The following is a 72,089-nucleotide window of genomic DNA, read 5'->3' as shown; positions in this document are numbered from 1 at the left end:
TTCAAAATAGAACACTAGCCTACTGCATACACGGCATACATACACCTTATAATAGATATAATTATTATTTCATCATTGTTATTTTTATTCATTGTTTTAATTTTAATATATTATTATACATTTACAGTATGTTTTTTAATTCTAATTTCATATGATAACATTTTTTTTTTCTTATTAGAAGGTACAATTTATGTAGAGTAAGCTATACTAAACAGTTTGCTAAATATAGTACATGCATACTGTCAACATGAAATAGAGGCCAGCTGATATGATCTGCACCTCACTCCCCTGATCTCAAGAGGTGTAATAGCCACTGACGCTAGAGGGTGTGGTTTTTAGCGTGCTTGTTAGTACACCCGCTTCCCAATGCTGTCATGCTGGGTTCAGGTCCCGCTCGGAGCAGGGCAGTTAGGACTGCAGGGGTTACAACGGTGCTGTGATCATGGGAGTGTGGTGGATGTAATGGATTCCAGCTGGTAAGAGCTGCACAGGTAAAACTCAATCCCTGATCTCAAGAGACACAATAGTGACTGGCACTAAAGGCTACAGTCTTTAGTGTCCTTTGTCAGTGTGCCCTCCTTCCATTGCCAGCAACCAGGGGTCTTGCACGGAGCAGTGTGGTTAAGACCAGAGAGGTTATGCACATTATACAAACATCGATAAAATTGTGTCTTAGTAAGGTGTAAATCAACATCTGGACCATTTTAAATTTGTATTTATTTATTTGTTTAAATCTGGCATGCAATGAAACTTGTGATAATCTGGAATGCAAAGGACCTATTAGTTATGTCCTTTGCAACCTAAGAAATTAAAGACTTGTTTTAGAAGCCATGAAGGAGTCTTCAAAATGGTCACAGTGATACAATCAATACTGGAATCCAACCTTCAAAGGATGCAGCCTCTGAATTGGGAGACTGCTCTGATTTTCTGAGCCACAGACTGTGAAAACGGCACAGACTAGCATGCACACAAATGGTCTCTTTTAATTAGATCACCATCACTTATGCTGATCCACTTAAACCACAAAAAGTACCAGTGTAATGATCTCTCAAAGTGTGGTTATGGTAATATTAAGATTCTAATATAAGCAGTTGCTTCCAGGAAGAGTTTTTGTTTTTTATTTATAATTAGCTGGTGCACCTGTTTGCAATTACTGTGCTCAGCAATCAAACGGCTGCCACTTACAAATATGATGGCCAATGCACATTTTTATTTGCAGTTGCTAATGACTGGCAAAACTTACTGGCAAACAATTGATTTTGAGGTCTGTAATCAACCTGACTTCTTCTAGACCAAAATCCACAGATCCTCCGGCAATCCCACTTAAAACCAACTTGTTGGAAGCCTCCAAAGGTGGCCAACGATATCCAAAATTTGTGTGTTTGCATATCTTTGCAAAGACAGGATTAGCATGCTGCTTTAGCCATTGTCACCTCTGCTGGAGAGCTGGACTGGGACAAGAAATGCTTTCCTCTCATTTGTCCTGCTGCTGGCAAACCTCAGACAGGCTTCGTCTATGCTGCCAATGACCTTGTTGGATAAACTGCAGGTGCTCAGAGGACACGGGGTTGCCAAACCAGCATTTTGGAACGGATGAGGGTTTGTGTGTGTGTGTGTGTGTGTGTGTGTGTGTGTGTGTGTGTGTGTGTGTGTGTGTGTGTGTGTGTGTGTGTGTGTGTGTGTGTGTGTGTGTGTGTGTGTTCTTGTTCATACATGTTAGTACTTAGCTAAACCAAAGACACAAGGCTACTTCTGAATTTTCACTGTTATAATTCTTATTCATGAATGTTTTGCCAATCATTTTAACACATTCTGATCTTTAATACCTCGAAATGAATGATGATGACATCCCGGGTCACTAAAGAGCCAACGTATTTGTTCAAGTGTTAACCAGTTAGAAATCTGGTAAAAAAATCACTATTGCACATTTTCTAAATCAGTTTAAAGTTTTTTATAATTATGTATAAATGACTTAATTAATTATTCAATATTATATGATTTAATTAATAATGATATTCAAATATTTTATAGTACACACACACACACATTTTTTAATTTAAACCAGTGTCATTTTAGCATTATTTATTATTGTAGTATTTATTAACATTTAGAATTTTTTGTTTATATTTACTTCATAATTAAATGTTTGTTTAGGTTTTAGTAATTTGTTATATTCTTTTGTCATTTTCTATTTAGCTTTCAGGGTTTCTTTTATATCAGTTTTTTCATCACATCACCCTTTTTACAATGGTTTATATAAATATTTACCACTAAATCATTCCTTTTAATCACTTCCACATAACAGGATTCCACTATCATTTGGTAATGATATCAAGAGCAACATACCACCCTGAATACTAAAATGCTCTGTCTAAAATAGTCTCACACAGATAAGCCAAACTAAAAGAGCCGCTTTCAACCGTAATCAATTAAGATTCTCTTTCTCGCAGGATGGAAACTAATTGCATGAGTAAGCGATGCAAGAATGAATGTTTACTCATGTCTGTGGGAGATTAAAAGCTCTTAAAATAATCCTCTTATTCTAGCATAGCAAAACCGCAATGCTGATTTTTGAGCTCCGGTCCTCCCTGCTGTGTGATGTGACTGTGTACCAGTCTTATTTTGAGGAATGCATTTGAAATTGACATCAAACCTCAAATGGTGTTTGGACACATGAAGGGAGACACACAGGGTATAAAACAGGGGTTCTGAAGGGCTCTCACATGTGTAAGTGGAACCACTTGAATTTTCTATAATGCCCAAACAAACAATGGAAAACACACCCATATTTAAGCCCATTTGCATTTCAGGACATGTGAAGAGGCCATTGAATGGGTGGATTTAAATAGGATTTGGCACTCAAGCAAACCAATCTATGTATATTTTACTGTAGAACAGTTTCATTTTTTAATGTTCCAAATTTGTATTAAAGTATAACTTAATGTTTCAGTGGAATGTCAGACTGTTTGTCACAATACAGCAGAAAATATCTGATGCTACTAATGTTACATTGTGACTTTAATAAATAAAACAGCACTGATGATGTATCCAAACAACAGATAGGAATAGGGATTAATTTCATGACACAAAGCCATTAAAAATAAAGCCTGCTCCAGTGTGGCCAATTTCCCAGACATCTGTGATGTAAATGTCATAGAGGGCTGTTGTAAGTGGAACTTTTGACAGTTTCTCATAATAGTAACCATTAGCACCAACAAGGAGTTCATTATGTGAGGTTAGACACCACTGAACACAATAATGAAAGAGCTGCATGTAGTCTGCAGCCATGGCATAGAAAGACACCCCTGTATGGACACTATAGACACAGACATGAGACAAAATTAATAAATGTCTGCACTCAGACTTTCCATGTCAAACTGGAAGGTATTGTAACCAACACTAGCAGTTTAAAAGCATGACATGTATTCAGTGCTTGCTAGTAGGGATGTGCCTGAATAGCGACTCCATATTCGAAAAGCACGGAAAGCGAATAATGTGATGTACAGAGCCACTAAAGGGACATGGTTAGCCACTTGCTAGCAGTTGCCTTTTACGTGAAAGTATATAAAATTTCACTTACCACATAAACAGAGAGAGGTGAGGAGAGATGACTGATAGGACAATGGTGAAACATCAAATCTTGTGAAAAGTAGTGCCGCTCCGTAGTAGTGTAGGCTATGTGTGAACACAAATCTCGAAAGTAAAAGTAAAAAGCCAATGGGCATTTATAAGTGATTTCAGTGCCATGCATATTAATAACGGCTCCCTGATGCCAGCGATAATTACCCAACAACATAATTCTGATAGAAAGCATTGAAATATATTTTTTTGTATAACATGTATTTATTCTATTATCTGGAAATGGCTTAGCCATTAGCATTCACAATTTCACTCCCCTTTTCTGGCTATGGTGTCGCAAGGCAAAATGGTGTCGCAAGGCAAAATTTCTGTGGTTATTGGTCTACAGCCTGAATCTTAATAATTTTTTTCAAAACCTTTTGATCCTTTGGATTCATTTGCAAATCTCTAGTTCTGATTCTAAACAGCCGATGGTGAACACATGATATGATTGCTGAAATATTATGGAGGTAAATCAGTAGCTAAACTTGAGAGGTTGAAGATCTGAATGTGAGAACTTGTCATATTAATATTTGTATTTGTAAGTTAAAATTTACACTCACAGCTCTGATGTGAAGAGTTGAATCTTTCAATTTGCACACACAGACAATGATCAAAACACCCGTGTTTTGAATTGGAAGTTGTAGATTAATAGTCACAAATGTGTAGAATGACATTCACACAAAGAAAATGACATATACACATGTTTACGACATATTTACTTTTGCACTTTACTTCAGTTTCGCTGCACAACGTCAAGTCGGCACTTACAACCTCTCAGATCTGGAAGTACAAGTTCAAATCCTAGCGCTCTGACTTTTGCTACTCTTTTTGCGGTATTCTGTTGCAAAACTCACTTGTGCACTTGTATATGCAGATGTGAGAGAGCAGAGCTGGGGGCGGGGCTTTGGTGCGAATGAGAACATTTTATTGGTCGATGTCCGACCAATGAACAACGCTAATTGTTTTCACTGAATATCCTTAGCTTTGACAGGATTTTAAGACATTGCATTCATTTTGCCATTCAGGTATTATCTAGTAGACAAATAATGCAACATATTTTATATTATTATCAAGTCAGTATATGATAATCTCCACCATCTGACAAGGGTTTATCAGTAGGACACAGCAGTACTTCATTGGATCTTGTGCCCCAGTAAAAAGGGTCTAGCGACCCCACTGTTTTAAATCTGGTTTTGGTAGAAAACACACAATAATCGAGGACACCTGTTACAGCGCATGTCTTTGGCTTTTATCAACAGATACATTTGTTCTTATAATATCCCATCATCCCTTGATTTAGATTCTTGTCACTTGAAACAACACAGCCAGACAGACGGATAAATTATAGGACCCTCTCGTTCTCTCTTTTTTCTTTTCTGCTCTCACTCATATAACAGGCAGTGCTGCAGGCTGTGTCTCATACTAGTTTTTTGACTGTTCCAGTGGTTTGCATTACATTACAGGTGTTCTTTCATAAAGCAGCGGGAGTCTTGGCTTTGCTCTGACAGTCATTTGAAGCTTCTATTCTCAGTTATAGAATCCAGGAAAGCCATTTGCTAATCTAACATAAAAAAAATAATATAAATAAATAAAAAAGATGGGGTGGAAAGTCTGTGATAATGTACAGTGCACAATAATCCCCTGCTTAAATGTCTGCTAATCCACAATTGAAAAATGAAAAATAAATAAATAAATAAACACACACACACACACACACACACACATATATATATATATTTATATTTATATGAATATTTATAATAACAAAAATATATAAATTAGCTATTAGGACATTAATATATATAACTTTCTGACCTTTTCAACATTTCAACAGTAATATAAATTTACATTAACTTGAATTAATTAATGCTTTAAAAATATTTATTAATACATATATGCAGTTTGTTGTTAAATCATGTTGAACCAAATGCCAAACTGAATCTTATTGTAAAGTATTACTGGACTAACACACATTTGTATCAAATATTATTGTTTTATTATAAAGATATAAGGCATTTATATTTTATTTTGCTCTCAAATCAATGAAAAATCAATAGAGGTCATAGCGCTGACCTGTCCTGGTAAAACTGTAAGTTGTTTGTCATATTAAATGCAGATGGCTGGTGTTTAGTCACCAGTGCCATTATCCACAGTTTGCAGATAAATCAGCCTTCTAATTAAATGCACTGCCTATTTTGAAACCTGAGCCAGTGTGTGTGAGTGTTTGTCCTACAAACTGAAGATGACCCAATAATGCCTGTCTGTTAAAGGGTTACTCCCAAGGGTTAGCACTGTAACTATGGTAACAGAAGCCACAGGAAAAAGAGCGATCAATATGATGCAGGTCAAAGGGCAGATGTTGTTTAAAGGTAAATCTATTATGCATACCTAAACATAATAAGAGACACAAAATGCTGAATATTCTGATATACAATTAGGCTAACCTGGTGTTAATGGGCACAGAGTTAGTCTTGACTGACAAATAATGGTGCGGGTGTATGGTAATTACAGTGTTTCTTTGTGATTTTGACACAGTTTAAATACAGTAAATTACCGTCAAGTGGATGTGATTAAATGTTCGACATAGCAGCCATACAGCTCCTTGATACCACCTTATGTGTTTGTCAAAAGCCTCCACTCATAGCAGTAGCATGAAATAAACACCAATTTAGGTATCTTCAGGGCAATTTCTCTTTTTCTCAAGCAATGCGATTACACATGTCCTTGTTCCCATTATCAGTGTTGCATGCAGAGGTTAACATTATTAACACATTATTAACACAACACAACATATATATATATCTTTAGCACCCATTAGCAAATTACGTAGATGACAAGTAATGGCTGCAAAAAAATCAGCTTTGCCATCACAGGAATACATTTTCATTTGAAAAAATATTTAAATAAATAAAAAAATATTTTAAATTGCAATAACTGTTCACGATATTGATATTTTTACTGTATTTTCAGTCAAATAAATGCAGTCTTGGTGAGTATAAGAGCATAAAAACATTTAAAAATCACACTGACTTACTATTGAAATTACAATGCACTCTTTTAATAAAAGCAATAATTTGCTCATCTTTCATCAGAAACAGCTTTATGTTTGATCATTTGATTGTGGCCCTGAACTCAATGAAAGGGTCAGAGCCTTGTCAAGCTGAAGCCATAATTATGCTGTTTTTTCATTTTCTGTATGTATGAAATGTTTTATTAAAACTCCAAGCTTAATACAGTCAGTGAACCCAAAGATTATTGTTAACGAGCACGACTAGAGCCGCTGACAGGGATCGTGGTGAGTGGAGCTGTTTTTTAGCATTCAGACTGAGCCTCATGAATCCAGACTGCAGTGGAGAAGGCGACCCCTGGTCAAGTGCCTCTGTCTGATGACTTAATTAGGGTCAGAGTCTGGGACACTGGCTGACTGAAGGGACGCGGTTAAACAATAGCAGTCTGTGATGGGCGCTATCAGCGTTTCATATTACATTTTTGTTTATTTGACAACACCAGATATGCTTTTGTCAAGTAACCAGAATTAATGTTTTTCCCCGACTCTACCAGTTTTGTTTATGATAGTTCTTTATAATAGTTATAGAGTCTTTAAAATGGCTTCATTTTATTTCCTGTGGCTCAGTGGTAGAGCATTGTGTTAGCAGCGCAAAAGGTTGTTGGTTCGATTCCCAGGGGAACACACGTTAGGTAAAAAAATAAATAAATGTTAGCCTGAATAAAAAGTAAATGTTAGCATTGGATAAAAGCATCTGCTCAATGCATAAATGTATTTCATTCTTCTTTATTATTTTCTTATAATTCTGTTTGAGACATTTTAAAATAGTCCAACAGTAATGTACAGTAACTGTTTAATTTACATACTGTGTTTCTCATTCTCTCTTTTTCTTTTCTCTCTTTCAAATTCTCCTTCACTTACCACTGCTTCCCAAAACCACTAGTCCGAGCTCAAATATGCTACACCAAGGGAAAGGTGATAGCTGACAGTGGGAAATAATCTGTTCTATTGATCAGTCTGTCAGCCAATGACGTACTGTATGTCAGCAAAAGGCCAGACACTCATCATTTAACCCATTATATTGACAGAAAGTGAATTTTCCATAGCAAACCTTTACTTTTATCCACTTATGTAACCTCTATAACTAAATTTCCTAAACTAATGTTAAAGGTGCACTCAGTATTGTTTGATTATTAAAAACAGTGTTAAAGATTGCCATTGTTCTGAAAACCATTCAGATGTATAGCACAACTGTGTGTGAGATATTGCTTCTGAATGTGTGAGTCTTCTGATTCATTAACCACTTTAAGTAAATAACCAGAAAAATATCAAAGTTCAGTAAATGGTAAACTATTTGATGTACAAACCAGTGTGTTTATGCTTATGATAAAAATAAATAAATAAAGGAATATGGTGATAAATACCAGTTTGCAATATCAAGCAGCATAACAGACAGATTTTGTACAGCTAAAACAACTGGAAGTGGATGACACTGGAAGCCTTGTCCATTCAAGATATGAATGGCTGAGTATGCTCTTACATTGAAAACATGGTGGATACAACAGTTCAATAAAAAATATGTTCTCTGTCTCTAAAATGTAAGCTACTCAATATTACTAGTTACTGGCAGGTCAAATGTTTTCTTGTTGTTTTTTTTATCCATAAAAGTAGTAGTTCAAAACAAAGTCAAAGCAGAAAAAAACTCATTTTCTGGGCAGTGGTGTTCTGTTTATGAATTAATTAGCATTTTTAAACAAATCGGTTGTGTGAGCAATTCAGTGACTCAAACATAAAGACATTGACTAGCTTTATTACTAAATAAATCAGTGAACACTTCACTGCCTCGTTCATAAAAACATTTCCTAAATGAATCGGTTGAGTAAATGATTCAGTTGACTCACTAATAAAGACTTGTGTATTGATGTAACCAAGCAACGTGGAAAAAAATCCCCACCAGCATGGCTGCATGCAGGGTTTTAGAAATAGAGGTCCAGCAACTGAGATTGCTAGGGAGGTCAGCAGACACTTTTATGACATTTAATCATAACTGTGATAAAGGTCACATATGTAATCAGTTCAGACTTTTGGCACAATTTTTTTAATTCTCTTTGTAACTATAGTTGTAATAGAGTAGAAAAATTACATTACATGAATCATTATAATTTTTTTTTCATTCAAAATGGTGAAATTTCATGAAAATCAAGTAATTTACAGGAGATTATTTTCAAATATTAAATGTTTAGCTTATTACATTTGTACAGTAGCACTAACCACCAACACTGCATAAATAAAATAATTTGGGATTAAATCCAAAAATTCTGTGGATATGTAGTGTACAAAGAAAAATATTGAAGAAAAGGAACAAAGCAAAAGAAAAAGAAACAAATATAGTGTAAAGTGGCAGCAGTTAATCAACAGATTTCGAGCATTAATACCAATAGGTGCTATTATAAATCCAGAACCAGTGGAATGAAGAAAAAAATAAAAGAAAGAAAGAAACCGAGTGCATCTTTTTCTCGGGTCAGTCTACCAATAATACAAGTGTTTTTAGTATCTACTTGTGAAGAGTATAGGGCACAGTGAGCTCTGGAGTTTGGTTACTGACATCAGGGAACTGGCCGTTACTAAAAGTCTTGACTTCAGCTTTCACACAGGATCAACACATTTTGTCACTCCGCCAGCAACCTCCTTTCTCCTCCTTCAAACACGGAGAGAAGCATATCAAATCTGTAACCCACAAGTCTCTGCGTCAATGAATATTTATCACCTCCCTGATATTGGAAAAAGGTTCTTGAGCGGCAGCAAGCCTCAGGGGCAGAGAATTCAACACCCTATTATAGAAGAAGAGCAATATGGCTGTCATCAGCTTCCCCCTGGTTGTGTTTAATTAATTATCTGTAGCCCTCCTGATCGAGCCCCTCTTTAAAAGCTTCCCTTACTCCCAAAGACATGTCTGAACACATCATCTTTTAGCTTTAAAGACTGTGCGGTAGTGCAACAGGCTTATTTTTAGTCTAATTTATGTTGTATGTAAGAGTTTATAAGAAGATCTGTAGCTTTATCAAGAACGATAGACAAAGTAAATAGATTGTATTACAGTATCCTCTATTAAAATGACAGCTCATCTGTCTGTCTCTGTATGAATCCCTCAAGCACATATCATAATATCCTTACTGGATGTTTCACAGTCTCTTAATAAACAGGAGCTGAGCATTTGTTTTTACAGGAGAGAAATGGCTTTGTTGCTGTGGTGAACCCCAACCCCCAAAATATTCAGTCTTTATCTTATTACTTTTTTATTTTATTTTGAGACTCCCATCGATGGTGCTGTAATCCTCCAGCAGTGTGCGTTTAAGTTCAAATTGCTGTGGTGTTAGAAGGATCGATTTTCTACAACAGGAACATTAGCGATTCTCAAGTTGAGGGTATTAAACTCTGATCATTGTGTTCTATTGTTTGGCATGTCATATTGATTATCTCCCAGGTTTCACTGGCACGAGTGAAATATTGGAGCCTTCAGCTGCCATGCACAAGAAGAATACTCTTGCCTCTGTAAATTAATAGGTATATGCACTTGCTTAGGGACATCAGATGGGATTAAATATCAGTTTTGGAATGACTGCAGGGAGGAACAGAAAACAAATACATAAAGGTGTTAGTGCATTTTTAACCTATACTTCCTTTAAAATGTCTCTTTTAGGGAATGTTTTTCACTTTATGTCTCGCATTTGCAAATTTATACCTCACAATTATGACTTTATATCTCTCAATGTGATTTTATATTTCGCAATATGATGCTTGCAATTGCAGCTTTAAATCTTGTAATTGTGACTTTATTTCTCACAATGTGACTGTGTAATCAACTTTATCTTACCATTGCATCTTTATTGAATATCTTTTCATTATGACTTGATATCCCACAATATGACTTTAAATTTTTTATCTCACAAAGTGACGTTATATATCCCACAATTATGAGCTTTTGATATCTCACAGTGATACTGTCAAAAAATGATTCATACCTTGCAATCTTAAATGAAATTCTTGTACTTATATTTCTTTATATCTCGCAATTATGACTTTATATCTCACTTTATATTTCAAATCTCACTTGCTTATTAAGTTCGCATAATTTTGACTTTACTTCTGTCCCATTGTGACAACATGATTTATTTTCTCATATCTCTATATTATCTCAGAATTTTTTGTTATTTATTTTTTACTCTGAGGCAGAAACAGACTTGTATAGCTACAGTATGTTTGTGTTTGAGGGAGAGATACAAGTCTCTCTGGATGCATGGATAGACACCTCAGAATCCAATAAATATGAAACGAGTCTGGTTCATGTATGTTTTTATGTCTGCAGCAAGGAAGAGCCCGAGGCAGTTTCTTGTCATTGCTGAGAGTGAATTGTCAGCTAGTGTGGAGGTCAAAAAGTGAGAAATGCAGCAGCCTCACACATGAGTAGCCCTCAGCTAGTCTGTGACACGGACAGCACACAACATGTTTATAAAAACTCCTGTAAAGTTCAATTAAACCAGTGAGGGCTCTGACAGGAACACTCTTTCAATCATTAATATTGCCCCTCTACCCCTCATTATTTTATACCTTTTACAGGAGAGGGATGCTTCAAGGGAAGCCTGGTGGTGAACTCCTATGGCCAGCTTCGATCTCGTCAATCGCCTGAGACATTCTGTGCATGATACAGATAAACTTTCTCCCTCGAGAACCAATCGATATTGTAATCCACAGTCACATTCACTGTGCTATCTCTGTCTTTCATCTCAGTAAAAAAAAAGCCCCTAGACATAGATTCCAAATAAGTTATTCCAGAAATCTAGAGTGAAATGTATTATTCTACACAGGGATTATAAGGTGATTTGTTATTATTATTATTTTTTATAATAATTATGTTTCAATAGTATTTTTATAGCATTGCATTTTTATATTATTACATTTTTGTTTAAAAAACAAAAATACTAATTTGTATTGGTCAGTAATGAATAAATTATTTATTAACAAAACACAAAATTTATATTCTATCTATCTATCTATCTATCTATCTATCTATCTATCTATCTATCTATCTATATACATATATTTAGATGATGTATAGAGAGAGAGGTCATGTTTCAATAGCATTCAATAGTACAATAGTACATTCAATAGTACTCTATCTATAGTAGTACTATTGTAGTTTCTATACTACAATAGTACTACGATAGATAGATAGATAGATAGATAGATAGATAGATAGATAGATAGATAGATAGATAGATAGATAGATAGATAGATAGATAGATAGATAGATAGATAGATAGATAGATAGATAGATAGATAGATAGATAGAATATGACATTTTTGCTTTGTTAATAAATCACCATTTATTCATTACTGACCCAAAATAAAAATAATAATTGTCCATAATTAATATTCTCATGCCTGGGTATCATAATTTGATTTTCATGCCCTATAATTATGCAAATACTATTTACATAACTTAGAGTGTTCATGCATTCCCTTCATCTCGGGATCCTACATTAGGATTCTTCATGTGAATGATTGCATTTTAATTTGTGGATCAGACTCCCGGAGGTATGAAATAAATTATCAGGGTCCCATTACATTTCAACAAAGATATAGATATCTTTAGCACAAAATAACCAATTTGATTTGATTAAATTGTATTTTTGTCTTTTATAATTGTTATTGATATTATTGTATTGCAGTTTCAAATTTAAGCAGGTGTTTTCATCCCTGTTTAATTATTTGCACCTCTTCTATACATGAGTTGCATCCTGGTAGGTGTTAGTGTCACTGAGTGTTGAATATTGATGAAACAGAACGACCCGAAATGACATTCTCTCTATGGCGGCCACCCCCTCTTTCTCCACCTCTCGGCAGGATTCAGAGAGAAGCTATTTGCCATGCAATGCCTGTCATAGTTTCAAAAGCATTAGGTTTTGTTCCAGCACTGCTTGGTTCTAACCCCCCATGCCCCCCCCCCCCACACACACACATAGTCCCACCCCTTACTAAAAATGTCTGTGAATATTGATTTGGTAGGAAGCAACAAAGACTTCACTAAATGATAGCTCCCTTTGTGCTGCGGTGATGAAAAGACCTTTCTCCAGCACTCCGGAGTGATTCCATGATGTTTAGTCCATCAATATTTCATATCCATCTTACAAAGTGAGAACAAATTGACAGGAAGGGGGTTTAATACACATCAAAAACTGTTTATTGTGGGCTGACCTTATATATTAAACCATTTCAGGTTAAATAGACTCTCATAACAGGTGTGCTTAGTGGATAATTCTCCCAAAACGTTCTGCAAAAGAAAGAAATTCACACATGTTTGAAATTACGTGAGGATGAGTAAATGATACAGAATTAAATTGATTCAACAAAAATGAATGAACATTTTCTTAAGGATGAAAAGTCTACAAATGTGAAAATGTTATATTTTGAGTTATATAAACATAATAATATGTAACCCGTAGGTTTAAAGCCTTCAAGTGAGGTTGAAGGAAGCTGTTATCTGATGCAGCTGTTAAACAAAATGAATTGGGTGCTTAGATATGAAGTGGAATAATGCCCCAGTGAGGATGTGGCTATTGTTTGATATATCCATTCATCCTTTCTATTTTAGAACCTGATATATGTGGAAAAGTCACAATATCCCACAAATGCACTCTGGATACTTTCTTCAAACCACAATTTAAGTGCTTCATTGCTTCGGTTTGCATGTAGAGCTCTTTACGTGATGCAGTTTATTGGCTCACTACAATGCATCTTGTTAAACCAATACAGATTGCTACTGTTGGACTTGTCTCTGTTCATTACCTGAATCCTGACTTCCAAAGGCCTTTTCCCCTTTGCAGCTTTCTAAGGCCACTGCCGCTGACTACTTTGCTCTTTTAGAAGATGTTTCATTCTTGGATGCCGATAAATGATTTGTCTTTCAAAATATGTATCAATTATATAATTGAGCGAAAGATATAAACATAATACAATTGAGATGCTTGGACTTAAAGAGTCATTTGTGATGTGTGCGTATATTAATATATCCTCACGGCTGACCTTCAGAGAAAAAACTTCCGAAACCAGTATAATTAAAAAATGTAACATTTTATTTTTGATTTAAAACTTGTAAGACAAGTGCTAGATTCTCTGTTCCATTAATATGATAGTATCAGTTTCCACTCAGCTGATCTCTAATGAGTTTTCTCCATTTTCAAACAGAGCTGTAATTGAAAGCTGGTCATGCATGACATTGCAAAGGAAGTTTTCTGTCACATTACAAGCTTCAAGACAATCACTGAAATATTTCCTTCTTTTATAATACCTTGTTATTAAAGTTTAGTTGCAAAATGTCTTTTATGTGTGGGATATATATTTATACTCACTAGTCATAAATCTATTTTCATACATGATCCTATTTTGAGATAATAGAGGTTTGTATTGTTCTTTTAATTCTGTTATTTGTTTCTTTGATCATAAATACAGTAAAGACACTAATTGTAAAATATTTAAAAAGAAGAAAAAAATATGTTTCTACAATTTTTTTTTTTGTAACTAAATCAGAAGGCTCTGGACAAACAATCCGTTTATGCATAGTTTCACATTACACTCTACCTGATCTAATTAAATGCAAATAGTTTGCTTTCTCCCATTGCAACATGTCTATAGTTTTAAAGAGCAAAGTGCTTTACAATAGCAGCTCATTCAGCAAGATGTGATTCAGCCAGAAAAATAAAACAAAACAAAGAAAACACTTAATTAGAAAGTTTCGATTAAATGCAGACTGCAGTCACATATTAAATCCCCTAACACAGAGTTGTGTCTACATACATATAGACAGAGCAACATATATATATATATATATATATATATATATAGAACCAGAGGGGGGAATTGAAGATATTTCATTTGCATTATTACAGATGTAGCCCTCCAACCCAACCCCCATAACCCTGATTTGTGCCTTTGAAGTCTGCACTGGAAGAACATAAAGAGGCTGTGGAAAAATCTGGATACATATCATCTTACATCCCTTTAACATCAGGTATCATTTATACTTTTTATTGTGTGGGTGTGAATGTACTCAGTAGTTTCCAGGAAACAGAAGTATTGAATAACAGCAAAACAATCAAAATAGTAGAAGATCTTTCTGTGTTGATATTTTAATATTTATCATGTGTTCCTTTTGTTAAAGCATGAAGCAACATTCAAAGAGGACAAACACCTGAATGACAGCACTATATTCCCTTTAACTAATGAAAAGTTAGTGAGTAGAAACTTATAAAGATCAAACAAAGCAGCCTCAAAGAAAATCAAATCATATTTTAGTATTCAAATAAATAAAAAAATAAAAAATCCCAATACAGTATGCAAACAGTCTGATGATGTCACCACTGTTGGTTAGACTTGAAGAGCAAACGTTTTATCAATGTAAGTCAATTGGAGATTTTTAAAGTGTATTTTAAAATTACTTAAAATATACGTTTTAAATAACCAAAAATAGATAGAACAACTAATAATATTGGAGACTGTTTGATTAGCAGTTTAGTCTGAATGTATTGCAGAAATTAAATGCTGAATTCACTAATCTTAATTTACGATTACATAAATATACATTGTTTTACTGTACATATAGTTTTCTTCTTTCCTATTAATGTTAGGGAAACAAATCTTTAAAGTTAAAGTAATAAGAAATTCTGAATGTAAGATCTTAGCCTTGTGTTTCAAAAGCAAGAGACGTCATTATATCTCTGTCTAATACATACATTATTTAGTTTGTTCATGAAGTGGAATCATCTGTACCAGTTTCCTCTTCTCTGTGTGTTTTTTTTTTTTTACTTTAATCTTGAAATAAGGAAAGCTTATTGTTATTCACAATATCAGGTTTCAGCCAAACATATCCAATCAAACTCAATTTGACGGTAGTTGTTTTTCCCTCATAAATTGATTGCTAATCTAATTTTCTTGCATTATGCAGCAAAGTGTCTCCAGGGTGTTCACACACAGCCGGTCTTTGTATTATTTTCTTCCTGAACATCGATATTCAGTATGAAGTATTTGTGGATTAACTAAACAATCTCATTATCACATTGTAAACCATGTATTACTGAAATTGTGTTCCAAAAAGCTATTTTAGAAATTGAGTAACTCAATTTCGCATTTCTTTTCTCTCTCTCTTTTTTTCTTCTATTATTAGAAAATCACAATATACATTTTTAGCTACTTAATGTATTTTTTTCTCTCCATGAGCATACATACAGATAGATGTCTGCTGTGATGTGCAGGTTGGGTGGTTCTCGTGGACAGGTCTGTGAGATTCCTGTGTCAGATTCAGATTTGGGTTTTACACCACGATGTCATTCCACTAGAGAGATATGCCAGAATTGATTGAATCTCATTACAGGGCTCACAGTAGGAGTCTTTCTGTCATTTATTCATTTAGGCTTTATTTAATGTATAATAATTATATGTTATGCTCTTTCATTGAAAAAAAAAACATGGAAGTTTATTTGATGACCTTGTTAGGGAATTTTTATTTATATTAAACGTTTCAAAATGTTATAAAAAAAAATAATAATAAAAAATAAAACATATTTGGCATAGTTTTCCCTCAAAAAATAAAAATTTGCTGAAAATGTACTCACCCTCAGGCTATCCAAAATTAGATGAGTTTGTCTATTATTGGAAAAGAATGTCCAATTATGTGAAAAACATTTGTAATTATGTATAAGAAGATCTTATAAGAAACTAATCCATAATAAGGCATTTTTAACTTCACACTTTAAGCCAAAATACAAGACGGTAATCCATAATACCTCTTTCTCCAGTGAAAAAGTCCATCCCCTGTTGTCTTGTAACATCAAAATCCACAGTGCATATTTGTTTTGGACTGTTGTTGCTTGTAAATAGTGCTTGATCTGTGCATATTTCTCTCTTGATTCAGGTGAGACTTTTTTCACTTGGAGAAACAATATGGATATTTTAGCTTGAAGCAATGGTTTGTAGATAAAGATGTCCGAATGATGAAATCGTGTGGATTATTGTGATGCTTTTATCAGCTGTTTGAACTCTCATTCTGACGGCACCCATTCACTGCAGAAGATTCACTGCTGAGCAGGCGATGTAATGCTAATTTTCTCCAAATTTGTTCAGATGAAGAAACAAACTCATCTACATCTTGGATGGCCTGAGGGTGAGCACATTTTCTTTAAACTATTAATTTAATCTATGGCAACATTTAAACAGTGCAACAGCATAAGAAGATTATTAAATTAACTTGATAACTAACCCAAAATATTGTTCAGTAGAAGCACAGAAAGACACCTGGCCATTTGTCTGTTTTGACACACATTTTCTATTCGTCTAGCACCATTAAGACTGAAAGACCTGCAGTTAGAGGAAACAGTTTGAGAGAAGCACACAGCTGAAAGCCTATTCACAGTGCAGCTCGCCAGTGTTAGGTTTCAGTTGTCGATGTGCCAGGGACTGTTCTAGGAGCCAGGTGCTACTGAGGGCCTCTGTAGAGGTAGATATCAGTCGAACACGAGCCTAATGAATCCTTCACTGAGCTGCTAAAATCAATGGTGCACTAAATAAAGGTGTTGTAGCACATTATGTTGGCATTAGATTTAATTTAATGAGATGGAACAGTTCTGTACCAGTGGAATGATCTTTTTAATTGCCCTTGAGAAATATGTTGAAAACAGAGTCTATGTTGCAGAGATGGGACCAAGTCACACATGTGCAAGTCTCAAGTAAGTCTCAAGTCTTAACCTTCAAATCTCAAGTAAGTCCCAAGTATTTTTTTCTTGGGCAAGTCAAGTCAAGTCAAGTCACAAGCTATGTCAAGTAAAGTCAAGTCCTGTAGTAAGTCAAGTCAAGTCCAAGTCAAGTCACCTTAATATTGTTATTTTACCTGCAGAATCTGATCTTAATAAAGTTAAAAGACAAAATATAAGTAACTGTCAGTTAATTAAAATAATTTGGATTTGCATTGTAAATACTCATGTTCAGTAAAATACATCATGGAATCAAACAAAATTGTAACTTCATAAAATTATTTATTTTTCACTTCTGCCAACAGTGTTTGAAAGGTTTTACATTTTCAACATTGAGTCCATAAAACAAATAACAGCTAAACATCCAACAGACTCCTCTCTGAACACCTCTCTCTCTCTCTCAAACGCAGTTTAAATACAACATTAAACTTTGTTACATTTCTCCTCTCTCTCTCTCTCACACACACACACACACACACACACTCTCTCAAAGTATAGAATATGAATATGACGTTTTTTTCAGTTGTTTCACACTTTTTTGTTATGTACAGTACAGACAGAAAGTTTGGACACACCTTCTCATTCAAAGAGTTTTCTTTATTTTCATGACTATGAAAATTGTAGATTCACACTGAAGGCATCACAACTATGAATTAACACATGTGGAATTATATATGGAATTATATACATAACAAAAAAGTGTGAAACAACTAAAAAAAATATGTCATATTCTAGGTTCTTCAAAGTAGCCACCTTTTGCTTTGATTACTGCTTTGCACACTCTTGGCATTCTCTTGATGAGCTTCAAGAGGTAGTCACCTGAAACGGTCTTCCAACAGTCTTGAAGGAGTTCCCCGAGAGATGCTTAGCACTTGTTGGCCCTTTTGCCTTCTGTCTGCGGTCCAGCTCACCCCTAAACCATCTCGATTGGGTTCAGGTCCGGTGACTGTGGAGGCCAGGTCATCTGGCGCAGCACCCCATCACTCTCCTTCTTTGTCAAATAGCCCTTGATGCCTTCAGTGTGACTCTACAATTTTCATAGTCATTAAAATAAAGAAAACTCTTTGAATGAGAAGGTGTGTCCAAACTTTTGGTCTGTACTGTATATATATATATATATATATATATATATATATATATATATATATATATATATATATATATATAACTGTAATATGCATTTCTCATGATTAGGTAATCGCGGCAGCTGTAGTCTTATTCACATTTGTTTTTCCGATTAATTGTTTTGCTCTATGAGAAAGACAAGGTAACAAAATATTCGGGCTTAAGCCCCCTTAGCCCAGCCCTAGCGCCGCCCCTGGAATGCGTTTTATTGACGGCCTGCTAGCGGATCATTAGGGGCCATTCACATATCTCGTCTTTTGCGCGCGCAAGTTCGTTATTTCCAATGTAGGCGCGCGGTATGCACGCTCATAATGGAAGCAACGCTGTCGCGAGGGTCACGTGACAATAACTAAACATTCAGCTTCATCCTTTCCCATAACAATGTTGAAAGCTCAGCCAAGATGAAGGAACAGCTGATCATAGCTGTATATGGATTGCCATTTTGAAATAAATTTAGTAGCAGAGCTACTGCAAGCGATTTTTTGTGCTGCAAATCCATTTATCCTTTGCTGAAATTTCCGCGTCTCCATTGAGAGAGAGCGCGTCATGGTTGCTTAGCAACGGCAGACGCCCCAGGGGCGCAACTGCCCGAGTGCTTTGGAAAGAAGGAGAAAGCGGCGCGCCTAGCGTTTTCCCCGCATTTTTAGGCGCGAACTATTGAAGACAAAAGCGATGACCCTCGGTACCCCTCAGGCTGATGTTGATGTGATGTGATATCTGATCTAAGTGGGCGTGGTGTGCATAAGGTAGAGAGGGCATGACTGATGATAGTGTCCTGATCCAGTCATGACAACGCTATTCCTATGCGCTATTTTCAGCCTGCGCTCCAGCTGAGTAATCAACTTTATTTTTACAAATAATTTATATATTTTATATTCAAACTGAAAACATGATGTGATTAACACTCAAGTCATTCAAGTCATCGTGTCTCAAGTCAAGTCAAGTCCCGAGTCTTTAACTTCAAAGTCCGAGTCAAGTCTCAAGTATTTTATTTTTTGTCAAGTCAAGTCACAAGTCATAAAAATAGCGACTCGAGTCGACTCGAGTCCAAGTCACCAAGTCACAAGTCCCCATGTCTGCTATGTTGATACCACAAACTTTCTAGATAGATCTATGAGAACTATAATTTGATTAAGGAAGAGTTTTATGACACAACTGGCTGGAATTCAATTAGGTGACACTGATAGCTATTCAATCTCATTACCAACCTGTCACATAACTTTATGATCTTCAATGATCTTGCACAGTTTTGCATATTAAAGGCGTTTTATTTGCCAGTCTCTAGAATCAGATGCAGCTCTGATGATGCTTTGTTTTTCTATTTATATGAAATTAAACATGACTTTAATTTTTCTTTGAAGAGTTCCTTAAAAGTAATGTTTTAATGTGTTCATATATTTATTATAATATATTTAATTTATTCTTATTAACAAACACACACACACACACACACACACAGACACGCACACGCACACACATACACACACACACACACACACACACACACACACACACACACACACACATATATATATATATACTCATATATAGACTCACCTAAAGGATTAGAAGGCCTGTTCAATTTCTCATTAATGCAATTATCTAATCAACCAATCACATGTCAGTTGCTTCAATGCATTTAGGGGTGTGGTCCTGGTCAAGACAATCTCCTGAACTCCAAACTGAATGTCAGAATGGGAAAGAAAGGTGATTTAAGCAATTTTGAGTGTGACATAGTTGTTGGTGCCAGACGGGCCGGTCTGAGTATTTCACAATCTGCTCAGTTGCTGGGATTTTCATGAACAACCATTTCTAGGGTTTACAAAGAATGGTGTGAAAAGGGAAAAGCATCCAGTATGCAGCAGTCCTGTGGGTGAAAATGCCTTGTTGATGCTAGAGGTCAGATGAGAAAGGGTCGACTGATTCAAGCTGATAGAAGAGCAACTTTGACTGAAAAGTGATGACATGACGTGACATTCAGCCAAGTATGGTGACCCATACTCAGAATTTGTGCTCTGCATTTAACCCATCCAAAGTGCACACACACAGCAGTGAACACACACACACACCCAGAGCAGTGGGCAGCCATTTATGCTGTAGCGCCGGGTAGCAGTTTGGGGTTCGGTGCCTTGCTCAAGGGCACTTAAGTCATGTTATTGCCAGCCCGAGACTCGAACCCACAACCCTAGGGTTAGGAGTCAAACTCTCTAACCACTAGGCCACGACTTTACACCACTCATTGCAACCGAGGTATGCAGCAAAGCATTTGTGAAGCCACAACACGCACAACCTTGAGGCGGATGGGCTACAACAGCAGAAGACCCCACCGGGTACCACTCATCTCCACTAGAAAAAAGAGGCTACACGAGCTCACCAAAATTGGACAGTTGAAGAATGGAAAAATGTTGCCTGGTCTGATGAGTCGTGGTGGTGTAATGGTGTGGGGGATGTTTTTTTTGGCACACTTTATCCCCCTTAGTGCCAATTGGGCATCGTTTAAATTCCACAGCCTAGCTGAGCATTGTTTCTGACCATGTCTATCCCTTTATAACCACCATGTTCCCATCCTCTGATGGCTACTTCCAGCAGGATAATGCACCATGTCACAAAGCTCGAATCATTTCAAATTGGTTTCTTGAACATGACAATGAGTTCACTGTACTATGTAAACTGTCACTATAAAATGGCTCCCACAGTCACCAGATCTCAACCCAATAGAGCATCTTTGGGATGTGGAGGAACAGGAGCTTCGTGCCCTGGATGTGCATCCCACAAATCTCCATCAACTGCAAGATACTATCCTATCAATATGGGCCAACATTTTTTAAAGAATGCTTTCAGCACCTTGTTGAATCAATGCCACGTAGAATTAAGGCAGTTCTGAAGGCAAAAGGGGGTCAAACACAGTATTAGTATGATGTTCCTAATAATCCTTTAGATGAGTGTATACTGTATATACAGGTGTTTCTCAATAAATAAGAATGTCGAGGAAAAGTTCTTTTTTTTTCAGTAATTCAACTCAAATTGTGAAACTCATGTATTAAATTCAATGTACACAGGCTGAAGTAGTTTAAGTCTTTGGTACTTTTAATTGCACAAAAACCCACCAATTCACTATCTCAACAAATTAGAATACTTCATAAAACCAATAAAAAAAAAAAAAATAATAAAAAAAAACATTTAGTGAATTGTTGGCCTTCTGGAAAGTATGTTAATTTACTGTACATGTACTCAATACTTGGTAGTGTTTCCTTTTGTTTTAATTTCTGCCTTAATTCAGCATGGCATGGAGGTGATCAGTTTGTGGCACTGCTGAGGTGATATGGAAGCCCTTGTTTCTTTGACAGTGGCCTTCAGCTCATCTGCATTCTTTGGTCTCTTGTTTCTCATTTTCCTCTTGACAATAGCATATATTCACATATTCTCAATGGGGTTCAAGTCTGGTGAGTTTACTGGCCAGTCAAGCACACCAACACCATGGTCATTTAACCAACTTTTGGTGCTTTTGGCAGTGTGGGTAGGTGTCAAATCCTGCTGGAAAATGAAATCAGTATCTTCAAAAAGCACTCTGTGAACAGCCAGCTTATTGGCAATGAATTATTGTGACTTACACTCCTTGTGAAGGGTGTCAATGATTGTTAGAGACCATTCTGATGGCTCAGGAAACCTTTGCAGGTGTTTTGAGTTGTTTAGTTGATTGGCATGTCATCATATTCTAATTTGTTGAGATCGTGAATTTGTGGGTTTTTTGTTAAATGTGAGCCAAAATCATCACAATTAAAAGAACCAGAGACTTAGACTACTTCAGTCTGTGTGCATTGAATTTATTTAATACATGGGTTTCACAATTTGATTTGAATTACTGAAATAAATGAACTTTTCCTCAACAATCTAATTTATTGAGAAGCACCTGTATATATATATTTGCCTTAATATAGTTAATATATTAGCTGATTCTAAGAGTACAGTGTATTTTATACTTAAATGATACATTTATGTATGTATTTCAATTATAGATTACACATTATTTTACATTGTCCCTGTTACAGTCATTTTAAATTTAAGTGCTAGGTGATATTAATTAACAACATACTTACTACAGGGTTATTATTAGAACTTTGTTAAGGGTTAGTTGGAGTTATGTACTGTAATTGTGCATAAATATAAAAAATAAAAAGTTAAAAATCCCCAGCAGATGCTGTCTGTACATTAAAGAATAATCAACTCATTGTATGTTGATATAGAATAAAGATAATAGACCTGTGGTGGTTATGCATTCATTGTGCAGACATCATCTGCTGGGGATTTTGAATCTCATTTTGGTACATGTAAAGGACACAGATTGCACCCATTTTTTAGAATGAACATATTCCATTTGATAGTTTCTCACCTGCTGATTCATTATATCAGCGAAAAGCAACAATTTGCTTAGAGAATATCTCTTGAAACACTCTTACACTTACAAACTGAGCACCCTGTGATGGGGATATGATGTGGTGAAATTTCATGGCTTTTTGTCCAGCCAATCATAATTATCCATGGTAATTATATGCAAGTGCATAAGCCATGACATAAGCCACAAAGACATGTGAAACATCATATTGGTAGATTACTGTATGAAAACCTTTCCCCTGTGCTGTGACAGTAATGTTGCCTGACAGCCGATTAGACTGCATTTACTGTAGCCATTCCTATGCCTAGCCTATCCTAATAACAGGGCTTTCTCTCAGAGGAATAAAAAAAGTGTGGTGACATTGAGGGCAGTGTGTATTTGTGTGGATATGTGAAAATAGTTGATGTGATTTTCTCTTCTGCATGCACAACATGTCAACAAATCACCCTGGTAGCTTCCTAGGTTCTCTTGGGTTGCATTGTGTGTGATGGTGCACAACTGTGGCAACAGCCTGTGATTTGTTTTGCTTCACTCTTTTTGAGTCAGTTTGAAATTTTCAAGACAACTTGTGTTGCAGAACAGCTGCTTTTAACATAATTTTGGTAAGATTATTTACTAAACGTTTCATGTGAAGTCCTTGCTGCCAAGAACAAAGTGTGGTGTGTTAAAATCAGATTCTTAAAATGAAAACCTAATTTCACCCTTCTTCATTCTATTAGTGTGATTAAAAAAATATTGCATTCAATCATTTTACATATGCATAAGATTCGATACACTACTGTTCAGAAGTTTGAGTTTGGCAAGATTTTTTGAAGTTTGTCTTTTTTGCTCATCAAGGTTGCATTTATTTAAAAAAAAACAGGAAAAGTAACATTTTGAGCTAGTTTTTTAACTTAACAAACGTGTTTTCTATTTGTGATGTATTTTAAAATGCAATTTATTTCTGTGATGTCAAAGTAAATTTTCAGCAGCTATTACTCCAGTCTTCAGTGTCACATGATCCTAATATGCTGAATTGGTTTTCAAAAACATTTCTTATTTTCCTAAAGAGCCTTTCACATTGTGAGAAGAATATTTTATTAATCTAAAGAGCCATTTTCCACCATAAAGATCCTTTATAGCAATGGAAAGGTTGCATACTTCATGGAATCAGATGTCAGTAAAAAAACATCTCAGGTCATGCATGAAACCATGGTTCCTCGAGGGAACGAGACACTGTGTCGAACGCTATGAGGAACACCTCCAGTGTGAGCAACTCTTAATATCATGTGCAATCTGTCCAATGGAAGGGCATGACGTCACGGACGGGTTGACGCTAGCGAACAAGAAACTATAAAAGCACGTGCTGCAAAGCCGGCATCAGCTTCTAGGAGTGAAGCAAGCGCTGACAGGGATGCCGGGAGTATAGCTTCGAAACACAGCGTCTCATTCCCTCGAGGAACCATGGTTACATGCTTAACCTGAGACATTCCTCTACAGGAACTCAAGCTGCATCGAACACTATGGGGAACAAGGTCCCCACATGCCAGACTTCCAAGTCCTTGCCTAATGTGTATCTGAAAAGCACAGCTAAGGTGAGAGAACAGAAGAGCCAGGAGTGGCTCGTGTCACCGGGTGACTATTCTGAGCTGAACTTTTCTTTTTTCCGGGCTAATTTAAGTGAAACACGAGTTCTGTTCCGTTTGGCCAAGGCGGGGAAATTATCCCAGATACACGGCAGGTGTGGGAAGAGGACGTGTCGGATACTGATTGGAGGATCGGGAAGGAAGCAGAGATATAAAAGGGGCTGGTTTATGAACAGGAGGAGTAGTTTTTTTTCCCGCTGTTGTTCCACACGATACGGAAGTGGCTGGTGTGGCGTTGATGTTGTGATATACGGGCTGCAACGGAGAGTCCAAGGAAAGTGGATATTGGAAGTGCGGAGGAAGATAAGTGCTCAACCTTTTTGTATGTTGTGTTTACATCTTATTGTGGATTGGGTTGAAGGAGCGATCCTATGTTTGGAAGGCCCCTGGGTGAAGGAGATCATTGAATTCGTATTGGGAGAGGACAACACTGTGTACTGGCGGGTGAAAACTTTATGAACATTCCTTGTATATTGTGGAGAGTGGATGACAGATGTGGAGGGAGACTAACTGCCTTTAAGAAAGAGTTCCGACTGCATATTTCCCCGTAGCAGTGGGTAACCCCCCCCCCCCTTGTGTTGATCTAATAATCCTCAGTGCTCGTGTGTTTACTCGGGGTTGATAGTAGTGCCTTGTGTTGGAGATCGCTGGGAAAGACGGAGAGACTCCGGTGTACGATATATACGCCTGCCGTGGTCTGCCCCCTGCCTTCGTCCATCTGACACGCCCCGCCAGGTCTCTGAGCCCGAAACGGGAATACACCACGGATCTTCTTTCACTGAGTGTGTGGAGTGCGGTGAGTGCTGCTATATTGAAGTGTACACACGAGAAGAATTGTAGTGCCTTTGTGGTGTGTGGTGTTTGTCTGTGGCTGTGTCCCCGGTCGTAGGAAGAGATCTGACGGAGAGGAGCAGTGTATTGGTGGCGACCACAGTCTTTACCTTAAGTAAGCTGGAGCTTGGACGTGTTGGAGGCGCCTCTGGAGGAGGTTGGATGACGTCGCCCACGCAGCGATCTCTGTAAGCTTTTAAATCAAAGCCTTACCCTTGCATCCACGTGACGTTGTGTCATTTGCCTTGTCAGCAACCACCGGCCTTGTGTGTGTCGTCTGTGCTGTCTCTTCGACGAGGGAAGCGAAGGACAACAGCCGATCCTCCCCCGTGTGCCCTCCTGCCAAGCTGGGCGAGAAGCCCAGTATTGTTTGCAGTCTCACCTGTAAGGCCCACCAGCCGTCAGTCATCGACCAAACCCGTATCTGCTTGGAATATCGAGCTGAGTATCTTGGTAATACTCAGTGGTGAGTAGCCAGTTAACAGCCCTGTGAATACCCACCTGTATTGAACTCTGTACTTACCTGAAAGCAAGAACCCCTGCACACCAACAGCTCAGCCCTATGAATACCCACCTGTATTGAACTCTGTACTTACCTGAGAGCTAGAAACCCCTGCATGCTAACAGCTCAGCCCTGTGAATACCCACCTGTATTGAACTCTGTACTTACCTGAGAGCTAGAACCCCTGCACGCCAACAGCTCAGCCCTGTGAATACCCACCTGTATTGAACTCTGTACTAACCTGAGAGCTAGAAACCCCTGCATGCTAACAGCTCAGCCCTGTGAATACTCACCTGTGTATTGAACTCCGTACTTACCTGAGAGCTAGAACCCCTGCACGCCAACAGCTCAGCCCTGTGAATACCCACTTGTATTGAACTCTGTACTTACCTGGGAGCTAGAACCCCTGCATTCTAACAGCCCAGCCCTGTGAATATTCACCTGTGTATGGAACTTTGTACTTACCTGAGAGCTAGAACCCCTGCATTCCAACAGCTCAGCCCTGTGAATACCCACCTGTATTGAACTCTGTACTTACCTGGGAGCTAGAACCCCTGCACGCTAACAGCCCAGCCCCATGAATATCCACCTGTGTATTGAACACTGTACTAACCTGAGAGCTAGAACCCCTGCACGCTAACAGCCCAGCCCTGTGAATACTCACCTGTGTATTGAATTCTGTACTTACCTGTGAGCTAGAACCCCTGCATGCTAACAGCCCAGCCCTGTGAATACTCACCTGTGTATTGAACTTTGTGACTTTATTGAACCTGGAGTGGAGTCGGCTGGAAATTAAGGGCTGAAGTGGAGTGTTGTCGAGGAAGGGCTGAAGAGTAGGGCTATCGAGGACTGGAATCCGTATCTGTGGACAAAAATAGTTTGAGTCATCAGTAGTTTTAAAGTTTCCTCTCCCCTTTTCCCCAAACTTTTAAATAAATAAAATTGTTAAATTTTAATCTTGGTTGTCGGTCCGTTCATTGGGGTGTTGTGGGACCTCCTCGAGGTGGAAGTTAGAGGGAGGAGCGAGACCCGTTAAATTGGTGGTCCGCTCTGACCTGCGACACTCGCATATCAACGCTATAGAAACTCACAAAGGTGGAGGGCATGGACCATCTCGCAGCATTGCAGATGTTCTGCATCGATACACCTGCTAAGAAGGCCTTGGAGGCCACCATGCCCAGTGTGGAGTGAGCCTTAACTCTCATTGGCAAGGGGAGGTCAGAGGACTCATAGACCAGGTTGATAGCCTCAACTATTCACCGGCTAAGGGTCTGCTTAGTTGCAGGGAGAGACTAAGAGGCCTGCAGCACTATCAGTTGTGGTGTGACAGAGGGAACCTTTCGAACATAACCTGCTCGAGGGTATAGAAATGCTTTGGCCATGCCAGGTGCCAAGTCAAGATGAGTAGGGACCACTAAGAGGGCCTGAAGTTCTCCAACTCTCTTTAGAGATGTCATTGCTAACAGGAAGACAGTCTTTATAGTCAGATGGCGATCTGATATCTCCTCAATTGGTTCTAATGGAGCTTTACAGACAGCCTCTAACACCACAACCAAGTCCCAGAGGGGAAAACAGGACTGTACTGGAGGCCTCTGCGCACCATGGAGGAAACATGTCACTAGGAGGCGTCTGCCCACTGACTGGCCACCGAGGGGGACATGGTAAGCCACAATGGCTGCCACGTAAACTTTTAAGGGGGAGAGGGTCAACCCCGCAGAGTACCTTGCTTGTAAAAACTCCAGAACTGTACCAACTGGGCAGTTAGCAGGGTCAAGCTGGTGGTCTCGGCACCATGAGGTGAAAAGTTTCCACCTCATTGCGTACAGTTTACTTGTTGAGGGAGCTCTGGATTGGAGTCCGGATTTAGTATCCGGATGCCCTGGAGTCACAGTGGAGCCAGAGCAGCATCCACACACTTCGTAAACTTGCAGGGTGAGAGTGCAAGGCTGAATTGATGTACTCGATATTGGTATGCTTCACCCCCGAAAACAAACCTCAAACCTCAGAAACTTCCTGTGTTGGGGAAGGATGGAGACATGGAAGTTTGCATCTTTGAGATCTATCATAACAAACCAGTCCTCTGACCTTATTTGAGATACAACATGCTTTATTGCAGATCTATGATAGGACGCAAGCCCCCATCTTTCTTTGGAACTATGAAATACTGGCTGTAAAACCTGGATTCCCTCTCATGTGGAGGGTCCACCTCAAAGGCCTCCTTCAAATGGCGCTAGCGGTCTCCTTGGTGGCATGGAGAGAGAGATCAGCAGTCTGCCTCAGGTCTGAAATATTGTCAGACTTGATCTCCTCTCCCTCGTCAAGCTCTTTAGGCAGGTCAGCTTGGTACGCCTGTAACACATTCATTGTGTGCAGACATGCACCAGGCTGACCCGCTGCCACATATCCTTTGCCCACCAAAGCCTAAGTTATTCTGAGTGGCTTGGAGGGCAACACCAGAGACTTCAGAGACGATGCAGCTCTGGGGGACAGATAGCTCCTGCTCCACCCGTTGCATCGCTCTGTAACCGTGCTTTCCCATCCCCGCCACTTTGCTGTTATAATCAGATGTGAGGATGAAGAGGCAGGCCGAGATTGGCTGGTTCCACTGTTCCAATCTCAATGTGTAGATCGGGAAAGAAAGGCAGGCTTCAGCGTGAAGGTGGTGGTCTCGCCTGTAGAAGTGTTCATCAAGCTTGCTTTTCTGCGGTTCAGATTGCTTTTCGGTAGGCCAATTGATGTTAAGCTTAGCTACCCCGCTAGTTACCACCTCCAAGATCTCCTTGTACTGGGGCAATCTCCACATCAGTCTCCTCAGAGGAAGATAGGTGAAGTGTCCACCCCTCTCCCCAGGGTTAAGAAACCGTGGAGCGGGCTTCTGAGCCTAGGATTTTGGCACCTGCGAACCCCATGAGTGCAGCTGCTGCTCTGCCTTGGCGGAAGCGGGGCCAGACCCATGGGGAACGCTGATGAAGGCTCCCTCCTTGAAGTGAGCCTTCCGGGATGAAAGTGTCCGCATTGGCATGCGCTCGCGATGCAGACAGTTGGCTCACTCGAGAGCATGCTTCGCTCCCAAGGACCCCACGTACATACTGTGTGTATCCCCCTACCCACCCTAGCGTGGGTAGGGAGGAACATATAATCTGAAGCTTGATCTGCCATCACCCTTATGTTTTGTCACAATACAGACAAAAAACATATGCACACACAGAGTTTCTGAAAAGCTGATGCCAGCACATTTTTTAATAACGTATGTAAAACTCACTTTCGTCTCTTACTTTTGATTGATTTATTGCACCATTGTCGGTAAAATTGTAAAAAAAATGTAATGGTAATAATTATTATAAATTTACTGACCCCAAACTTTTGAACAATAATGTAAATGGATATTACATAAACCATGTGGGTAAAATAACCCTCAGAACTTCTATGACTAAAATGATTTATTGATCTGTTGTGTATGTTATGTGATGTGATGTGTTGTGTTGTGTTTGTGCCATTCAGTGTATATATGTGGGTGGTAATTATCACTGTCTGTGGCTTTTTAAGATCAGAACAAACATACTGAGAGGCTTGATAACTGCTCTGATTTATTACCAGTCACTAATGCACTGAAGAGTCAGTTGGTCAGCAGACACACACCCCCTATAAGAAACCCAATCACTTTCTTCTTTTCAGCTCTTATTGTCTCTTCTTTACGCTTCTATGGTTTATCTTCTTTCTGCCAAGCTTGTACTTTGAGCACTAAATGAACTGAGCTTCTTTTTCCATGTTTTTACCTTTTTGTCCTTATTAGTCTGTTGCACATTAACTTATTTTCACTTCTATGGCATTAAACATTGCTACAATACAAACCAAAAAGGAAACAAAATGTATAATTTTTTTTCATTCTCTGTAAAGATTCTTCCTTTATTTGTTTTTTCTTTCTTTCCTTCTTTCTTTTTTTTTTCATTCTTGCATCTTGTTAAGCTTTATAAGTGCTTGAACCCCCCCCCCTCCTGACATTCTGACATGTCTGAAATTCTAAGTATTTTGTTCACTTTTTGTGTAGCTTTAGTTTGTCTGTGAAAAGAGCCTGCTTACGAATAAGTAATTAGGTGTATTATGTCCACAGACCTGAGCGTTTGCAATCATTTTCAAGTGGAGTTCCCACCATTATTGTTGATTCTTTTTTGAACGCACTGCTTTATAATTGTAAATCTCATTAGAGGCTCAGCATTACACAACTATGTTTTCTGTAAATTGGTTAACATTTGTAAAGTATTAGGCTCATGTAACATTACAGTGTTCAGCCATGTCTAGACAAGACATGATCTGCCAGCAGTAGCTCACTGGCTTATTAGACTCAAAGCTTCCCAAATGCTCCTGAAATTGTTTTGTCAGAATAACAAATTACTCAGAGGTTTTCTGGCCATGCTTTTGAATAGCCTTTCCTAATATCTGAGACCTTCCTGGTTCTTTTTACCTTTGAGTCTTTTAAGTGTATTTAAATGTGGTTTTCCAATAAGGAAGTATAATGAAAAAGCACACTGACGTTTGATGAAGGATTAGAAGACCTCACAAGCGGTGGGATCCTCTGTGCTTAGAAGAGTTCTGTGAAAAGTTTGTCACTCTTTGATGATTACATCATATGAAATGTGACATGACAGCAAAATAATGGCATGAGAATGATTTAGAATCATTGCTAAATTAGACTGGATCACTATGTAGCCATAAGAAAAAATGACATCTAGCTAGCTAGCGATCATTGTTCAATATAGTGTTTGTTTATTGTTAACAAAGTGAAGTTGTACAACCATCACTACTTTGTTTCTTGATAATCTTAACTAATCTTTAACATTGACCAGCTTCTCAAAGTTACAGAGCTACTCACGAAACATGCAGACAAAAATGTATTCCCATTACTTTGTAAATCATAGCCATTTTGTATCAATTTGTTCTAACTTTTTGTGTTAATTAAAATTAGGGAACAAATTAGTACTACCTTTGAAAATTTGGGGCTATTAAAGTTTTATTTTATTCAACAGGAATATATTAGACTGATCACATTGTAAAAAAAAAAAAAAAAATGCCAGACATCATTCAGACACCTTTGATTGTGTGTGATTTAGACTGTCTAATGCATCAGTCTCTCATGAACAGTGGTCTTCTTTACCAACTCCAGTGGGGTACTATCATAACATGTCTGTTATTGACCATTGTTGAGTCGTGGCGTCCTCCCAACAGGGACTCTTAACTTTGTAGATAAAGGACAGGGCGAGTGAACCTGTGTGCCTGTTTGTCCCCCAATTTGTTCTGCAGGATATCTGGCTCCTGCAATTAGCCTTTGGTCAGAACCAGCATGGTGGCGGCCTACGCTTGCTTAACTGGCTGAAAAATGAAGATTTATCTGCACATCTGTGAAGCGCTCCCCAGACCCAGTCATGACGGGTATCTTAACTGCCCTTAAATAAATGGTGGGAAGCTACGAATGGGAGTTTGTAGGTGGGGAGATGACATAGTGACATACAGTAAATACAACTTTCTCTTTCTCCCTCCACATAGCCACAGTGTGAGAATATTTAACGGGCAACAACCAACAAAATTGTGAGCCACTTTTGCCTGTTTATTCTGTTAATAGCAGCCTTTATAAACCCACAGTGCCAAACCACCTCCATTTCCTGCCGTCTTTGCCCCCTTCTCCCTCTGCTGTGACCTCTCACAAAGTGAACCCTATGAATGGATAATACTGGCCTTCACATGGGCCTTCAGAACCGCAGCTGGGGCTGCCTGCCCTGCCTCTAGGGCACTCAGAAAGATGAAGGGGTTCTACTGCGTTCTGGGGGACCACACAGATGTGGCGGATCATTTAGTACCTTTCACCTTTCATATTGTTTTTAGGTATTCATACGGGGTGTTCATAGTAGATTTGGGTTTGAGCATAGATATGGTCCTAGATACGGTTTTTTTATGATTGGTATTACTGATATTTAACCCCTGTTTTGCTGTAGCATGTCGCACTTTCTCGCAAAATATTTCATAGCAATTTTGCTTTCCAAAACCATTTTGTAAGTTAAAAAAGTCTTCCTCACCTTAGACATAAACTGACACAAAGACATGATTCATATTTCTCTGAGCCAGTACAGCTATTCGTTCGATTCTTACATTTTCACATGTATGACTGATTCTGGGGATATTATTTCATGCCTAATCCAGATTTCAAGGTTAGAATTACGGCCAGTGACAGAAGAAAAAGCAAACATGTCCCAGATCTTTCCTGTTATATCTGTGGGTGTTTTATTACATCCAAACAGTGACAATGATGTAAAATGTATTTATATTTTTGAGTTCAGCATAATTATAACTTTGATAATATTGGGCCTTTTGAGAGTATGTGTGTGCGTGTGAATTTGATTATTATTATTATTATTTTTACTTGATGCAGGGCTGTCAATTCATTCTACAGTGAAAATGTGTAGTTTAAAAATGACACAAAACAAAGGACATAAATAATACATTAATTTGTGATTGTAAAATAATAATAATAATAATAATAATATGCATGTGACGAGTGGGGCGGGGCCGAGGGACATGGGAGCGAGGCCGGGGGAGTGATTGGAGATGAACTACACCTGTTCGTCCCACCGGTCTCGAGGCCCATGGAGGAGATGGAAGGATATAAAACTGGAGCGACGACAGTGAAGGACGAGAGAGGACCAGGCCTGGGCTTTTAGTTGTGTTTTGGGTTTTATTTTATGCGCACCAGTCGTCCGTGAGGGGCTGGTGCGCTGTTTTGTGTTTATTTTGTTATTAAAATGTTTTTGATTGTCCGCCGGTTCCCGCCTCCTTCTTCCGGATGAATATGAAGGTTGATATCGTTACAGTGGTACCACTGTAACGATAAATATACAAAATATACACAAAACAGCGCACCAGCCCCTCACGGACGACTGGTGCGCATAAAATAAAACCCAAAACACAACTAAAAGCCCAGGCCTGGTCCTCTCTCGTCCTTCACTGTCGTCGCTCCAGTTTTATATCCTTCCATCTCCTCCATGGGCCTCGAGACCGGTGGGACGAACAGGTGTAGTTCATCTCCAATCACTCCCCCGGCCTCGCTCCCATGTCCCTCGGCCCCGCCCCACTCGTCACATACCCCCATCGCCCCTCGCAGGCCGGGGGGTACTCCCGAGACTGCGCTCTACTCACCCCCCCCCCCTCCCTCCGGGGGGGCCGCTCCCGGGGACCTGCGGGAACCTGGGGGTAGGACAGGCGAGGCGAGAGAAAAGGAGATGGAAGGAGGAGCGACAGAGACGAGAGAGGGGAGAGAGGAAAAAAAAAAAAATAAAAATTCCGGTTCCCAGACGCACCGCTGCTCGGCCCTCCACCAGCTGGGTGATCTCCTCCGCGGTGCCTGGCGGTGGCACTGGACGGCCCTCGGCGGACGGCACGACACTCCTCCGCCGCCCGGTGGACGGCGACGGCTCCTCCGGTTTTGGGCAGCCGGCAGGAGTCCCCCGTTCCCTGCTCCTCCCCGTTCCGGCGGAGGCAGCAGGCTCCGGCCACCTGGCGAACGGCGCCGACTCCTCCGCTCCCTCACGGACGGCAGCCGTCTCTCCACATCGTGGGCGGCCGGTAGCGAGCTCGCCCGTCCCCGGCAACTCGCTCCAGTCCACCGCCTCGAGCGTCCATGGCGGCACACTCCTCGCCAGCTCGATGGCACCGCGGATTCACCACAGCGGCGAGGGATCTTCAGCAGCGCGTCCCTCCTTCTCCCGGGCTTCGGCACCACTGTAACGATATCAACCTTCATATTCATCCGGAAGAAGGAGGCGGGAACCGGCGGACAATCAAAAACATTTTAATAACAAAATATACACAAAACAGCGCACCAGCCCCTCACGGACGACTGGTGCGCATAAAATAAAAACCAAAACACAACTAAAAGCCCAGGCCTGGTCCTCTCTCGTCCTTCACTGTCGTCGCTCCAGTTTTATATCCTTCCATCTCCTCCATGGGCCTCGAGACCGGTGGGACGAACAGGTGTAGTTCATCTCCAATCACTCCCCCGGCCTCGCTCCCATGTCCCTCGGCCCCGCCCCACTCGTCACAATGCACTATTCATATTTACTTATTTTTATTCATAATATCAATTAAGTGCATTTTAGTGCTTATTAGGTTGTGGTTATCAGGCAATTACATTTAATTACATTAATCTAAATCAGTGCTGGTCATAAAAGCAATCTCTAGTTCACAGAGAAAATGATTATTTGACTTTTTTTTTCTCTGTCTTCTCAAGTAACTTGATGGATTGCATGGGCAAACAAGATAATAGATTTCCTAATTGAGTGATACAGTGCTTTATGTTGTTATCTAAGGGTAATAATTTGCCATTCTTTTTCTGTATACATAGAGTCCAACTTAGTGTGTAAATAAACAATATGTGGTTGAGAAATCTACTCCACAGTTGCCTGGAAGGGAAATTGCTCCAGTCTTGTGGAATTAGCAAATATAGTGGGGGTATGCATTTCAAATTGCACAACACACTACCTCTTCAAGATATGTTTTGCTTTCTCTTCCCCTCCCTCATCCCTTTCTTTGAGATAGCACACAGTACAGGACTCATGATGAAAGGCATGGTATTATGAGATTACCAAGGGGCATCCTAAAAGTCAGAGGAAGGAAGCAGGCAGAGTGGTAAGTGATTCTTTTCAGTCAGTGGATTAACCTCTACAGGGTTGAAAAACTTAAACAACGTCCACTGTTCTGGTGTCACTGCGGACTCCATACACAGGAAGTGAATATCTAAATATTAAATGTGGTTGAAATACACGGAAATTGTATGTTTTATTTATGCAAGTCCATGTTTGTTATTGATCATTGTAGTTTGCATCTGGCATTATATGCACATAGTATAAATGTCTGTGCGGCCATGGCATGTGAATACATGCGTGTAGTTTCATATGGAACTGGAATATCTCTGACAAACAGTATTTATTTGCATTATCAAATGAATGGGAAAGCTTTGCTATTTTTCATTAATTATTGACCAACCAGTATAAACACAGTGAGTGTGAAGTGCATACAATGTGTGTTCCGGAGTGCTGATAGCTAACTGATTGTATCCTTGTGTATGGGCCTTCAGCTCACGACTTCCTCTGACTTACTCTCTGTTTACCTCCTCTACGGCTATAAAATTGTCATATTTAATTCTTTAGTGTGTTACATTATATATGCTTACTAGACTCCATGTTACCCCATTGTTTAAATAATATATCTCCTGAAATATGCGGTATGTGGAAAAATGAAAGATATTACAGTAAATCAAAACACTTTTGGGGAAGTTGACTTTACTCAATCTAAATCTGTTTAATTTTAAACATCATTACATTTACATTTATTCATTTAGCAGACGCTTTTATCCAAAGCGACTTACAGATGAGGACAGTGGAAGCAATCAAAAACAACAAAAAGAGCAATGATATATAAGTGCTATAACAAGTCTCAGTTAGGTTAACACAGTACATGTATCATTGGATTTTAAATAATATAATAAATAAAAAGAAAACAGATAGAATAAAAAAAATAGAGAATAGAGAAAGCTAGTGTTAGAGGTCTTTACACACACACACACACACACACATACAATTGCATAATAAATGAAAAGAAAATAGAATACAAAAAGATTAGAAAGATAGTTAGATTTTTTTAAAGAATAGAATTAGAATAGTGAGTGTTAAAGTTAGAGGGTCAAATAAAGATGGAAGAGATGTTTTTTCAGCTGATTCTTGAAGATGGCTAAGGACTCAGCTGCTCGGATTGAGTTGGGGAGGTCATTCCACCAGGAGGGAACATTTAATTTAAAAGTCCGTAAAAGTGACTTTGTGCTTCTTTGGGATGGCACAATCATGCGACGTTCACTTGCAGAACGCAAGCTTCTAGAGGGTACATAAGTCTGAAGTAACAAATTTAGGTAAATGGGTGCAGAGCCAGTGGTAGCTTTGTAGGCAAACATCAATGCCTTGAATTTTATGCGAGCAGCTATTGGAAGCCAGTGCAAATTGATAAACAGAGGTGTGACATGTATTCTTTTTGGCTCATTAAAAATTAATCTTGCTGCCGCGTTCTGAATTAATTGTAATGATTTGATGGAATTGGCTGGAAGACCTACCAAGAGGGCATTGCAATAGTCCAGCCTGGACAGAACAAGAGCTTGAACAAGGAGTTGCGCAGCATGTTCCGAAAGAAAGGGCTTGATCTTCTTGATGTTGAATAAAGCAAATCTGCAGGATCGGACAGTTTTAGCAATATGATCTGAGAAAGTCAGCTGATCATCAATCATAACTCCAAGGCTTCTAGCTGTTTTTGAAGGAGTTATGGTTGATGTGCCTAACTTGATGGTGAAATTGTGATGAAACGATGGGTTTGCTGGAATCACAAGCAGTTCTGTCTTGGCAAGGTTGAGTTGAAGGTGATGTTCCATCATCCAGGAAGAAATGTCTGTTATACAAGCTGAGATGCGAATAGCTACCGTAAGATCATCAGGATGGAATGAGAGGTAGAGTTGAGTGTCATCAGCATAGCAGTGGTATGAAAAGCCATGTTTCTGAATGACAGAACCTAAAGATGCCATGTAGACAGAGAAGAGAAGTGGTCCAAGAACTGAGCCCTGACTGTGTGTATATATATATATATATATATATATATATATATATATACACACACTCACCTAAAGGATTATTAGGAACACCATACTAATACTGTGTTTGACCCGCATTCGCCTTCAGAACTGCCTTAAATCTACGTGGCATTGATTCAACAAGGTGCTGAAAGCATTGTTTAAAAATGTTGATGGATAGCATCTTGCAGTTGATGGAGATTTGTGGGATGCACATCCAGGGCATGAAGCTCCCGTTCCACCACATCCCAAAGATGCTCTATTGGTTATTTAGTTAGTTCTCTTTTATTGTCTCCGTCCACTTTACATATACAGTATACACCTACACATATATACAAAATAATAATAATAAACCATTCCAAAACATAATTCCCACACAATCCTAATAATACACTAACATTATATATTACCCATCACATTACCCTCACCCACATAAACAATTTCAATCACTTATTCAATAGTTTGACAGATAACGGAATTAGAGAAAATGTATATTTATTCAGCTTACAGATTGGAACTCTGTATCTCCCGCCTGAGGGCATTAGCTCATACTGCATACGGAGAATATGACTAGGGTCACTAAAAATATTAAGACTCTGCTTCTTAACAGACCTCTCAAAAATTTCCTGAAGAGAAAGTGGGGACACATGATAGTTTAATCCACCCCATAGACCCTGAGCCTTCTCAAAAAAATGTAAGTGCTGACTAGCTCGTGTACAAACATAGTCCACATGATGACTCCATTGCAGCTGAAAATCAAAGTAGATACCTAAATTGGGTTATGTGGTTGAGATCTGGTGACTGTGGGGGCATTTTAGGCACAGTGAACTCATTGTCATGTTCAAGAAACCAATTTGAAATGATTCGAGCTTTGTGACATGGTGCATTATCCTGCTGGAAGTATCCATCAGAGGATGGGTACATGGTGGTCATAAAGTGATGGACATGGTCAGAAACAATGCTCAGGTAGGTCGTGGCATTTAAACGATGCCCAATTGGCACTAAGGGGCCTAAAGTGTGCCAAGAAAACATCCCCCACACCATTACACCACCACCACCAGCCTGCACAGTGGTAACAAGGCATGATGGATCCATGTTCTCATTCTGTTTACACCAAACTCTGACTCTACCATCTGAATGTCTCAAAAGAAAACGAGACTCATCAGACCAGGCGACATTTTTCCAGTCTTCAACTGTCCAATTTTGGTGAGCTCGTGCAAATTGTAGCCTCTATTTTTTCTATTTGTAGTGGAGATGAGTGGTACCCGGTGGGGTCTTCTGCTGTTGTAGCCCATCCTCCTCAAGGTTGTGCGTGTTGTGGCTTCACAAATGCTTTGCTGAATACCACGGTTGTAACGAGTGGTTATTTCAGTCAAAGTTGCTCTTCTATCAGCTTGAATCAGTCGGCCCATTCTCATCTGACCTCTAGCATCAACAAGGCATTTTCGCCCACAGAACTGCCGCATACTGGATGTTTTTCCCTTTTCAAACCATTCTTTGTAAACCCTAGAAATGGTTGTGCGTGAAAATTACTTTTGTGAAATACTCAGACCGGCCCGTCTGGCACCAACAACCATGTCACGCTCAAAATTGCTTAAATCACCTTTCTTTCCCATTCTGACATTCAGTTTGGAGTTCAGGAGATTGTCTTGACCAGGACCACACCCTTAAATGCATTGAAGCAACTGCCATGTGATTGGTTGATATCTTTTTATTGGTTCATATATTTTTAGAGGCCAATCATCAAAGGTGCTTAGGCCCCAATTGAATCCGTTTTTTTATTTTTTATTTTATTTTTATTATTTATTATTAATATTACGCTTTTTCTTCTTCTTCTGTTCTCGACGTATATGGCAGCCTATACTGCTTGCGGTAAAGTAAAGAAACTTGGCATACATATAGAGCACAGTCTCATTATTAACCATAGCAACTTTGGAGTCTCTATCTCTGTTTGAAAACCCACTGGATCGTAGAATCGGCCATCTTTTACTTTTCCCTTTTGTGTGATTTGTAATGCTTTTAAACAAAACTTGAATAGTGCTGATTTCTTTCCATATTTATTTTTGTGGAAGTGTCAAAGTCGCAGATGATCAGCTTAATTTGTGCTGGAATATTTCAAGGCTAATTTAGCTTGCTGAATGACAAATGCTCTGGCAGTTCATCCATTAAGATCATGTCAAGAATATTTCCATGACAATGAAAGATCCTTTCCATCATCATTCATGCTTCATGTGTTGATGCATGATCATAAAATAAACAAGTAGAAGGATAATTTATTGCCTTCATAACAACAAATGAATATTGTAAACACAATTTTTACATGAAATTCTAAACAACTGAGTAGGACCAAGTTTTCTACATCAGTGGACCTCAACTGGTGGGTCAACACTGACAAGTTTACAGAAAGCAGAAAAAGACAAGCTAAATGCATATAATAAAATGCATCAAGCGATATTATTGTTATAACTGAATTATTGAAACCATTTGCAAAATGTATGCATTTATAAAAGCACATTCATTCATGTTGCTTATTGTTGGTCTTATTCAGTATATGGATATATTAATATACTTTGTTAATATTTATTTTTAATAATATTTATATTTCAGCTATTTTACTTTTTCTCTTATTTTCCATTTTAATTATATTGAATTATTATTTCAATAGTTATTTTAAAGGAATTACACTCCATTTTGTTATTTACATTTACATTTACATTTACATTTAGTCATTTAGCAGATGCTTTTATCCAAAGCGACTTACAAATGAGGACAATGGAAGCAATCAAAAACATCAAAAGAGCAATGATATATAACTGCTAAAACAAGTCTCAGTTATCTTAAATGCAGTACACGTAGCAAGGGCTTTTAAATAATATAATAAATAAATAGAAAACAGATAGTATAATAAATGAAAAAAAAATAGAATACAAAAAGATTGTGTGAAGAAATGACAGAAACTAATGATCTCATGTTGACAGAGAAGAGAAGTGGTACAAGAACTGAGCCCTGAGGCACCCCAGTAGTTAGATGTTGTGACTTGGACACCTCACCTCTCCAAGATACTTTGAAGGACCTATCTGATAGGTAAGACTCAAACCACAGGAGTGCGGTTCCTGAGATGCCCTTTCCAGTAGGGTTGATAGAAGAATCTGGTGGTTAACCGTGTCAAAAGCAGCGGACATATCAAGTAGGATAAGTATTGAAGATTTGGATTCCGCTCTTGCCAGTCTTAGGGCTTCAACAACTGAGAGCAAGGCAGTCTCAGTTGAATGTCCAATTCTGAAGACATATTGGTTGCTGTCAAGGAGGTTGTTCTGTGTGAGAAATGCAGAGACTTGATTGAACACAGCTCGTTCAAGTGTTTTTGTAATGAAAGGAAGAAGGGAAACTGGTCTGTAGTTCTCTAAAAGAGATGGGTTGAGGTTGGGTTTCTTAAGTATTGGAGTTATACGAACCTGTCTAAATGATGAGGGAAAAACACCAGTGTGGAGGGATGTGTTAACAGCCGCGTTTCCACTGTCAGGCCAAAAGCGTGCGTGGTAGTGCGTGCCAGGACCAGTCATGTTTACACTGTGACTTCCGGGGCTTGATTGCTCCTCTTCAGGGCTCCCTCTGGGCCAGCGGCCAGGGTTTTTCGGCCCAACAAAAACCTTGTGCCAAAGCGGGCCAGCTGGTGCTAGAGGAGTGGTTATGAACAAAGGTGGAGTTTCTCCGGGTTGCATGACGTTGTTCCTGAGAGGCGTGTGAAGGGTGGGTTTTAGTGCAGCGCAGTGGAGCTTCTGGCTCAACAGTGGAAATGCAGCGCTATTTTGACCTTGGTGCTACTGGCCCAAGGCTATTAGCCCTGCCCAGACCGTTTTAAGCCCTGGCTCGCACGGGCCCGACAGTGGAAAATCGGCTAATGATGTGAGTGAGTGCAGGTACAACTGCAGTAGAAATGGCATGAAGTAGATGAGATGGAATAGCGGACAAGTAGTAGGATGATTCGGAAGGATTAGTTTGGAGACTTCTGCCTCAGAGAGTGAAGAGAAGGATGTGAATGAGTGTATGTTTGCTGGTGATATGAGCTTGACGGATTGTGGTGTGGAAAATTGTGCACTGATGTTTTTTAATGTTATTAATGAAAAACGTGGCAAAGTCGTCAGGTATTAGAGATGAAGCAGGGGGGGAGGAGGAGGACAAAGGAGTGGGGGAAATCTTTTAAAAAGCATGCGAGAGTAAGATGAATTGTTAATTTTGTTATGGTAGTATGTCATTTTAGCAGTGGAGACATTAGCAGAGAAGGAAGAGAGGAGTGACTGATGCACATTAAAGAGTAACTAAAGCCTAAACCAACTTTTTTTAGTTAATGATCTGTAACAATGGGGCTTTATTAGTGCTGTTCATTGATTCGAGTAACTTTTTTGACATTTGAGTATAAAGTGTTTTAGTTCTACAATAAATGGTGGAAAAACGAGTGCTGCCCTCTTCAGGTTGAACGGTGGCTGATGCAGTTGATTTTTCCTATTGGATGTTGCGGTGGCATATCACGTAAGCAGTTTCCAGCTCACCATGCCCCTTTGGTACGAGCTACCACGCCCTTGGCAGTATAAACGATCTTATTCTGTGAAAATTACTGTAGTGAGTCAGGAGTTGGAATTGCGAGTATTGAAAACGACCAGGATAGACTATTATAACATCTATTTAGCGTAGCATTTATATAGTTATTTAGATTATTTTGTGTAGCCTGTGTAGTTAATTAGCATAGTTGTTAGTGTAACGTTAGTATTGTTAGAAGCATAGTTAGTAGCATAGTATTGCATCAGTTAGGATAGCTTCAAGTTGGCATAGATTTATCTGTATTTAGTACGGGGGTCAGGATGGTACGTATGTTGCTGGTTGCGACAGCACTGCTGGACTGCATAGTTTTCCAGCAGACTTTAAAATTAGGCGCCAGTGGTTGCATGCACTTGACCTGGAAGACCGCGAGTTCCCGCCTAGAGCTGGAGTGTGCAAACTGCATTTTACACGGGATTGCTTCTCCAACGCAATGGAGGTGGAAATGGGCTTCTCCACACAGCTCACGCTGAAAAGCGACGCGGTGTGGGAGTTAAGACCGCAGTTTGAGCCAGCGGCTTGAATTGCTATGAACAGACACCTCGACATCCTCCACTTCAGGTGAAGGTGAAGGAGAAAAGTCCTCTACATCAAATGAACGCTCTGTTGCAAAGCTACTTGCGTCACTACAGTCACTCTCCATTTTAGCGACTCTGACAGCAGCTGTCAATTAATCCGTCACTGCGGGTCTCAGGTTCAGGCCCCACGAGCTCAACCCCACCCTCGGTTCGTCCCCTCTATCTCCGCTGTGCTCTGCCCACTTTTCAGCATTTTTCAAATATTGCCAGTGGGTGGAGTCAGGCTCTAACCAGGGGTTTAGTTACCCTTTAAGGTCAGTAGTATTTTTGGATTTGTGCCACACCCTTTCAGCAGCTCTAAGCTTAGAATGGTGTTCGTGTCGAGCATCAGGTAACCAAGGGGCAGAAGGGGTGGCGCGCGATTAACCAGCTACTCTATTCAGCTCTTCCGTGTCTTGTTTTTGGATGCTTTAATGTTTAAATTGACAAGCGGTAAGGCTTAAAAACACGTGAAAATATAAGCTTTCGTGACGATGCGCAGCAGTGGCCCGTCAACTGTCCTGAGCATCTTTTTAGGCTGGCCTCAGCCAGTCAGTTATATAAAATATCAAGGTGAGAGTCATCATAGCTTGCTTAGTATAGACCTAGCTCCCAACCCAACTTTGAGAATAGATTAACGGCGATATTTTTTTTATCGCCCGATAAGAGTCTCCCGTTAACGCAGCACGTTAAAGCTGATAACGACCCACCACTAATATATATATATATATATATATATATATATATATATATATTAGGGATGCACCGGTATACACCGGATCGGCAATAGGACGGTTTTTGGTCTTTTTCGGACGATTTTTCCAGAAGTGCGCCCGCGTGCACAGACTACATTGTAATCATCCGCTATGTCATTTGTGTGGAAGTATTTTGAAATCTGTGCGCAGGACACGGGCAGCCGTTCAGCACTGGAAGTGCAGAGCTACATGTCTGAGGTACAGATAGCAGGAAGCAAGCAGCAGAGTCCCTTTCCTGCGCGAGCGTACTGTACCTGTTCGCGCCCTGCACAAGCGGAGACAGTGAAGGGATGTTCAGCTCAACTTCTTGTGTGTTGGATGAGAAACTAAATGGAATAAACTGTGACAAAAGTTAAAAAAGTTTACTTTTGTAAAGTAGAACTTGCATACATGTTTGAAAAGCCAGAAGTAAACGTCAGTTCTGTATAGGATGATTATTTTGATTTTACCTTAAAATTACATCGACTTAATTTCATTTAAAAATCACCTGCCGTAGCACACTGAAAAAAAGGGTTTCATTCATCCAATAAAAAAAAATATCTGAGGGTAATGATTCACATCTATATTATTATTAACTTGAGACAATAGTTATTTATTTTTCATTGGCTCAAGTAAAAAAAAACATAGATGTGAATCATCACCCTAATTATTTTTTTTAAATTGGATGAATGAAACACTTTGCATCTTTGTTCTATTCGCACCAACATTATTTGATTTTAACATTTTGGAATAATCTATTTATATAGCATACTTTTATTTAGTCTCATCGGTAAAGACCTTTTTTTATTTAAAACCAAATGTAAAAACTAAAATACTGAATGCTGATTAAGAAAAATCTTATTGAATGTGTGTGGATTGTGTTGTTTGGACTGTAGAACTATGCATTTTTTGCCTTTAATTTCACATGGTTACAGTTAATGTTTAAATTTAAGGCCAGTTATATGTAATTTCAACCCAATTCAAAAACAAAAGCTAAATGCTGATGTCTGTATCATCTATGTTTGTATTGAATGTAGGCTACTTACTGTGCAGTTACTGCCGTTAATTTCAGATGGTTATGATTATTGTTTTCAATTGCCAAAAGCCAGTTTGGCCAATTAAATACCAAATAAACATCTTGTTCATGCACACTTTCCTTCTTTCTTGTTTGTTGCTAAAAAATCAGATAAAAAAAATCTATCTATATAACTATAACTATAAATGACCCTGCAGTATATTTGTAGCAATAGCCAAAAAAAAAAACATTGTATGGGTCACAATTATCAATTTTACTTTTATGCCAAAAATCATTAGGATAATAAGTAAAGATCGTGCTCCATGAAGATATTTTGTAAATTTCCTACTGTAAATATATCAAAATGTAATTTTTGATTAGTAATATGCATTGCTAAGAATTAATTTGGACAAATTAAAAGGGGATTTTCTCAGTATTTAGATTTGTTTGCACCCTCAGATTCCAGATTTGAAAATAGTTGTATCTCAGCCAAATATTGTCCTATCCTAATAAACCATTATTTATTCAGCTTTCGTGTGATGTGTACATTTCTCAATTCGAGAAATTTACATTTTAGACTGCTTTTGTGGTCCAGGGTCACATATGTATACAAAGTTATCAGTGTTTGCGCCACAGAGGCCCGGCCACCTCGGTCACTGTGCCCCCTCACCTCGGGTGCCGTCTCGGTAGTGGGCACCCTGATTTTAGTATGTGAGGCAGGGTACTGCCATGGGATGGTCTTTCAGGCTGTTAAATATACAGATTAAAAGCTAAATGTTTTCATTTCGGTTTGTTCTTAGCAAAAATAAATAAATAAAAAAATACAAATATATATATATATATATATATATATATATATATAGTGCAGACCAAAAGTTTGGACAAACCTTCTCATTCAAAGAGTTTTCTTTATTTTCATGACTATGAAAATTGTAGAGTCACACTGAAGGCATCAAGGGCTATTTGACCAAGAAGGAGAGTGATGGTTTTATTGGTGAGCTGGACCGCAGATTGAAGGCAAAAGGGCCAACAAGTGCTAAGCATCTCTCAGGGAACTCCTTCAAGACTGTTGGAAGACCATTTCAGGTGACTACCTCTTGAAGCTCATCAAGAGAATGCCAAGAGTGTGCAAAGCAGTAATCAAAGCAAAAGGTGGCTACTTTGAAGAACCTAGAATATGACATATTTTCAGTTGTTTCACACTTTTTTGTTATGTATATAATTCCATATATAATTCCACATATGTTAATTCATAGTTTTGAAGCCTTTAGTGTGAATCTACAATTTTCATAGTCATAAAAATATTGAAAACTCTTTGAATGAGAAGGTGTGTCCAAACTTTTGGTCTGTACTGTATGTATATATATTTTTTCGTTCAGGTTACGCAGAGCCAAATAAGAACAGTGCTTTATTTAGAAAGAATTCTTATTAACTTTGCTATTATTCTTGAATTGTCAAAATGCTAACACTGCGCTTTTCAGTTTCGAATTATACCTTTGCTGTATGACTTAAAATGACGGAGTAATCTATTTTATGTTTCGGCTGTTTGATCAAACCGGCGCCTCACATGCACATTATTACGCATTCACTGGAAACAGCGCCACAGTTCACCGTGCCGTTCGGCGTGAGCACCTGTCCACTGTGCTTTATTTTTGCTCATTCTAATATTTTTCCGTAGATAATGGAACGCGCATGAACTAAAAATCCTGTTTTACCTAATAAATACACTGATAGTTTAGCTTCAAATAGACCGCTTTGCGAATATGGACACATTTGAATTTGTGCCTAATGAGAGAGGCAAGTCCAACTTCACCTACGTTTAGTTTTGAATTCATTTGTTTTGGCTTGTTTTTTGCTAAGCCTATATAATTGTGAAATTTTATTTATTCATCATAACAAATCAGCATTTCGCATTTCACTCATGAATGAATGGAAGAAAGTAAGTTTCATGGAAAGTTTCATGGAAGAAAGGAAGTATTCTAAAAGTCTGGAACAGCATGAGGATGGGTAAATAATGACAGACCTTTAATTTTTTTTTTTTTTTTTGTGAACTGTCCCTTTAAAAACTTTAGTCTGTTATTCTTGTCTCCCATCCCATCCCTCTGAGCTAGAGGCAGCCCTGAAGCTTTGCCGTCTTATACTCATTTGTCAGATAACTTATTTTGCTGAGCTGCCAGCAGCCAATGTTCTCTGAGCAATACAGAGGATATTGTCATGCATTGTACTTTTCAGTTCTTGTGACGGTGGGCTGAGGCTTTGTTTCTCCACAGGACATACTGTAAATGGAAGTTCTGAAAGATAATAATAAGATAAATCAAGCAGCTTCAGAATACAGCAAGAGAGTGGGGGGTGGAAATAGGAAGAAAAGGAGAAAAATGTTGTTAAAATTCATTGGATGAAAGAATGATAAATGCATGTGCGCAGTCTCAAGGACAGCCAGAGGTTAGGGTGTGTGTCTGGCTCAGTGCCTGAAGTTTACATTAACATAAGGGAAGGAATGTCAGTGAAAAGAGCATATAAGTAGTCACATTTACTTGCTGGAGTTACAGGATCATTAACTTCAAAGATCATCTGTAATGTCAGACCACTGGCCATCTGTGCCTTGAGTTACAGCTAGCAGGGATTCACCCAATTTTTGGTGAATTTTAGGATAATTTTGTCCTTTATCTACTTCAGATCATGTAGTTCCAAATCCATATTACTTTCTTTCTCCTCTGGCACACAAAATAAAATATTCTGATAAATTGTGACAGATTTTCTATACTGTGATGGACTGTAGTGACCATTGACTTGTCAAGCTCCAAAAAAAAGGGCAAGTTAACACTATAAAAACACCATAAAAGTAGTTCATGTGACATTTTGAAATTATAGATTTGTGTGATGAATAGAATAAAACTAAAGCTATTATTCACTTCCAAATCAAATAATTAAAGCAAATGGAAGTCTGAAATCACTTGCTTTCACATGTTTTGTGTCCAAATGTCACAATAAATGTGTCATAGGTCCAAAATTTAGGTGCAGGATTTATTTTCACTCAGAAATTGCTGGTAAAATTCACAAATAATCCCAAAGAAGCAACAACACATTGAATTGCAGGACACTTGTTAAGGACATTGAATTACAGGACACTTGTTAAGTTCAAAGACTTTTGATTTTGTGTAAAACCTATTTAGATAATCGTAAAACTATAAAATAACAACTTTTTAAATATTTTTTTGACAGTATTAATATTTTGATTTATGACTGAATAGTGACTGAGATATGTTAAAAGCTATTTTATGACTTCAAAATATTTGGAAAGTAGTGTACAAATGGTTTATTTTTATGATGTTAATAATGATAGTACAAGGTAATTAATGACTTGTTTCATTTTTGGGTGACATATCCCTTTAAACCGCTTGCTGCTAGCAGCTTTGGTCTATAAGGCCAGTATGTGTGCATGTGAGTGCAGTTCTGACCTTTGCTGTTGGCACATTGTCTTACAGCAACTGGAAGGTCATGAGTGTTTATAAATGAGAGTGCTTGTTTAATCCTAACCCATCCCAAATCATGATGGATAAGGCCTGTGTTGTGAAAAAAAAGCAAGGCTTGCCATTTGCATTGGGTTTCCAATAAAACAGATGAAGTGCCAGTTTGCAAATGACTGGCAGTTTAATTATGAAGTCATTGGAACAGTACTGGGGAAAGGTCAAATATTTACTCCAGACAAATACAACTGCCTCTGTATCACACTTTTTTCATCCAGCATTCACGCATGCATAGAAAAAAAATAAATAAATAAAAAATAAATAAATATATATATATATATACAGTACAGACCAAAAGTTTGGACACGCCTTCTCATTCAAAGAGTTTTATTTATTTTCATGACTATGAAAATAGTAGATTTACACTGAAGGCATCAAAACTATGAATTAACACGTGTGGAATTATATATGGAATTATATACAAAACAAAAAAGTGTGAAACAACTGAAAATATGTCATATTCTAGGTTCTTCAAAGTAGCCACCTTTTGCTTTGATTACTGCTTTGCACACTCTTGGCATTCTCTTGATGAGCTTCAAGAGGTAGTCACCTGAAATGGTCTTCCAACAGTCTTGAAGGAGTTCCCCAAGAGATGCTTAGCACTTGTTGGCCCTTTTGCCTTCTGTCTGCGGTCCAGCTCACCCCTAAACCATCTCGACTAGGTTCAGGTCCGGTGACTATGGAGGCCAGGTCATCTGGCGCAGCACCCCATCACTCTCCTTCTTGGTCAAATAGCCCTTGATGCCTTCAGTGTGACTCTACAATTTTCATAGTCATTAAAATAAAGAAAACTCTTTGAATGAGAAGGTGTGTCCAAACTTTTGGTTTGCACTATATATATATATATATATATATATATATATATATATATATATATATATATATATATATATATATATATATATATATATAATTATTATTATTATTATTATTAATTATCAATAATAATAAAAATGACTTTGAATTGTATTTCCTGAAAATGCATTAAACGTTTTTTTTCTGGAAAATAAGAACAAAACACCTGCCCACCCACTCACACACAGTTACATGCTTGCATAAACACAGTTCCCCCAAGGATATATCTGTGTCTGTGTGTTGGGGTGCCCCTCCCTGCAGCTGTGCACCTGGAGGAGCTTCCATTCCTACATTCCAGTGGACCCAGACACCTGTTCACACCTCCACACACTCCTCACACCTCAACAACCATCTCATTCTACAGCCCCGAACTCACATTATGTTTCTGTTCCCTTATGCATATGAGAACACAAATACTCAATGACAGCAGCAGTCAAACTCAAGCAACAGGTTTGGTTATTAAAGCTGTCATGTGCAAATGACGGAAAGGTTCACTTGCATTTCAAAGGAACAAAACTGTCTTACGTTTTCAGTTAGTTGATTTAATTTAAGATTACACACTGCATAAATGGCCATGTAGTGAATGGAAAACAATAAACTGCAGAAAACATTATTTATTGTCTTGTTTGGCAGTAGAAATACTGAAACACCTTTAAAAACAAGATACTAAAATAAAAGATATATATATATATATATATATATATATCAATGTGAATATTCTTTTTTTTACAATAATTTACAACAGTAATATTATTCTGTCTTTATTTTTATAATTAGAGTTAATTATTTATAATTCTAATATACAAACATACTTATTGTACTACTACTAATACTAATAATAATAATAACAATAAACCTTTTTTTTTGCTACAATGGCACAGAATTTCTGTGAGCCTCTTAAACTTTCCATCCGTAAGATTGCAGAAAGATGATTCAGCGGGCTAAATCTCCCTTGAGTGGAGCATCTGTCTAACAGTCAGACATTAACGACTCGTGCTCATTTGGCCCCATTGTTTTTTTGTTTTTTTTTCTAAAGCAGTTGGCACACAGTAAAGCCCATCACCTGCCCTACTCTAACACGCAATGCCTTTTGTGTGACAACAGTTTCCTCACATAACACTTGCTGGTAATTTTAGTCAGACAAGAGACTGTTTTATTCCAAAAAAAAGCAACAGCATTAAAAGTAGTTTGTTTTGTTGTTGTTTTTTACATTGCTGATATTATTCAGGGCTTTCTAAAATGTGCCACAAATAATTTGCATTCTCTCAGGTTTACATGTCATAGTTTTTTTTTTCTATTAGTTTTTTTTTTTTTTTGGAGGTCTTCTAAATCAAAAACTATAATATATGAAGAGTCTGAAACATAACAAACTTCTCTTACAGGCCCAGTGGTTCTCATCCAACTGAAAACTTTCTTTCACTAAACACACTTCCGTCCATCCTAAACTTGAGGCCACCCAAAAGACAAAAACTTTAAAACATCATTCACTGTTTGTTGTGACCTGAACAAATACCTCCCTGCTTTAACACCACACAGAAAAAAATAAAAGTAAATAAATAACAGGAGGTCCATTTTGCACATAAGCTCTCCTGCCCCACACAGAGGTGCTAGAAGCTGCTGACAGGAGCCTGTCTCACCACGCCATATGTTTCTCTAGACTTGATCTCAAGACTTACGACTAAATGGATCCAGCTTAACACAAAGACAGACACATCTATATAAGGGGTTAGATCAGAGTGCCAGACATCTACGACAAATATTTGGATTCGGCTGGGTGAATCTCAACCATTCTGCTAAATCAATTGTTTAAAATAAGCAGGGGAGACTAGGGTTAGTTTTTATACAGGGAAGGCAGATTTAACCAAAATTCTGAATTGTTTAATCAGGATATATTTAATAAATGTCAGGCCAAAGCAAGTCATCACATCTGTTGTTTTTGAATATCTCTCACTGGTGCTGCATTTATTTGATCAAACACAGTAAAAATTGTAATACTGTGAAATATTACAATTTCAAATGATTGTTTTCTGCAATTAATTTTCAGCATCCATTACTTCAGTGTTCAGTGTCACACAAGCTTTCAGGAAATCATTCTAATATTGATTGATTAATATGATATTTCATATTTATTATTAAGTTTAAAAACAGCTGTGCTATGTAATATTTTTGTGGAAACTGAAATACATTTTTTTTTCAAGATTCGATAATACAAGTGCAAAGGAAAAGCATTTTTTGAAAATAAAATCTTTTTATAACATAATAAATGCATTAAGTGTAAGATGTGACCAATTTAATACAGCTTTGTTTAATAAAAGTATCCAAAATAATTAAAAAGTATAAAAAAAAATAATAATAAAACACTTACCAACCTTAAACTTTTGCACAGTAGTTGTTACCTTTACATTTTGTAAAGGCCAATTGTTTTGTTGTTGGTAAAACTTATATCCTTTTTAAAGTGTTTCTAAAAATGTTGCAGTATTTTCATGTTTTTTTATTTAACTGTATCCTTTTTTTTTTCTTCTGGCCAACAGCACTAAAATGATCACATCAGTTGATATTGTTGATATTGACTGCAAATATTCACTGAAGTAAAAGGTGTGACAACTAGTCCTGGTTTCTTTTTTTTTTTTTTTGTAGATACTTTAGTTTCAACTTCTCCATAATGATAATTAATTCTATCTATGGTGTTCTTTTGAAAATATCAAAGGGCCCAAAAAATGATGACGACAGAAATAAACAAACAAACTAACAAACGAATGAATGAATGAATGAATGAATGAATGAATGAATGAATGAATGATTGAATGAATGAATGAAACGAATACTTCGTGGCCAATTGTTGCTAATCAGTGAAGGAATGTCCAGAGGAAGCACAAGAGCTCTCTCCAACTCTAAGACTCTTAGGGTTATATAGTTTCTCACACTTGGCTGGTCATGTGTACACAGTACTGCATACAAGCCTAGACCACCACTATTGGGATCCCAATTAGAGGTCTATTGTAACAGACCGGGACTCGAGGCCTGCTTCCGTTCTAGTGTTTTGGGCTTGCTAGTTGCCTAGCACTGCTGCATTCAGCATGCTCATTAGGAGCTCCTTGGCATCTCAGCTCCTTCTCTCCTTACAGTTTTAATTCCTTTTACTCGTCCCTGAATTGATGGGAAGGTCAGATGGGGAACAATAAGGCCAAGTCGATGATTGGCTCTGGATCAAGTCAACAGTACCTCAGCTACTCTTTAGACCCAGGTGCTGTATTACGCCACATCAAAGCTAAATCAGCCAGTAGCTAATTGGCAGGCTGAATTATTTTGGCTTGAGCAGCCCCCTTCTGCCATCCCGTCAGTGAAACTACCATTTTGCCCCCCCCCCCCCATGGTCCCGTCGAGTATGTGACTATGCATCCACTCTCACACATTAACGGACTAGACACAAAGCTCTGAGCACACCGCTGCCTGCCACATTGTAAATAAGAAGCACATCTGTTTTGGGTTTTCCAAAGCCCAGGTTTCTTCTTCCACAAGTTACGGTTGAATCCATCTAAGTGTCCCACAGTAATAGTTACTTTGTCTTTATCAAATGGTAATTGCTCCCTTGATGTACAACCTCAAATATTTGAAAAGCATTTGAGTTAGAAACGCATTATAAGTTCACTTGCTTTCTATCTTTTTTACTGTGATCTTTGGTGATAAGCATATGGATTCGGTAAATGGACATGGTGATCTTTGAAAAGAGAGGGCGGAATAAAAGCGCTAACCTTTATTAGACAGCCATCTTATTGTGGCACTGTGAAAAAAAGCACAAGGGGTGAAGGGAGCGTGAGGGTGGCCACATGAAAGGAGAAAGAATAAAGAGAATCTTAAATGTGAAGCTGTATGTACACCTCGGACTGACCCTATTGTAACAAAGGAAAGAGAAACGTTTCCAATGGCTGTCAGTCATTCTCTTGTGTCTTGTCTCTCCCATTCTCCAAATCCCAGGCTAAAAAATGGTGTTCTGTTTGTTATTAATGCCAAATTAATAACATGCCAGAATCAATCTAGTATTAGAAAGTTAAAGCTGAAATGTACCATTTTAATTTCAGCAAACAGAAAAAAAAATGCTGATTGTTTTCAAAAAAGTTTCCGGATGTTGTTTGCTGGAAATAGATAGTCCCATCCTAAAAAAAATCACATTGGTGGAGCCAATGTTGCTTTGTCGAGCTTCCTGCAATGTTACACTTTTTATTAAAACATGAGCTGCAGAGTCATCGACTTGAAAAAGCTTCCAAATGTTAATGCAATAGGAGCCAAGGAAGTTGCTACATTCTTTTAAATAGTAATTGTTGAGTTATACATCATGGGTCAAATGGTACTGGATATGAAAGCTTTTAGTGCAGTTTCTGTCAGGAAGACTGTAATGCCACGTCATTCATTCATACTAACAGGTCTGGCCAATTTACTCATTTACTCACCCTTTACTTGTTCTTTCTTCTGTTGAACACAAAAGAAGAAATTTGGAAAAAGTTGGTAACCCAACAGTTGATGGTAGCCATTGACTTTCCCCATTCTTTTCCCATACATTGTTCAAAACATCATCTTTTGTGATCAACAGAAGAAAGAGACTTATACATTTACTTTACTTTTACATTTAGTCATATAGAAGATGCTTCTATCCAAACTGACATACAAATGAAGAAAAATTAACAATCAAAACCAACAAAAGAGCAATAATATATAAGTGCTGTGTCAAGTCTCAGTTAATATAATGCAGCAAAGGTTATAAATACCTCATACAAGTGTGGGAGTGGGATGTGAACTATCTATTTTAGAAGCTATTAGGTTTAAAATATCCAGAAACAAGACGCATCAACTCCAATCAAAGTCTTTGGGCTTTGTGAAGTACAATGTGAACTATTGCAGATGCCCCTATAAACAGAGGTTTGGTGAGGTAAACACATGCACAAGCATGCGCAAACACTCTCATACACTACACATGTGCAGTTTGACGGCCATGTTTTTTTGTTTTTTGTTTTTTTTGCCCTCTTTCCACTGGGGATTATTTTCCAAATTTCAACATCTGCTTAACAGTCACATCAGCTGTGAAATTAACGGTGAATCAGCTGTGAAATTAACGGTGAAAAAGTGAATTAACGGTAAGTCTGCCAGTGTCCATGCATAATTTTAAGAGAAATTTAGGTTGAGGATGAAACTGGCCACATGTGGCGGGTAAAACTGGGAATAGGACAAGAGTGACAGTGATAAAAGGAGGGGAGGCAAAGGAAACAGAGATCCAAATGAAACTGTGTTTAGATATAGGCCTTTGATTAAACGTCATAAATCTGGTCTGCATTAATCTGGCCAAGATCCGCGTGTATGTTATGCTGCTAAATATAATTTGTTTTGTTTTTATGTGCCACTTAGAGGTGGAGCTATCTTAAATACATTATACCACAATGACAGAAAACAGCAGCTATTTACAAAAGTGTGTCATAAAATAGATAACATTTGCACCACATACAGACTAACAAACTTATGTAAATCAATTAATTAATGAAGGTGTCTTCAAATGTATGTATTTGAAATTTTAAAGAATTTGATACTTTTATTCAGCAAAGATGCATTAAATTTATCAAAAGTAACAGTAAATAGTGTTACAAAAAGATACTGTTCTTTCTATTCATCAAAGAATCCTGAAAAATGTGTCACATTTTCTTGAAATTTCATTTTCACAAACACTTGAAATTTCGTCTAACTTTCTATTATGTCAAACAAAACTTTTAATATAAAAGATTTGATGCCACTTAACTTTCAAAGCCTGACATATGCAAATCTTTAAACTGTAAACATACAGTTACATTCCAGGAAGTTGCATAATATTAGCCAATATTAGCCATTCAAATAAGAATTTGCCATTAAGCAAAAATAATCTCCACATTGGTGGGCAACATACATCAGAGAGTCAGAGAACAGACTGTGTTTGATAAATCTATTCATATTTGACCAAATGTTTGCCTAACCCCCTTAAATTGTCACCAAAAAGCTGAAGAGAGATATATTTATTCACTTTCACAAGAATGTTTAAAATGTTCACAAAGGTAAATAGGGACAAAGGAAGGAGTAAATGCATTTGTTTATGCTGAAACCTGTTTCAGAGCAGATGGTTTTGTTTATGATCGTTATCATGGATGACAGCTCTTTGTCACGATCATCTTCATGCTTGGTAATGTCAACGTCATGATCTACCACTAAACAAAACGAGAAAGGGAAGTACGCTGAAAGAAAATGCAGGGCTGGAGTCCTGTGTGCCTCTTCAATGGTATTCCTAAATGAAAGAGATTACAATCTGCAAATCCAAATCTCACCGTTATCCAGCAGGATTTATACATGTACATATTCGCCTGGCTGCAAAAGAAGAGCAAGGCTTGTGATAAACACTCCTCCTCCCTTCTCTTACTCTCTGTTTCTGTCTGTCTGCAGGTGAGAAGAAACCACCTTGAACTCTAAGTGCTTTTGCAGAAGATTGCTGGTTTTCACAGGAAGGGTTCAAAGGTCAGTCTATTCCCAGTAGGACGTTGCTTCTTACCACTTAAATATATCATGCGTTATAACTTCTACAAGAGAGCTTGGATCATTTGTGCTCCCTCTTTCACTTTCCAAAGCTTTGCATTCCTTCCTGGGCCTCTGTACCCCCTCAGAATGAGCTGAATGAGAAATCAGCATCTCTATAAAATGCCTTTTTACGCGTGACACAATCCTCCCCCTCAACCCCCCACTCCCAATAACCCCTCCATGGCCTCCTCTCTGAAGTTGGGAATCCATAGGAGGTTTATTTGTGATGCAGCATTAAGCGTGAGAACTACTGGGTTGGGAAAATCAATCCGGCCACGCTGAATGGACAGCATAGAAGCGTTCCATCATTCCAAAATTCAGACATCTCCGGGGTCTTTTCTTACACGCTCCCAGCACAACTGGGTTTGTTCTCAGTCAGCACTAACAAAACCAGCTGTCGCCCATACAAAACTGTCATTGCCGCAGTGTTGCTCTCCCCGATTGAATCTTTTTGTGGTGTCACTGGAGGTCCTTTGTCAACATTAGTTGTTTCTTGATTTCAATATATTATGTGTGATAGTTTTGTGTGTGTGTGTGTGTGTGTGTGTGTGTGTGTGTGTGTGTGTGTGTGTGTGTGTGTGTGTGTGTGTGTGTGTGTGTGTGTGTATGTGTGTGTAGGAGAGAGATTGTTTGATTGACAGAAGCAAGGAGTTGGCTGTGGAAATTAAATGCAGGGCACAAATCAGATGCTTTCTGTGAGGTTTGGAGGATGCTTAGCTACTGCACTCTTGGAATGAAAATGGGAGATCCTCGCACAATGAGACCCAGCAGTTTTATTCACTTATCCCTTGGATTTTGTACCAAGATCACAGGGTCTGTGTGAGAGCCTGTTAGAATACCATTTGAGAAAATGAGTAAAAATAGCAAGGGGGACAAAGCTGTTGTTGTTTTCCAAAATTAAGCTATGTGACCCACAATAAAGTCCAATTTAGCCATTACAAGTATGAATAATGTATCATGGAGTTAATTTATTAAATTAATTTGAAGCATTGTTTTTGTGTGGTTTAATTATTCATGTAAATGCATTTGAATTTCAAATTTTTGCACCTTTTGGGTAACATCTAAAATTGTATTATTAGTGTCAAATGTTCTCTCTGGCTATTTGACTAGACCTGCAAGTCAGTTTGACTAGAGCAATAGTGCATGTATTAACCTATCCAGTACTGTAATTCATAAATTATGTTTTAAACTAAATACTTGGGCTTTTTTCCAAGCAGACTGTTTTGTGCTTGGGAAAGCAGGTTTTTTTTTGTTTTGTTTTTTGTTTTTTTGGTTTTTTTTACATGTAACCTACCATGTATTTATTTATTTATTTAATAATACTGAGATATTTTTAAGTAAATCAAAGTAACACTTTGCTAACAATTTATTTATATAAGCTTTTCGATTTAATCCATTTAACCCACTTACCCTGAATCTAAAAGTGAATTTGGTATTATTAAAACATCACAGTGGACATCAACGTCTGTCATGAAAAATGAATATTAAATAAACTTTCTTAAATAGTTCTCATATTATGCATATTATTTACTAGTAATGCATATATTTGACTACTCTTTGTTCTTTCTTTTCTTTCATGTTTTTGATCTTTATTTCCATTAATTATAAGTTGCATTGTACTGTTTGTCATTTTCTCTATCTCTCTTTTCATAGACTCCTGGAATAGTAGTATGGCCATGTAGGTGTTTGTATTTAAGTAACGATTATGGTTTAAAATTAAGATGAATTAAGTCTCATTGTTTTTCCTTTAATGAATGAATAAAAAAAGAATAAGCATTTATATTCAAAGGAGTTTTCCTGGATTACACCCCAAAAAGCATCTCCTCCACATTGCAAGAGAGATTTATAGCATCCCTTGCCCTTACAAACACAACTCATCCTTGAGCAATGACCCAGTCAATCTTATATGCTCATCTATTTCAGCACTGATGGCCAGAGCCTTATTTATTCTCATAAGGACAGTTTTGTGAACGAAGCAGCCCAGTGTGGATATCCTGCATTTAACATATTTGAGAAATATATAAAAATGTATGTCTTATACCCCCCTTCCCACTGATTTTTCCAAAGAATGTGCTCAGGCATGCCATTCAGATGGCAGACTTCCGGAAAATGTTGAAAAGCAACTCCCATACGCACTGTCCCACTTCTCCCTGCATAACTCTTTATCCTTCATTAAACATTTCATGGCTGACAGATAGTAAAGCTCTAGCCTTTTCACTGCCACAATGTCAGAGCAACACTGAAGTGCTTTTTATGACTTTATAGTTATGATTCATAAATCAAGGATGGGAATTTTCTATTTATATGATCTTTGAGCATATCTGTATAGACTGAGTGTGTACAGAAAACAATTCTGAGTTTATTTTCCACAATTCTGAGAAAATAAAAAGAGTCAGCATTGCAAAATATAAGCTCAGAATTGTAAGATATATACATACAGATTTGTGAGAGATATACTCACAATTTTAAGAAAACAAAAAAAAGAACTGTGAGGTTAATTCTCAGTTATGAGATAAATTCACAATTCTAAAAAGAAAAGTCTAAATTGTGAGATATAAACCCTACTGAAAACTACTTTTTCATGGCAGAAAAAAAATAGAATTGTGATATGTAAACTCAGAATTACAAAATGTAAACTCAGAATTGCAAAGAAAGTCTGAATGTCAGGTTTGATTTTTTCGCCTCAGAATTACAAGAAAAAAAGACTGAATTGTGAGGTAAAAAAATGCTTTTACCTTAACATACCTTACCATTTTTGTTCACTGGACCCCACTAAATTTCACTGTATGGATAAATAAACACAAACAAATTTGTTTTTTTTGTTTTTTTTCCACATAGGAAAAAAAATGCTGTGAGTAAATTATGACATCATTTTACTTTTTATTATTTTTTATTTTTATTTTATTTAACTAACTAACTTAACACATCATGAGAAAATGTAAATAGTTTACAAGTATGTTGATTTAATTTGAATATGCAAGATTTTTTGAAAAAAATTATAATAATAATAATAATAACTAGAATTAAAAGTTAGTGAACTAACTTTGATGTTGGCTTGGCCATCTTGGCCATGGGGCAAGAGAGCCACAGTACTTGTGTGCCCAACATTCTTGAGTTGCCCCGCTGCCAAAAAAAAAAAATAATACCATAAAAAAATACACCTGCAACAGTCGTTTTCCATGGTCCCTTGCTGTTTTCCTTTTTAATAAAAAGCCTAGGCTATGATAGCAGCTAGGACAGGGTTGTCTAGCTGAATGCGAAATAAGTCATGCAAAAACTATAATCTCCTAAATACCATTCAATTTGATCTTATTTTAATAGTACTGACAACATATTTTAAGTTATCACACAGTACTGAAAAATTAAAGAAGGGACACTATATATAGTATACTTCGGCGAGTCAAGAGCTAAACAAAACTTTATACTATCACCACAAAATTTTTATTTATATTTATTAAAAAATAAATATTTTATAAAACTGAAACTTAAATATATTATTTCTATAGGCTATACAAAAAAGAAAAGAAAAAAGACTAAATAATACGGCTGAATAAGCTGATCTATAGCATGTTAAATGGGGGTTTCCTGTCTATGAATGGTAGATCCCTCTAAGCTCACAGAAGTGGTTTGACCCAAGTCCTCAGCAGCCAATGACATTGACCCATTCAAACTGATTTTTAATGCGTACTTCACGTGTTTTGCACGTGTATTTAACTTGTATTTAACATGTGAAATACACGTTAAATATGCGCTGATTTTTCACGTGTTGTCTACACGTGAAATACACGTATTTAACGTGTTGTTGACGCGTTAAAATTCACGTGTATTTGACCCTCTTTGCCTTCCATATTTGACCCGCTTGGCCTTCCATACACATTAGATATAATGAAGGGAGACGTGAAAAAAAGGACATTGCGTTGTTTTGATATGGATTACGTCATCACAGAATATTTGTTCGGCAGCACTTGTTTAGTTTAAAAGTAGACATGTCAAGCTTTCTATAGATATATATCTCATGTCTCTTCGTTGAGTATTCATGGAGTTACAGTTCATTTTAATGACGTGTTTGTAAATGAAGATCAGTGCAGACAAAGGCTGCAGACAGCACACCTTGTTTGTTATCTTTATTTTATAAGTGCACAAAGTTTTGTTGTTATTATGTTTGTATCCAAAACAAAGTAGACCCTTTACAGATTCGATTGATGTATTGCTCTTATCTGTACGATTAAAACTTAAGGTGTAATTTAAGTAATTTTTGGGTATATCAGGAGAAAATGACTCAAAACGCGTATATGCGTTAATCGACTCCAGAGGGTTTTAAAAGGCTATCATGACTTTTTTTCCTTCCAGTATTCATAAGCTGTATCAGGTTGTCAAATTATACTTCATTTTGCACACATAAACAGCTCAAAACACCTGAAATCTGCTCTCGTTGTGTTCTAATGAGTGGATTAGTGCATTCGCTGTGATATTATTTTTGGAAGCTCTTAAAAAATATAAAAATGCTTTTATTCTGAGCTCGTAGTGATAACTGGGCTGGCTGATGAAGCGCTCATTTCTCTCTCGTCTTTCTCTCTGTTCTTTGGCCAGAGACATAATTTATTAATGAGATCTGACCCGGTACTAATAACATATGTTGGTTTAGCTTGTCAGTGTGAATGAAATGTGTATTTGTCCGATCTCGCCCCGAAACGCGGCTGTCATGTGACTTTTTTTTCCTTCACGATGTCAAATATTGCATTTTGCACACATACACGGCTCAAAAAACCCTGGATTTTGCTCTTGTTGTGTTCTAATGGGTGGATTGTGTGCATTCGGAGTAATATTGTATTTTAAACCTTATGAAAATTAACCATGGTTATTTTTCGTAAGGGAAGAAGCTCTTAAAAATATATAAATGACTTTACCATGTTGTGCAGCGCCGATCAATCTATGTGACTCTCTGTCGGGTATTTCGACATATTTTGTATTTATTTGCTGTCGGTACCAGGGACGTGAACAGACATATTGAGGGGCAGGTGCTCAAGTGAATTAAAGGGCACTTCTCATAATTAGGTTTTTTTTTTTTTTTTTTTTTTTTAAACAAAAAAGTATGTATATATATATATTAACGCAACTCTGGCTTCCTTTAAAAAAATAATAATTTAAAAAGTTAATTAATTTTATCTTCCTCAAACTCACGCAATTGTTTCATTTTCAAAAGATGTCTACAAAATAATCAGTTCACAGAAACCATGGTCTCCTTAGTATTCACTAGGTTTATAGAGCAGCAAAGGAAACCATTCCACAATGTGCATGTTTTGAACACATTTTCTATGCTACTAGTTTCAAGTATATATGAAGAGTTCAGATGCAAAAGCCTCTAAGTGCCATCTGAAATTTTCTTATGAGCTTTTTTTTCCAAGCTCGTATTTAAGTTCAGTAGTTTAACTTAAATGACAATTAATAGGTAATTTTCATTGCCAGTAATGTGAAATAAGTGAACATAAACACAAGCTTGATAAAAAATTATCATTATTGAAGGAAATTTCAGATGGCACTTAGAGGATTTTTCATCTGATTTCTTCATATTTAGAATAACCTAAATAACTGCATCAAACAGAGGGGCGTGTTTTACTAATAATTTGTTTATTTTTGCACAAGGCACTACATCGTTTTAATTATTTTGGTGTTATCAGAATACATAACACTTTAAAATTAAACTTACCAAAATAATTGAGTAAAAATTCAATAAAAGCCAATGTCACGTATGTATTTGTGGTGGTATGGAATACTGTTTTATAAAGGTTTAGAGGAAATAAAAAAAGTTAAATTACTTAAATAGTTAATTTATAAATATTGTTATTTTTAAACTTTAATGTTAACTTATTTCTACTCAGTTTTATTTATTAATGTACCAGATGCAGTTACTCAGATTTATTACATTTTTTAGAGTGTATCCTCCATCTGTAGATTTCTTCTAAATTCACCAATTTAGATTTCTAAATTTCAGGGGGAAAGACTCTTGATGTAAGTCAATAACTGGGGACGTTCTGTATGCAAATTAGGCGTCAACTAGTTAAAATGCGCACATTTGCAACTAATTGACAGGGAAATGCAGGTAAATAGGATAAACAAAATAACTAAAGCATATCACCTGGTGGTGACATATGCTTATTTTATTAACTTATTTTATTACATGGCTTGGTTGAAATCCAATGTAGAATGCGGTCTGTTATAACCAACAGACCGCTGTGAGGAGTATAACAGACCGTTGCCAAGAAAAACATAGCGTTGCTATGGACTCACAGGATTCTAACCGTAGAGACGGAGCAGACTATTTTCTTTAGCGGAAGCAATACAATCGGGTTTAACAATCGGGGGAGAGGGAGAGGGAGCGCTTCAGAACTCCTGACCTGATATTTAGATACTATTATTCAATAAATATATTTGTTTGACAGGGAAGCTGTGTGCAAACAGAATATATATTATTTTTCACAAAAAAAAAGCATCCCAGAAAAAAGGGTACTTTCTCTCCAGGAATAAAAAGGGCAGGTGCTCAAGCCCCCTTTCATGTCTATTGGCGCGTTTCCACCGAGTGGTACGGTACGGGTCGGGTCGGTACCCTTTTATTTGCGTTTCCACTGCCAAAAGTTGAGAATGGTACCAAAAAGCCGAACCGTACCGTACCACTTTTTGGGTACCCTTCCGTTGGGGTACCTAGCACAGTGGAACGGTACTAAAGGGTGGAGCTAGACTCACTGCAGAACGTTGATTGGTTGACAGTGAATCGTCATTTGCGCGTGCCGCAAGGGGAAAGACACAACACACGAGGCGCCATTTTTAAATTACAACAACGTCGCAACAATGTCGCCGCGCAGCATAACTTTACCGTGGTCGACCCAGGAGGTGCAGACCTTCTTGGGTATCATCGGTGAAGAAAGGGTGCAAAGGGAACTCGATGGCATGGTGAGAAACGAAAAGGTTTTTCAGCATGTTTCTGAGAGGATGGCTGTCGAGGGTTACCAGCGGACGTCCGAGCAGTGCCGCATTAAATGCAAGAAACTGCGGAGTGACTATCGTAAGGTGAAAGACCACAACAGCCGGAGTGGTGTTCACAGAAAAAATTGGAAGTGGCTAGAAATGATGGCTAGAAATGATGGACGCCATCTACGGGCACAGACCGGCGAGTTTGGGACGAGAAGGAGGCATCGATACGGCTACCTCGTTGCTGGAGTCGATGATAGAGTCGATGATGGAGCCTCCCGGTAAGTTTGTAATTGTGAAATATAACGTTAGTATACATCGTTCACGGGAAAGCTTACGTTCAATGCACAACTTTTGTGCAAGTCTGTTGTTTGTCTGTCAGCCAGCCAGTGTGGTATCAACCGATCATTTGCAAGCTAGCAAAACGCTAACGTTAGTTTATTAGCCTGTGGTGGACGGAGTACATGTCCAGTAACGTTACTTGTAGCCTACAGATACCCTAATAAAATACAACTGTTTTATTATTTTATATGTGTGCACGTGCCTGGTCGGTACATAAGCAAGAAGACTTTTCTCTGCTTGCTCCCTGAACAACAGAACACTGCGGTGCTGAATTAATCTCTTTCGCTTTTCGCTCTTTTTTTCTGTTTATTTAAACTGCGATGTGTATTTGTTCGTTCAGGTGCAGAAGGACGTGAACGTCCTGAAGGAGAGCTCGGCTCAGTGTTGCTGTTCGTGAGGCTCTCTTTCTCTCATGCAGACCGAACACAGCGCGAGTCACCAGCTGCTCAGTTCAGCTTTCCCGCATCGCGGGGCTGAAGCCAACTTGATGTGTTGAATGCTCGGAGCACGTTATAAAACGTATTCTTAAAATACACATTTCTGTTTTAATAAATGCTCATATTAAATCATAGCATAACACATAAGTAGGTATAAAAATAATCACTGATGCATATGTGACCATTTTGGTCGCAGTGTAGTTCCCTGCTTTGTTGTGCAGCGCCGATCATTCGCTGTGACCTTCAGCCTGACAGAGAAAATCTCACAAGCACATATAAACACTCATTTTCATGTGTATAATATATTCTTCTAATTATTTTGTGCCGTATTTTGCAATCGCCGATATAATTTAATTTAAAAAGGTCTTGAATAAGAATAAATTCGCTCGTTGTGAGCTCCATGGAGACAATGCCTGCTGACCAGCCGTGATTCTTCTCTCGTCTTTCTGACTGCTCTCTGCCCAGAAATCAATTATTAATGAGCCCTGACCCCTGTAATAATCAGATATGTTGGATTAGCTTGTCAGTTTGAGGGAAATTGTATTATTTACTTGTATTGACCGATTTAAAAGTGAAAGTAAACCAGACTCCGGGTATTGCAACAGTAGGGGCGCGATTTTTCTCAGACAATGTAAGTCTATGGGTAATGTATTAAACATTTGAAAATTAATAAAAAAAAACATTAAGTCTGATCACTCTGAAAAGATATAGTACACACCACCGCTCTATCCCACAGGTGTCTGCCGAGTTTGGGGCTTGTGGCTTTAAAGCCCTAGGAGGAGTAGCGTTTAGAATTTTTTAGTCTCAGAAAAATAATAATAAAAACTAGAATTTAAAGTTAGTGAACTAACTTTGATGTTGGCTTGGCCATCTGGGCCATGGGGCAAAAGAGCCACAGTACTTGTGTGCCCAACATTCTTGAGTTGCCCTGCTGCCAAAAAAATAAAAAATAATACCATAAAAAAATACACCTGCAACAGTCGTTTTCCATGGTCCCTTGCTGTTTTCCTTTTTAATAAAAAGCCTAGGCTATGATAACAGCCAGGACAGGGTTGTCTAGCTGAATGCGAAATAAGTCATGCAAAAACGTCTCTAGGTTACGTATGTAACCCTAGTTCCTCGAGGGAACGAGACGCTGCGTCGAAGCGCTTTGGGGAACGCGTTCAGCGTACGCGACTCTGAATATCGTGTGTAATCAGTCCAATGGAAGGGCGTGACGTCACCGACGTGGTGACGTAAGCGACCAGGAAGCTATAAAAGCACGTGCCACGCAGCTGGGGTCAGCTTCGAGTACCAGCAAGCGCCGGCAGGGGTGCCGGGGGTATGGCTCCGAGACGCAGCGTCTCGTTCCCTCGAGGAACTAGGGTTACATACGTAACCTAAAGACGTTCCTCTTCAGGAATTCGAGCTGCCTCGAAGCGCTTTGGGGAACGAGTCCTAACGCCGCCAGACTACCAAACCCCTGCCTGGTGTGTATCCGAAGAGCACAGCTCAGGACAGGAGGACAGAAGCGCCTGGAGTGACTGGCATATCTAGGCCATAGAACCTAACAAATGTAGAGGGCGTGGACCACCCCGCAGCGTTGCAGATGTCCAGCATGGATACACCTGCTAAGAAGGCCTTAGAGGCCGCCATACCCCGAGTAGAGTGAGCCTTGGCTCCCGACAGCGGGGGATGACCAGAGGACTCATAGGTGACGTTGATAGCCTCGACTATCCAACGACTAATAGTCTGCTTAGAAGCAGGAGAACCCCTCTTGGGGGGACCGTAGCACACAAGCAATTGGTCAGTTTTTCTCCACAGGGCAGCTCTGTGGACGTATGCGTCCAGTGCTCGAACCGGACACATACAGTTTAGCTTCGTCTGGTCGGGCTCCCGAAAGGGAGGAGGACAGAAGGCCTGCAGCACTACAGGTCGTGGTGTAACAGAGGGAACCTTGGGAACATATCCCGCTCGAGGGTATATGAACACTTTAGTCATGCCTGGTGCAAACTCAAGATAAGAAGGGGCCACCGAGAGGGCCTGAAGATCTCCTACTCTCCGCAGAGAGGTAATAGCCAACAGAAAAGAGGTTTTAAGTGTGAGATGTCTGTCTGAGATATCTTGAATAGGTTCAAAGGGGGGTTTGCACATAGCCTCTAACACCACAACCAAGTCCCACGGGGGAATACGGGACCGTACTGGAGGTCTCAGCCTCCTTGTGTCTTCCCAGAGACTGACCGTCGAGAAGGGTGTGGTAGGCCGCAATGGCCGCCACGTAGACCTTCAGAGTAGAGTGGGTCAACCCTGCAGAGAGCCTAGCCTGTAGAAACTCCAGAACTGTACCAACTGGGCAGTCTGCTGGGTCTAGCTGGCGGTCTCTGCACCATGAAGTGAAAAGCTTCCACTTCAGGGCGTACAGTTTCCTCGTAGAGGGAGCTCTGGATTGGAGTAGGGTCTCCACAACCTCAGTTGAGACACCAGCTGTTACCAGTTGTGCCCCCTCAGGGGCCACACCCACAGCTTCCACAACTCCGGGCGAGGGTGAATTATCGTGCCCTGCGCCTGTGAGAGTAGGTCTGTCCTGATCGGTATCTCCCACGGAGAGCCGTCGAGGAGCGAGACTAGATCTGAGAACCATACTCGGCCCGGCCAGAACGGGGCTACTAACAACAGACGGACCCCGTCCCGGCGTACTCTCGCCAGAACTCCCGGAAGCAGAGCGATAGGGGGGAAAGCGTACAGACGAAGCCTCGGCCAGGTCTGTACCATAGCGTCCAGTCCCAGAGGAGCTGGATGAACTAGAGAGAACCAGAGGGGACATTGTGACGTCTCCTGAGTCGCAAAAAGGTCTACTCGAGCCCTGCCAAACACTCTCCATATCTGATCTACCACCCGTGGGTGAAGTCTCCATTCCCCGGGCCTCGGCCCCTGCCTCGACAGTATGTCTGCTCCCATATTTAACTTCCCAGGAATATATACTGCTCTTAATGAGAGGAGTTTGTTCTGGGACCACACCAGGATCTGGTGCGCCAGCTTGTACAAAGGGCGCGAACGCAGGCCGCCCTGGTGGTTGATGTAAGAGACCACTGATGTGTTGTCGGTGCGCACCAACACATGGTGACCTCTCAGGTCTGGGAGGAAGTGCTTCAGTGCACGATAAACTGCTAGCATTTCTAGACAATTGATATGCCACGTTAGATGGCGATCGCTCCACAGACCACGGGCAGGGTGGCCACTCATGACCGCACCCCAGCCGGTGAGGGACGCGTCCGTCGCTAGTGTCACACGGCGACAAGGAGCTCCCAGCACCGGGCCCTGATTCAAGAACCAAGGTTTCTTCCACATGTCTAAGGCACGGAGGCAGCGCCGTGTGACCTTGATAGTGCGAAGTGGATTGCCCCTCGGGGAAAATCCCTTGGTCTTGAGCCACCACTGTAGGGGTCTCATGTACAGCAGGCCAAGAGGTATCACGTTGGACGCAGCTGCCATCAGACCCAACAATCTCTGAAATTGTTTGACAATGAGTGACTGGCCTTCTCTGACTCTCTTGACTGAGATGAGGATCGACTCGATACGAGCAGGGGACAATCGTGCCTGCATCGCGGTCGAATCCCATACTACGCCTAGATAGGTGGTTCTCTGAACCGGAGAAAGTACACTCTTCTTGGCGTTCAGTCTCAAACCCAGCTCCCCCATATGTGCGAGAACGACATCTCGATGTCGAACCGCAATCTGCTCTGACTGAGCTAAAATCAACCAATCGTCGATATAATTGAGAATGCGGATGCCCTGCATGCGCAGGGGGGCCAGAGCCACATCTACACACTTTGTGAATGTGCGGGGTGAGAGTGCGAGGCCAAAGGGAAGTACTCAATATTGGTAGGCTTCGCCCCCGAAAGTGAACCTCAGAAACTTCCTGTGTTGAGGAAGGATGGAGATATGAAAATATGCGTCTTTGAGATCTATCGTGACAAACCAGTCCTTGGACCTGATCTGAGCTACAACATGCTTGATTGTGAGCATTCTGAACTTCAGTCTCATAACTGAACGATTTAAGACCCTATCAAGTCTATAATCGGACGCAGCCCCCCATCCTTCTTTGGAACTATGAAATACCGGCTGTAAAATCCGGACTCCCTGTCCTGAGGAGGGACCACCTCGATGGCCCCCTTCTCTAATAGGGTTTTCACTTCCTGTTCCATAACCAGACCCTGCCTGGGGCCCACTATCGTGTGAACGACCCCGTTGAATATAGGCGGCACGGAGCCGAACTGAATGCGGTAGCCTTTTTCTACTATATGCTGGACCCAACGAGGGAATCAGTCTCTCGAGACTGGCCTCTGGTGTAAGAGACCCCCGCAGGGGCGGCGAGCGTCCCAGCCCCGCTACGCGCACGGGCGGAGGATACTGAGAACGATGCTCGCCCGGGGCCGCTGCGCCCTGGAGCATTGGCAGGGTTGGCAGAACGACCCCTAGAGGGCACTGAGGTGGGACGGGCACCGTGGACTGCGGTGTGTACCGTTCTACCCCAGCGGAGGCTGCCCTCTGAAACCCCGGGCCATTGGCGTCAGGGTTTCTTGGCCGAGGACTTCTTAGCTTCGATAACCGCCCTTAAATCTAATTTGGGCTTAGAAGACCTCGGCCTAGAGCTCTTCTACGCTCTGTTTCTGGGCCTCGCGGTGTGAGGAGCTAGGGTGCGGCTGGGGCATCTCCTTCCCAGATGCCCGAGGGAGCGACGAGGGAGGAACTTATGGAACGCCGCCGCCTGTTTGCGGGCCTCCTGGAACCTGTCGACGACAGAATTAACTGCGTCGCCGAACAGGCCAGTCGGCTGGATCGGGGCGTCCATGAGGCAGACCCTGTCCCGTTCTTTCATATTGGACAGGGTCAACCATAAGTGCCTCTCCGCGGCCACCATAACTGCCATGGACCGCCCAAACGCTCGGGCAGTCTCCTTGGTGGCGCGGAGGGAGAGATCAGCGGTCCTTCTTAACTCAGAAATATCATGGGACTTGATCTCCTCTCCCTCGTCAAGCTCCTTAAGCAGGCCGGCCTGGTACGCCTGTAACACCGCCATGGTGTGCAGACACGCACCAGCCTGACCTGCAGCCGCATACCCTTTGCCCACCAAATCCGAAGTTGTTCTTAGTGGCTTTGAGGGCAATGCCGGGGCGTTCAGAGACGATGCCGCGCCAGGGGACAGATAGCTCGCAAGCGTCTGTTCCACCCGGGGCATCGCTCTATAACCGTGCTCTCCCATCCCCACTACATTTCCGTAGTAATCAGACGAGGGGATGTAGAGGCGGGCCGAGAATGGACGTTTTCACGACCTGGCGATCTCATCATGCAGGTCGGGAAAGAATGGAAGGCCCCGGCTGGGAGGTGGCTGACTCGCGCGCAGGAAGCGTTCATCCAGCTTGCTTCTCTGCGGTTCGGTAGACTTTTCGGCGGGCCAATCGATACTTAATTTGGCCACCGCGCGAGTAACCACCTCTATGAGCTCCTCATACTGTAGCGAGTGGGGTGGCGAATCCCTATCGAGCGACTCCACATCGACCTCCTCGGAGGAAGAGAGGCAGAGCGTCGATCCCTCACCCTGAGTGGAAGGAACCGCTGTGCATGCTTCCGATTCTAGGGATTGGGTGCCGGATCTGGCAGAAGTGGAAGGAGATAGGGACTGGCCCGTCTCCATTCCCTCTACCAGATCGACTTGCGAACCCCACGAGTGCAGCCGCCGTTCTGCCTCGGCAGAAGCGGGACCAGCACCGCGGGGAATGCTGGCGAAGGCCCCCTCCTCGAAGAGGGCCCTCCGGGAACGAAGCAGCCGCACCGACATTCGCTCACAGTGCGGGCAGTCGGCCCCCTCGAGAGCCGACTCAGCGTGCTTCGAACCCAGGCAAACCACGCACAGGTTGTGTGTATCCCCACCCGTTATATATCTCGGGCAGGGAGGAACACACAGCCTATAACGCGATTTGGAATCGCCATCTGAGTGCTTAACTTTCGCCTTGCTTTTTGGCATGTCTAGGAGCTCTTTTAACTGGACAGACAACAGTAAATAAGACTCACAAGACGGACAAATGACATTCACACACAGAGCGCTTGCTGAAAGACGCGAAGCTGACGCCAGCTGCGTGGCACATGCTTTTATCGCTTCCTGGTCGCTTACGTCACCACGTCGGTGACGTCACTTCCCTTCCATTGGACTGATTACACACGATATTCAGAGTCGCGTACGCTGAACGCGTTCCCCAAAGCGCTTCGACGCAGCTCGAGTTCCTGAAGAGGAACTATAATCTCCTAAATACCATTCAATTTGATCTTATTTTAATAGTACTGACAACATATTTAAGTTATCACACAGTACTGAAAAATTAAAGAAGGGACACTATATATAGTATACTTCGACGAGTCAAGAGCTAAACAAAAAGTCCTGTTTCATTACAAAATACTGTACCTTTTATAAACTTTATACTATCACCACAAAATTTTAATTTATATTTATTAAAAAATAAATATTTCATAAAACTGAAACTTAAATATATTATTTCTATAGGCTATACAAAAAAGAAAAGAAAAAAGACTAAATAATAAGGCTGAATAAGCTGATCTATAGCATGTTAAATGGTGGTTGCCTGTCTATGAATGGTACACCCCTCTAAGCTCACAGAAGTGGTTTGACCCAAGTCCTCAGCAGCCAATGACATTGACCCGTTCAAACTGATTTTTAACTCATTAAACTCGTTAAATACGTGTTGTCTACACGTGAAATACACGTATTTAACGTGTTGTTCACGCGTTAAAATTCACATGTATTTGACCCTCTTGGCCTTCCATATTTGACCCTCTTGGCCTTCCATACACATTAGATATAATGAAGGGAGACGTGAAAAAAGGACATCGCGTTGTTTTGATATGGATTACTTTATCACAGAATATTTGTTCGGCGGCACTTGTTTAGTTTAAAAGTAGACATGTCAAGCTTTCTATAGATATATCTCTCATGTCTCTTCGTTGAGTATTCATGGAGTTACAGTTCATTTTAATGACGTGTTTGTAAATGAAGATCAGCGCAGACAAAGGCTGCAGACAGCACACCTTGTTTGTTATCTTTATTTTATAAGTGCACAAAGTTTTGTTGTTATTATGTTTGTATCCAAAAAAGTAGACCCTTTACAGATTCGATTGATGTATTGCTCTTATCTGTACGATTAAAACTGAAGGTGTAATTTAAGTAATTTTCGGGTATATCAGGAGAAAATGACTCAAAACGCGTATATGCGTTAATCGACTCCAGAGGGTTTTAAAAGGCTGTCGTGACTTTTTTTCCTTCCAGTATTCATAAGCTGTATAACGCTGTCAAATTATACTTCATTTTGCACACATAAACAGCTCAAAAACACCTGAAATCTGCTCTTGTTGTGTTCTAATGGGTGGATTAGTGCACTCGCTGTGATATTATTTTTGGAAGCTCTTAAAAAATATAAAAATGCTTTTATTCTGAGCTCGTAGTGATAACTGGGCTGGCTGATGAAGCGCTCATTTCTCTCTCGTCTTTCTCTCTGTTCTTTGGCCAGAGACATAATTTATTAATGAGATCTGACCCGGTATTAATAACATATGTTGGTTTAGCTTGTCAGTGTGAATTAAATGTGTATTTATTTGTCCGATCTCGCCCCGAAACGCGGCTGTCATGTGACTTTTTTTTTCCTTCGCGATGTCAAATATTACATTTTGCACACATGTGTTCTAATGGGTGGATTGCAGAGATGTATAAAGTACTAGAGATCCAGACTTGAGTAAAAGTACAAGTGCTCTATCAAAAAAATGACTTGAGTAGAAGTTGAAGTGCTCTTTAAGCACCACACTTAAGTAGAAGTACTAAAGTATTCAACATTTTTTGTACTTAAGTATTGCAAGTAGTCTATTTGAAAATTTACTACTCAAGTACTGAAAGTAAAAGTACAAGTATTACAGGGTTTCCCATACATTCATTAATTTGTGGCGGCCCGCCACAATATCAACACTGACCGCCACGGATTGATTCAGATTTTGAAACTATTTAATATGAGTACAATTGTATTTTATTGTAGAGCTGCGCGCTGCTTGCTCCCTCCCTCTCAAAAACTGACAATGGAGGCACACACGACTAGCCCCTCCTCTTCGAACACGATCTGAATCAAAATGAGCATGTGTTAGTTAGAGGACGGATTGTTGCCGGTGCTTAATGCTTATTCCCCCAGCGAAGATTCCAGAATCAATCCAGAGTTGAATGGTTAGTAATGAACACTGTTGCTCAACATAACTCTGAGAAGTTAGTCTATGTTAAGCGCTGTCGCGTTTCCATTACAGATTCGCGCAAAACTTTTGTGTTTTTTTTTCTAAATATCGATAAACAACTATTGCGAAATGACGGCGTTTCCATTAACCGATGTTATGCGACTAAAACGTCATTTTTTTCCTCTCGCGATCAGTCATTCCAAAAATCATGGCAACGGATGTTGGTAGGTAGATTTATATATATCACAGCCACCAGACTAGACATTATATTGTTATTATCTCCAGGTCCAGGTTGGTGTGTGTTGGTTTTTGTCCACCTCAATCTCCAGGTTTGTGTGTGTGTGTGTGTGTGTGTGTGTGTGTGTGTGTGTGTGTGTGTGTGTGTGTGTGTGTGTGTGTGTGTGTGTGTCAGAGTCTGTGTGTGTCCACCTCCAGGTCAAGTTTGGTGTATGTGTGAGCCTGTGTGTGTCTGAGTGTGTGTGTGAGTCTTTTTGAATGTTTGAGTGTGTGAGCCTGTGTTTGAGTGTGTCAGTAAGTTTGTGAGTTTGAGTGTGTGTGAGTGTGTGTGTGTGTGTGTGTGTGTGTGTGCATCTCCAGGTCCAGGTTTGTGTGTGTGTGTGTGTGTGAGCAAAATTTGCAACAAGAAGTCTGTGGAGCAGTCATCGCATAGACAGTGTAGCAATGGCATAGCAATGTAGCAATAGCAATGTCTTAAAAGGGATAGTTCACCCAAAAATGAAAATTCTATCATCGTTTATTCACCCTAAAGTTGTTACAAACCTGTATGAGTTTCTTTGTTCTGCTGAACACAAAGGAAGATATTTGGAAGAATGGTTGTAACCAAACAGATGTCGGTCCCTATTGACTACCATAGTATATATTTTTTCCTACTATGGAAGTCAATGGGGACAGAGATCTGTTTGATTCTTTCATTCTTCCAAATATCTTCCTTTGTGTTCAACAGAACAAAGAAACTCTGGAACAACTTTGGAACAACTTGAGGGTGAGTAAACGATGATAGAATTTTCATTTTTGGGTGAACTATCCCTTTAAGGTATCTGACACTAAGTGTTGGCAATGGAAATGTGTACTTGTCACTAAAAATATATGATATATATATGATATATATCATATATATATATATATATATATGATATATTAAACTTAATTCCCCCCCCCCGGTCCCCAAACACCACACCACCGCAAATAGAATCTAATTCTGTGGGAAACACTGTATTGTGTTATGTAGTTATTAAAGAAAGTACTCAAAAGTTTGAACATATTGTTTTTACTATTTCAAATGATTAACCTAAAGGACAATCCAAATTCCTTTGACTGTAACTTTTTGTAAACAAAAAAACAGATTAAAGGGTTAGTTCGCCCAATTTGCAAAATTATGTCATTAATAACTTACCCTCATGTTGTTTCAAACCCGTAAGACCTCCGTTTATTTTTGGAACACAGTTTAAGATATTTTAGATTTAGTCCGAGTGTTAAAAAGGCCATTATAGCTTTAAGAATAATTAATCTTCTGATCCGAATCTCTCTCTCTCTTTGCCGAGACTGACTGACACACAGGCAGCCAATCAGCATTCACTGATCCACGTGCAGGCAAATATCCCGCCCACAGCGCTTAGTGTGAAGTTGAGAGTG

Source organism: Carassius carassius, chromosome 13 (genome assembly GCF_963082965.1).
Source record: "Carassius carassius chromosome 13, fCarCar2.1, whole genome shotgun sequence".
Taxonomy (NCBI): Eukaryota; Metazoa; Chordata; class Actinopteri; order Cypriniformes; family Cyprinidae; genus Carassius; species Carassius carassius.
This window is presented reverse-complemented; position numbering follows the sequence as displayed.